The 71887-nt window shown below is 43.8% G+C and overlaps 1 protein-coding gene across 1 annotated transcript; it reads left to right on the top strand.

The window, feature by feature from the left end:
* Positions 1 to 38689: 38689 nt before the first annotated feature.
* Positions 38690 to 66742, top strand: LOC135516938 (phospholipid phosphatase-related protein type 1). The gene is made up of 7 exons (XM_064941004.1): positions 38690 to 38850; positions 46997 to 47094; positions 59249 to 59437; positions 61794 to 61926; positions 62539 to 62789; positions 65839 to 66015; positions 66614 to 66742. Exons 2-7 carry the CDS (start codon positions 47035 to 47037, stop codon positions 66740 to 66742), a joined length of 939 nt encoding a protein of 312 aa, XP_064797076.1. The 5' UTR covers positions 38690 to 38850; positions 46997 to 47034.
* Positions 66743 to 71887: the final 5145 nt, after the last annotated feature.

Here is a 71887-nt window from a genome sequence, read left to right as displayed (position 1 = left end):
GCAGGGTGTAGGAGACAGTAGAGGACATCTACCTGGGATGATGTAGCAGGGTGTAGGAGACAGTAGAGGACATCTACCTGGGATGATGTAGCAGGGTGTAGGAGACAGTAGAGGACATCTACCTGGGATGACGTAGCAGGGTGTAGGAGACAGTAGAGGACATCTACCTGGGATGACGTAGCAGGGTGTAGGAGACAGTAGAGGACATCTACCTAGGATGACGTAGCAGGGTGTAGGAGACAGTAGAGGACATCTACCTGGGATGACGTAGCAGGGTGTAGGAGACAGTAGAGGACATCTACCTGGGATGATGTAGCAGGGTGTAGGAGAGAGTAGAGGACATCTACCTAGGATGACGTAGCAGGGTGTAGGAGACAGTAGAGGACATCTACCTGGGATGATGTAGCAGGGTGTAGGAGACAGTAGAGGACATCTACCTGGGATGATGTAGCAGGGTGTAGGAGACAGTAGAGGACATCTACCTGGGATGATGTAGCAGGGTGTAGGAGACAGTAGAGGACATCTACCTAGGATGACGTAGCAGGGTGTAGGAGACAGTAGAGGACATCTACCTGGGATGATGTAGCAGGGTGTAGGAGACAGTAGAGGACATCTACCTGGGATGATGTAGCAGGGTGTAGGAGACAGTAGAGGACATCTACCTGGGATGATGTAGCAGGGTGTAGGAGACAGAAGAGGACATCTACCTGGGATGATGTAGCAGGGTGTAGGAGACAGTAGAGGACATCTACCTGGGATGATGTAGCAGGGTGTAGGAGACAGTAGAGGACATCTACCTGGGATGATGTAGCAGGGTGTAGGAGACAGTAGAGGACATCTACCTGGGATGATGTAGCAGGGTGTAGGAGACAGTAGAGGACATCTACCTGGGATGATGTAACAGGGTGTAGGAGACAGTAGAGGACATCTACCTGGGATGATGTAACAGGGTGTAGTAATGGGTCCCAATATGCCTGGCAAAAACCAAACACTGCATTCCACAGTAAGAACCTTTTACCAAAGGTCAAGCATGGTGGTGGTCGTGTGATGGTTTGGAGATGCTTTGCTGCCTCAGGACCTGGACGCCTTAATAGAAGGAACCATGAATTCTGCTCTATTTCAGATAACATTCAGTAAAACATATATATATATAAACATTGAGAAAATTAGAAAGGTGGAAAATACTTTTTCACGGAACTCTACAGTCCACTTTTTTCTCATGGGGTAATTCAGTCTTTTCTCATGGGGTAATTCAGTCTTTTCTCATTGGGTAATTCAGTCTTTTCTCATTGGGTAATCCAGTCTTTTCTCATTGGGTAATCCAGTCTTTTCTCATTGGGTAATCCAGTCTTTTCTCATGGGGTAATCCAGTCTTTTCTCATGGGGTAATTCAGTCTTTTCTCATGGGGTAATCCAGTCTTTTCTCATTGGGTAATCCAGTCTTTTCTCATTGGGTAATCCAGTCTTTTCTCATGGGGTAATCCACTTTTTTCTCATGGGGTAATCCAGTCTTTTCTCATTGGGTAATGCAGTCTTTTCTCATTGGGTAATCCAGTCTTTTCTCATGGGGTAATTCAGTCTTTTCTCATTGGGTAATCCAGTCTTTTCTCATTGGGTAATCCAGTCTTTTCTCATTGGGTAATCCAGTCTTTTCTCATTGGGTAATCCAGTCTTTTCTCATGGGGTAATCCAGTCTTTTCTCATTGGGTAATCCAGTCTTTTCTCATTGGGTAATCCAGTCTTTTCTCATGGGGTAATCCACTTTTTTCTCATGGGGTAATCCAGTCTTTTCTCATTGGGTAATCCAGTCTTTTCTCATTGGGGAATCCAGTCTTTTATCATGGGGTAATCCACTTTTTTCTCATGGGGTAATCCAGTCTTTTCTCATGGGGTAATCCAGTCTTTTCTCATGGGGTAATCCAGTCTTCTCTCATGGGGTAATCCAGTCTTTTCTCATGGGGTAATCCAGTCTTCTCTCATGGGGTAATCCAGTCTTTTCTCATTGGGTAATCCAGTATTTTCTCATGGGGTAATCCAGTCTTTTCTCATGGGGTAATCCAGTCTTTTCTCATTGAGTTATCCAATCTTTTCTCATGGGGTAATCCAGTCTTTTCTCATGGGTTATTCCAGTCTTTTCTCATGGAGTAATCCAGTCTTTTCTCATTGAGTTATCCAATCTTTTCTCATGGGGTAATCCAGTCTTTCTCATGGGTTATTCCAGTCTTTTCTCATGGGGTAATCCAGTCTTTTCTCATTGAGTTATCCAATCTTTTCTCATGGGGTAATCCAGTCTTTTCTCATGGGTTATTCCAGTCTTTTCTCATGGGGTAATCCAGTCTTTTCTCATTGAGTTATCCAATCTTTTCTCATGGGGTAATCCAGTCTTTTCTCATGGGGTAATCCAGTCTTTTCTCATGGGGTAATCCAGTCTTTTCTCATGGGGTAATCCAGTCTATTCTCATGGGGTAATCCAGTCTTTTCTCATTGAGTTATCCAATCTTTTCTCATGGGGTAATCCAGTCTTTTCTCATGGGGTAATCCAATCTTTTCTCATTGGGTAATCCAGTCTTTTCTCATTGGATAATCCAGTCTTTTCTCATGGGGTAATCCAGTCTTTTCTCATGGGGTAATCCAGTCTTTTCTCATGGGGTAATCCAATCTTTTCTCATGGGGTAATCCAGTCTTTTCTCATGGGGTAATCCAGTTTTTTCTCATGGGGTAATCCAGTCTTTTCCCATGGGGTAATCCAGTCTTTTCTCATGGGGTAATCCACTTTTTTCTCATGGGGTAATCCAGTCTTTTCTCATTGGGTAATCCAGTCTTTTCTCATTGGGTAATCCAGTCTTTTCTCATGGGGTAATCCACTTTTTTCTCATGGGGTAATCCAGTCTTTTCTCATTGGGTAATCCAGTCTTTTCTCATTGGGGAATCCAGTCTTTTATCATGGAGTAATCCACTTTTTTCTCATGGGGTAATCCAGTCTTTTCTCATGGGGTAATCCAGTCTTTTCTCATGGGGTAATCCAGTATTTTCTCATGGGGTAATCCAGTCTTTTCTCATGGGGTAATCCAGTCTTTTCTCATTGAGTTATCCAATCTTTTCTCATGGGGTAATCCAGTCTTTTCTCATGGGTTATTCCAGTCTTTTCTCATGGAGTAATCCAGTCTTTTCTCATTGAATTATCCAATCTTTAATCATGGGGTAATCCAGTCTTTTCTCATTGAGTTATCCAATCTTTTCTCATGGGGTAATCCAGTCTTTTCTCATGGGTTATTCCAGTCTTTTCTCATGGGGTAATCCAGTCTTTTCTCATTGAGTTATCCAATCTTTTCTCATGGGGTAATCCAGTCTTTTCTCATGGGTTATTCCAGTCTTTTCTCATGGGGTAATCCAGTCTTTTCTCATTGAGTTATCCAATCTTTTCTCATGGGGTAATCCAGTCTTTTCTCATGGGGTAATCCAGTCTTTTCTCATGGGGTAATCCAGTCTTTTCTCATGGGGTAATCCAGTCTTTCTCATGGGGTAATCCAGTCTTTTCTCATTGAGTTATCCAATCTTTTCTCATGGGGTAATCCAGTCTTTTCTCATGGAGTAATCCAATCTTTTCTCATTGGGTAATCCAGTCTTTTCTCATTGGATAATCCAGTCTTTTCTCATGGGGTAATCCAGTCTTTTCTCATGGGGTAATCCAGTCTTTTCTCATGGGGTAATCCAATCTTTTCTCATGGGGTAATCCAGTCTTTTCTCATGGGGTAATCCAGTTTTTTCTCATGGGGTAATCCAGTCTTTTCTCATGGGGTAATCCAGTCTTTTCTCATGGGGTAATCCACTTTTTTCTCATGGGGTAATCCAGTCTTTTCTCATGGGGTAATCCAGTCTTTTCTCATGGGGTAATCCAGTATTTTCTCATGGGGTAATCCAGTCTTTTCTCATGGGGTAATCCAGTCTTTTCTCATTGAGTTATCCAATCTTTTCTCATGGGGTAATCCAGTCTTTTCTCATGGGTTATTCCAGTCTTTTCTCATGGAGTAATCCAGTCTTTTCTCATTGAGTTATCCAATCTTTTCTCATGGGGTAATCCAGTCTTTTCTCATTGAGTTATCCAATCTTTTCTCATGGGGTAATCCAGTCTTTTCTCATGGGTTATTCCAGTCTTTTCTCATGGGGTAATCCAGTCTTTTCTCATTGAGTTATCCAATCTTTTCTCATGGGGTAATCCAGTCTTTTCTCATGGGTTAATCCAGTCTTTTCTCATGGGGTAATCCAGTCTTTTCTCATTGAGTTATCCAATCTTTTCTCATGGGGTAATCCAGTCTTTTCTCATGGGGTAATCCAGTCTTTTCTCATGGGGTAATCCAGTCTATTCTCATGGGGTAATCCAGTCTTTTCTCATTGAGTTATCCAATCTTTTCTCATGGGGTAATCCAGTCTTTTCTCATGGAGTAATCCAATCTTTTCTCATTGGGTAATCCAGTCTTTTCTCATTGGATAATCCAGTCTTTTCTCATGGGGTAATCCAGTCTTTTCTCATGGGGTAATCCAGTCTTTTCTCATGGGGTAATCCAATCTTTTCTCATGGGGTAATCCAGTCTTTTCTCATGGGGTAATCCATTATTTTCTCATGGGGTAATCCAGTCTTTTCTCATGGGGTAATCCAGTCTTTTCTCATGGGGTAATCCACTTTTTTCTCATGGGGTAATCCAGTCTTTTCTCATGGGGTAATCCAGTCTTTTCTCATGGGGTAATCCAGTATTTTCTCATGGGGTAATCCAGTCTTTTCTCATGGGGTAATCCAGTCTTTTCTCATTGAGTTATCCAATCTTTTCTCATGGGGTAATCCAGTCTTTTCTCATGGGTTATTCCAGTCTTTTCTCATGGAGTAATCCAGTCTTTTCTCATTGAATTATCCAATCTTTAATCATGGGGTAATCCAGTCTTTTCTCATTGAGTTATCCAATCTTTTCTCATGGGGTAATCCAGTCTTTTCTCATGGGTTATTCCAGTCTTTTCTCATGGGGTAATCCAGTCTTTTCTCATTGAGTTATCCAATCTTTTCTCATGGGGTAATCCAGTCTTTTCTCATGGGTTATTCCAGTCTTTTCTCATGGGGTAATCCAGTCTTTTCTCATTGAGTTATCCAATCTTTTCTCAAGGGGTAATCCAGTCTTTTCTCATGGGGTAATCCAGTCTTTTCTCATGGGGTAATCCAGTCTATTCTCATGGGGTAATCCAGTCTTTTCTCATTGAGTTATCCAATCTTTTCTCATGGGGTAATCCAGTCTTTTCTCATGGAGTAATCCAATCTTTTCTCATTGGGTAATCCAGTCTTTTCTCATTGGATAATCCAGTCTTTTCTCATGGGGTAATCCAGTCTTTTCTCATGGGGTAATCCAGTCTTTTCTCATGGGGTAATCCAATCTTTTCTCATGGTGTAATCCAGTCTTTTCTCATGGGGTAATCCAGTTTTTTTCTCATGGGGTAATCCAGTCTTTTCTCATGGGGTAATCCAGTCTTTTCTCATGGGGTAATCCACTTTTTTCTCATGGGGTAATCCAGTCTTCCCTCATGGGGTAATCCAGTCTTTTCTCATGGGGTAATCCAGTCTTTTCTCATGGGGTAATCCAGTCTTTTCTCATGGGGTAATCCAGTCTATTCTCATGGGGTAATCCAGTCTTTTCTCATTGAGTTATCCAATCTTTTCTCATGGGGTAATCCAGTCTTTTCTCATGGGGTAATCCAATCTTTTCTCATTGGGTAATCCAGTCTTTTCTCATTGGGTAATCCAGTCTTTTCTCATGGGGTAATCCAGTCTTTTCTCATGGGGTAATCCAGTCTTTTCTCATGGGGTAATCCAGTCTTTTCTCATGGGGTAATCCAGTCTTTTCTCATGGGGTAATCCAGTTTTTTCTCATGGGGTAATCCAGTCTTTTCTCATGGGGTAATCCAGTCTTTTCTCATGGGGTAATCCACTTTTTTCTCATGGGGTAATCCAGTCTTTTCTCATTGGGTAATCCAGTCTTTTCTCATTGGGTAATCCAGTCTTTTCTCATGGGGTAATCCAGTCTTTTCTCATGGGGTAATCCAGTCTTTTCTCATGGGGTAATTCAGTCTTTTCTCATGGGGTAATCCAGTCTTTTCTCATTGGGTAATCCAGTCTTTTCTCATTGGGTAATCCAGTCTTTTCTCATGGGGTAATCCAGTCTTTTCTCATTGGGTAATCCAGTCTTTTCTCATGGGGTAATCCACTTTTTTCTCATGGGGTAATCCAGTCTTTTCTCATTGGGTAATCCAGTCTTTTCTCATTGGGTAATCCAGTCTTTTCTCATGGGGTAATTCAGTCTTTTCTCATTGGGTAATCCAGTCTTTTCTCATTGGGTAATCCAGTCTTTTCTCATGGGGTAATCCAGTCTTTTCTCATTGGGTAATCCAGTCTTTTCTCATGGGGTAATCCACTTTTTTCTCATGGGGTAATCCAGTCTTTTCTCATTGGGTAATCCAGTCTTTTCTCATTGGGTAATCCAGTCTTTTCTCATTGGGTAATCCAGTCTTTTCTCATTGGGTAATCCAGTCTTTTCTCATGGGGTAATCCAGTCTTTTCTCATTGGGTAATCCAGTCTTTTCTCATGGGGTAATCCACTTTTTCTCATGGGGTAATCCAGTCTTTTCTCATTGGGTAATCCAGTCTTATCTCATTGGGGAATCCAGTCTTTTATCATGGGGTAATCCACTTTTTTCTCATGGGGTAATCCAGTCTTTTCTCATGGGGTAATCCAGTCTTTTCTCATGGGGTAATCCAGTATTTTCTCATTGGGTAATCCAGTCTTTTCTCATGGGGTAATCCAGTCTTTTCTCATTGAGTTATCCAATCTTTTCTCATGGGGTAATCCAGTCTTTTCTCATGGGTTATTCCAGTCTTTTCTCATGGAGTAATCCAGTCTTTTCTCATTGAGTTATCCAATCTTTTCTCATGGGGTAATCCAGTCTTTTCTCATGGGTTATTCCAGTCTTTTCTCATGGGGTAATCCAGTCTTTTCTCATTGAGTTATCCAATCTTTTCTCATGGGGTAATCCAGTCTTTTCTCATGGGTTATTCCAGTCTTTTCTCATGGGGTAATCCAGTCTTTTCTCATTGAGTTATCCAATCTTTTCTCATGGGGTAATCCAGTCTTTTCTCATGGGGTAATCCAGTCTTTTCTCATGGGGTAATCCAGTCTTTTCTCATGGGGTAATCCAGTCTATTCTCATGGGGTAATCCAGTCTTTTCTCATTGAGTTATCCAATCTTTTCTCATGGGGTAATCCAGTCTTTTCTCATGGGGTAATCCAATCTTTTCTCATTGGGTAATCCAGTCTTTTCTCATTGGATAATCCAGTCTTTTCTCATGGGGTAATCCAGTCTTTTCTCATGGGGTAATCCAGTCTTTTCTCATGGGGTAATCCAATCTTTTCTCATGGGGTAATCCAGTCTTTTCTCATGGGGTAATCCAGTTTTTTCTCATGGGGTAATCCAGTCTTTTCTCATGGGGTAATCCAGTCTTTTCTCATGGGGTAATCCACTTTTTTCTCATGGGGTAATCCAGTCTTTTCTCATTGGGTAATCCAGTCTTTTCTCATTGGGTAATCCAGTCTTTTCTCATGGGGTAATCCACTTTTTTCTCATGGGGTAATCCAGTCTTTTCTCATGGGGTAATCCAGTCTTTTCTCATGGGGTAATCCAGTATTTTCTCATGGGGTAATCCAGTCTTTTCTCATTGGGTAATCCAGTCTTTTCTCATTGAGTTATCCAATCTTTTCTCATAGGGTAATCCAGTCTTTTCTCATGGGTTATTCCAGTCTTTTCTCATGGAGTAATCCAGTCTTTTCTCATTGAATTATCCAATCTTTTCTCATGGGGTAATCCAGTCTTTTCTCATTGAGTTATCCAATCTTTTCTCATGGGGTAATCCAGTCTTTTCTCATGGGTTATTCCAGTCTTTTCTCATGGGGTAATCCAGTCTTTTCTCATTGAGTTATCCAATCTTTTCTCATGGGGTAATCCAGTCTTTTCTCATGGGTTATTCCAGTCTTTTCTCATGGGGTAATCCAGTCTTTTCTCATGGGGTAATCCACTTTTTTCTCATGGGGTAATCCAGTCTTTTCTCATGGGGTAATCCAGTCTTTTCTCATGGGGTAATCCAGTATTTTCTCATGGGGTAATCCAGTCTTTTCTCATTGGGTAATCCAGTCTTTTCTCATTGAGTTATCCAATCTTTTCTCATGGGGTAATCCAGTCTTTTCTCATGGGTTATTCCAGTCTTTTCTCATGGAGTAATCCAGTCTTTTCTCATTGAATTATCCAATCTTTTCTCATGGGGTAATCCAGTCTTTTCTCATTGAGTTATCCAATCTTTTCTCATGGGGTAATCCAGTCTTTTCTCATGGGTTATTCCAGTCTTTTCTCATGGGGTAATCCAGTCTTTTCTCATTGAGTTATCCAATCTTTTCTCATGGGGTAATCCAGTCTTTTCTCATGGGTTATTCCAGTCTTTTCTCATGGGGTAATCCAGTCTTTTCTCATTGAGTTATCCAATCTTTTCTCATGGGGTAATCCAGTCTTTTCTCATGGGGTAATCCAGTCTTTTCTCATGGGGTAATCCAGTCTTTTCTCATGGGGTAATCCAGTCTTTTCTCATTGAGTTATCCAATCTTTTCTCATGGGGTAATCCAGTCTTTTCTCATGTCTTTTCTCATGGAGTAATCCAATCTTTTCTCATTGGGTAATCCAGTCTTTTCTCATTGGATAATCCAGTCTTTTCTCATGGGGTAATCCAGTCTTTTCTCATGGGGTAATCCAGTCTTTTCTCATGGGGTAATCCAATCTTTTCTCATGGGGTAATCCAGTCTTTTCTCATGGGGTAATCCAGTTTTTTCTCATGGGGTAATCCAGTCTTTTCTCATGGGGTAATCCAGTCTTTTCTCATGGGGTAATCCAGTATTTTCTCATGGGGTAATCCAGTCTTTCCTCATGGGGTAATCCAGTCTTTTCTCATGGGGTAATCCAGTCTTTTCTCATGGGGTAATCCAGTCTTTTCTCATGGGGTAATCCAGTCTATTCTCATGGGGTAATCCAGTCTTTTCTCATTGAGTTATCCAATCTTTTCTCATGGGGTAATCCAGTCTTTTCTCATGGGGTAATCCAATCTTTTCTCATTGGGTAATCCAGTCTTTTCTCATTGGATAATCCAGTCTTTTCTCATGGGGTAATCCAGTCTTTTCTCATGGGGTAATCCAGTCTTTTCTCATGGGGTAATCCAATCTTTTCTCATGGGGTAATCCAGTCTTTTCTCATGGGGTAATCCAGTTTTTTCTCATGGGGTAATCCAGTCTTTTCTCATGGGGTAATCCAGTCTTTTCTCATGGGGTAATCCACTTTTTTCTCATGGGGTAATCCAGTCTTTTCTCATTGGGTAATCCAGTCTTTTCTCATTGGGTAATCCAGTCTTTTCTCATGGGGTAATCCACTTTTTTCTCATGGGGTAATCCAGTCTTTTCTCATTGGGTAATCCAGTCTTTTCTCATTGGGGAATCCAGTCTTTTATCATGGGGTAATCCACTTTTTTCTCATGGGGTAATCCAGTCTTTTCTCATGGGGTAATCCAGTCTTTTCTCATGGGGTAATCCAGTATTTTCTCATGGGGTAATCCAGTCTTTTCTCATGGGGTAATCCAGTCTTTTCTCATTGAGTTGAGTTATCCAATCTTTTCTCATGGGGTAATCCAGTCTTTTCTCATGGGTAATCCAGTCTTTTCTCATGGAGTAATCCAGTCTTTTCTCATTGAGTAATCCAGTCTTTTCTCATGGGGTAATCCAGTCTTTTCTCATTGGGTAATCCAATCTTTTCTCATGGGGTAATCCAGTCTTTTCTCATGGGTTATCCAGTCTTTTCTCATGGGGTAATCCAGTCTTTTCTCATTGAGTTATCCAATCTTTTCTCATGGGGTAATCCAGTCTTTTCTCATGGGTTATCCAGTCTTTTCTCATGGGGTAATCCAGTCTTTTCTCATTGAGTTATCCAATCTTTTTTTCTCATGGGGTAATCCAGTCTTTTCTCATGGGGTAATCCAGTCTTTTCTCATGGGGTAATCCAGTCTTTTCTCATGGGGTAATCCAGTCTATTCTCATGGGGTAATCCAGTCTTTTCTCATGGGGTAATCCAGTCTTTTCTCATGGGGTAATCCAGTCTATTCTCATGGGGTAATCCAGTCTTTTCTCATTGAGTTATCCAATCTTTTCTCGTGGGGTAATCCAGTCTTTTCTCATGGGGTAATCCAATCTTTTCTCATTGGGTAATCCAGTCTTTTCTCATTGGATAATCCAGTCTTTTCTCATGGGGTAATCCAGTCTTTTCTCATTAAGTTATCCAATCTTTTCTCATGGGGTAATCCAGTCTTTTCTCATGGGTTATTCCAGTCTTTTCTCATGTAGTAATCCAGTCTTTTCTCATGGGGTAATCCAGTCTTTTCTCATGGGGTAATCCAGTCTTTTCTCATGGGGTAATCCAGTATTTTCTCATGGGGTAATCCAGTCTTTTCTCATTGAGTTATCCAATCTTTTCTCATGGGGTAATCCAGTCTTTTCTCATGGGGTAATCCAATCTTTTCTCATTGGGTAATCCAGTCTTTTCTCATTGGATAATCCAGTCTTTTCTCATGGGGTAATCCAGTCTTTTCTCATGGGGTAATCCAATTTTTTCTCATGGGGTAATCCAGTCTTTTCTCATGTGGTAATCCAGTCTTTTCTCATTAAGTAATCCAATCTTTTCTCATGGGGTAATCCAGTCTTTTCTCATGGGTTATTCCAGTCTTTTCTCATGGAGTAATCCAGTCTTTTCTCATTGAGTTATCCAATCTTTTCTCATGGGGTAATCCAGTCTTTTCTCATTGGGTAATCCACTTTTTTCTCATGGGGTAATCCAGTCTTTTCTCATGGGGTAATCCAGTCTTTTCTCTTGGGGTAATCCAGACTTTTCTCATTGGGTAATCCAGTCTTTTCTCATTGAGTAATCCAGTCTTTTCTCATTGAGTTATCCATTATTTTCTCATGGGGTAATCCATCTTTTCTCATTGGGTAATCCAGTCTTTTCTCATGGGGTAATCCAGTCTATTCTCATGGGGTAATCCAGTCTTTTCTCATTGGGTAATCCAATCTTTTTCTCATTTCCAGTCTTTTCTCATGGGAATAATCCAATCTTTTCTCATTGGGTAATCCAGTCTTTTCTCATTGGGTAATCCAGTCTTTTCTCATGGGGTAATCCAGTCTTTTCTCATTAAGTAATCCAATCTTTTCTCATGGGGTAATCCAGTCTTTTCTCATGGGGTTATCCAGTCTTTTCTCATGGGGTAATCCAGTCTTTTCTCATGGGGTAATCCAGTCTTTTCTCATGGGGTAATCCAGTCTTTTCTCATGGGGTAATCCAGTATTTTCTCATGGGGTAATCCAGTCTTTTCTCATTGAGTTATCCAATCTTTTCTCATGGGGTAATCCAGTCTTTTCTCATGGGGTAATCCAATCTTTTCTCATTGGGTAATCCAGTCTTTTCTCATTGGATAATCCAGTCTTTTCTCATGGGGTAATCCAGTCTTTTCTCATGGGGTAATCCAATTTTTTCTCATGGGGTAATCCAGTCTTTTCTCATGTGGTAATCGAGTCTTTTCTCATTAAGTTATCCAATCTTTTCTCATGGGGTAATCCAGTCTTTTCTCATGGGTTATTCCAGTCTTTTCTCATGGAGTAATCCAGTCTTTTCTCATTGAGTTATCCAATCTTTTCTCATGGGGTAATCCAGTCTTTTCTCATTGGGTAATCCACTTTTTTCTCATGGGGTAATCCAGTCTTTTCTCATGGGGTAATCCAGTCTTTTCTCTTGGGGTAATCCAGACTTTTCTCATTGGGTAATCCAGTCTTTTCTCATTGAGTAATCCAGTCTTTTCTCATTGAGTTATCCATTATTTTCTCATGGGGTAATCCAATCTTTTCTCATTGGGTAATCCAGTCTTTTCTCATTGGGTAATCCAGTCTTTTCTCATTGGGTAATCCAATCTATTCTCATGGGGTAATCCAGTCTTTTCTCATGGGGTAATCCATTCTTTTCTCATTGGGTAATCCAGTCTTTTCTCATTGGATAATCCAGTCTTTTCTCATGGGGTAATCCAGTCTTTTCTCATGGGGTAATCCAGTCTTTTCTCATGGGGTAATCCAATCTTTTCTCATGGGGTAATCCAGTCTTTTCTCATGGGGTAATCCAGTCTTTTCTCATGGGGTAATCCACTTTTTCTCATGGGGTAATCCAGTCTTTTCTCATTGGGTAATCCAGTCTTTTCTCATTGGGTAATCCAGTCTTTTCTCATGGGGTAATCCACTTTTTTCTCATGGGGTAATCCAGTCTTTTCTCATTGGGTAATCCAGTCTTTTCTCATTGGGGAATCCAGTCTTTTATCATGGGGTAATCCACTTTTTTCTCATGGGGTAATCCAGTCTTTTCTCATGGGGTAATCCAGTCTTTTCTCATGGGGTAATCCAGTATTTTCTCATGGGGTAATCCAGTCTTTTCTCATGGGGTAATCCAGTCTTTTCTCATTGAGTTATCCAATCTTTTCTCATGGGGTAATCCAGTCTTTTCTCATGGGTTATTCCAGTCTTTTCTCATGGGGTAATCCAGTCTTTTCTCATTGAGTTATCCAATCTTTTCTCATGGGGTAATCCAGTCTTTTCTCATGGGTTATTCCAGTCTTTTCTCATGGGGTAATCCAGTCTTTTCTCATTGAGTTATCCAATCTTTTCTCATGGGGTAATCCAGTCTTTTCTCATGGGGTAATCCAGTCTTTTCTCATGGGGTAATCCAGTCTTTTCTCATGGGGTAATCCAGTCTATTCTCATGGGGTAATCCAGTCTTTTCTCATGGGGTAATCCAGTCTTTTCTCATTAATCCAATCTTTTCTCATGGGGTAATCCAGTCTTTTCTCATGGGGTAATCCAGTCTTTTCTCATGGGGTAATCCAGTCTTTTCTCATGGGGTAATCCAGTCTATTCTCATGGGGTAATCCAGTCTTTTCTCATGGGGTAATCGAGTCTTTTCTCATTAAGTTATCCAATCTTTTCTCATGGGGTAATCCAGTCTTTTCTCATGGGTTATTCCAGTCTTTTCTCATGGAGTAATCCAGTCTTTTCTCATGGGGTAATCCAGTCTTTTCTCATGGGGTAATCCAGTCTTTTCTCATGGGGTAATCCAGTATTTTCTCATGGGGTAATCCAGTCTATTCTCATGGGGTAATCCAGTCTTTTCTCATTGAGTTATCCAATCTTTTCTCATGGGGTAATCCAGTCTTTTCTCATGGGGTAATCCAATCTTTTCTCATTGGGTAATCCAGTCTTTTCTCATTGGGTAATCCAGTCTTTTCTCATGGGGTAATCCAGTCTTTTCTCATGGGGTAATCCAATTTTTTCTCATGGGGTAATCCAGTCTTTTCTCATGTGGTAATCGAGTCTTTTCTCATTAAGTTATCCAATCTTTTCTCATGGGGTAATCCAGTCTTTTCTCATGGGTTATTCCAGTCTTTTCTCATGGAGTAATCCAGTCTTTTCTCATTGAGTTATCCAATCTTTTCTCATGGGGTAATCCAGTCTTTTCTCATTGGGTAATCCACTTTTTTCTCATGGGGTAATCCAGTCTTTTCTCATGGGGTAATCCAGTCTTTTCTCTTGGGGTAATCCAGACTTTTCTCATTGGGTAATCCAGTCTTTTCTCATTGAGTAATCCAGTCTTTTCTCATTGAGTTATCCATTATTTTCTCATGGGGTAATTCAATCTTTTCTCATTGGGTAATCCAGTCTTTACTCATTGGTTAATCCAGTATTTTCTCATTGGGTAATCCAATCTATTCTCATGGGGTAATCCAGTCTTTTCTCATGGGGTAATCCAATCTTTTCTCATTGGGTAATCCAGTCTTTTCTCATTGGATAATCCAGTCTTTTCTCATGGGGTAATCCAGTCTTTTCTCATGGGGTAATCCAGTCTTTTCTCATGGGGTAATCCAATCTTTTCTCATGGGGTAATCCAGTCTTTTCTCATGGGGTAATCCAGTCTTTTCTCATGGGGTAATCCACTTTATTCTCATGGGGTAATCCAGTCTTTTCTCATTGGGTAATCCAGTCTTTTCTCATTGGGTAATCCAGTCTTTTCTCATGGGGTAATCCACTTTTTTCTCATGGGGTAATCCAGTCTTTTCTCATTGGGTAATCCAGTCTTTTCTCATTGGGGAATCCAGTCTTTTATCATGGGGTAATCCAGTTTTTTCTCATGGGGTAATCCAGTCTTTTCTCATGGGGTAATCCAGTCTTTTCTCATGGGGTAATCCAGTATTTTCTCATGGGGTAATCCAGTCTTTTCTCATGGGGTAATCCAGTCTTTTCTCATTGAGTTATCCAATCTTTTCTCATGGGGTAATCCAGTCTTTTCTCATGGGTTATTCCAGTCTTTTCTCATGGGGTAATCCAGTCTTTTCTCATTGAGTTATCCAATCTTTTCTCATGGGGTAATCCAGTCTTTTCTCATGGGGTAATCCAGTCTTTTCTCATGGGGTAATCCAGTCTTTTCTCATGGGGTAATCCAGTCTATTCTCATGGGGTAATCCAGTCTTTTCTCATTGAGTTATCCAATCTTTTCTCATTGGGTAATCCAATCTTTTCTCATTGGGTAATCCAGTCTTTTCTCATTGGATAATCCAGTCTTTTCTCATGGGGTAATCCAGTCTTTTCTCATGGGGTAATCCACTTTTTTCTCATGGGGTAATCCAGTCTTTTCTCATGGGGTAATCGAGTCTTTTCTCATTAAGTTATCCAATCTTTTCTCATGGGGTAATCCAGTCTTTTCTCATGGGTTATTCCAGTCTTTTCTCATGGAGTAATCCAGTCTTTTCTCATGGGGTAATCCAGTCTTTTCTCATGGGGTAATCCAGTCTTTTCTCATGGGGTAATCCAGTATTTTCTCATGGGGTAATCCAGTCTATTCTCATGGGGTAATCCAGTCTTTTCTCATCGTGTTATCCAATCTTTTCTCATGGGGTAATCCAGTCTTTTCTCATGGGGTAATCCAATCTTTTCTCATTGGGTAATCCAGTCTTTTCTCATTGGATAATCCAGTCTTTTCTCATGGGGTAATCCAGTCTTTTCTCATGGGGTAATCCACTTTTTTCTCATGGGGTAATCCAGTCTTTACTCATGGGGTAATCGAGTCTTTTCTCATTAAGTTATCCAATCTTTTCTCATGGGGTAATCCAGTCTTTTCTCATGGGTTATTCCAGTCTTTTCTCATGGAGTAATCCAGTCTTTTCTCATTGAGTTATCCAATCTTTTCTCATGGGGTAATCCAGTCTTTTCTCATTGGGTAATCCACTTTTTTCTCATGGGGTAATCCAGTCTTTTCTCATGGGGTAATCCAATCTTTTCTCATTGGGTAATCCAGTCTTTTCTCATTGGATAATCCAGTCTTTTCTCATGGGGTAATCCAGTCTTTTCTCTTGGGGTAATCCAGACTTTTCTCATTGGGTAATCCAGTCTTTTCTCATTGAGTAATCCAGTCTTTTCTCATTGAGTTATCCATTATTTTCTCATGGGGTAATTCAATCTTTTCTCATTGGGTAATCCAGTCTTTACTCATTGGTTAATCCACTATTTTCTCATTGGGTAATCCAATCTATTCTCATGGGGTAATCCAGTCTTTTCTCATGGGGTAATCCACTCTTTTCTCATTGGGTAATCCAGTCTTTTCTCATTTGGTAATCCAGTCTTTTCTCATGGGGTAATCCAGTCTTTTCTCATGGGGTAATCCTTTTCTCATGGGGTAATCCAGTCTTTTCTCATGGGGTAATCCAGTCTTTTCTCATGGGGTTATCCAATATTTTCTCATGGGGTAATCCAGTCTTTTCTCATTGGGTAATCCAGTCTTTTCTCATGGGGTAATCCACTTTTTTCTCATGGGGTAATCCAGTCTTTTCTCATTGGGTAATCCAGTCTTTTCTCATTGGGGAATCCAATCTTTTATCATGGGGTAATCCACTTTTTTCTCATGGGGTAAACCAGTCTTTTCTCATGGGGTAATCCAGTCTTTTCTCATGGGGTAATCCAGTATTTTCTCATGGGGTAATCCAGTCTTTTCTCATGGGGTAATCCAGTCTTTTCTCATTGAGTAATCCAATCTTTTCTCATGGGGTAATCCAGTCTTTTCTCATGGGTTATTCCAGTCTTTTCTCATGGAGTAATCCAGTTTTTTCTCATTGAGTTATCCAATCTTTTCTCATGGGGTAATCCAGTCTTTTCTCATGGGGTAATCCAGTCTTTTCTCATGGGGTAATCCAGTCTTTTCTCATGGGGTAATCCAGTCTATTCTCATGGGGTAATCCAGTCTTTTCTCATTGAGTTATCCAATCTTTTCTCATGGGGTAATCCAGTCTTTTCTCATGGGGTAATCCAATCTTTTCTCATTGGGTAATCCAGTCTTTTCTCATTGGATAATCCAGTCTTTTCTCATGGGGTAATCCAGTCTTTTCTCATGGGGTAATCCAGTCTTTTCTCATGGGGTAATCCAATCTTTTCTCATGGGGTAATCCAGTCTTTTCTCATGGGGTAATCCAGTTTTTTCTCATGGGGTAATCCAGTCTTTTCTCATGGGGTAATCCAGTCTTTTCTCATGGGGTAATCCACTTTTTTCTCATGGGGTAATCCAGTCTTTTCTCATTGGGTAATCCAGTCTTTTCTCATTGGGTAATCCAGTCTTTTCTCATGGGGTAATCCACTTTTTTCTCATGGGGTAATCCAGTCTTTTCTCATTGGGTAATCCAGTCTTTTCTCATTGGGGAATCCAGTCTTTTATCATGGGGTATCCACTTTTTTCTCATGGGGTAATCCAGTCTTTTCTCATGGGGTAATCCAGTCTTTTCTCATGGGGTAATCCAGTCTTTTCTCATTGGGTAATCCAGTATTTTCTCATTGGGTAATCCAGTCTTTTCTCATTGGGTAATCCAGTCTTTTCTCATTGGGTAATCCACTTTTTTCTCATTGGGTAATCCAGCCTTTTCTCATTGGGTAATCCAGTCTTTTCTCATTGGGTAATCCAGTATTTTCTCATTGAGTTATCCAATCTTTTCTCATGGGGTAATCCAGTCTTTTCTCATGGGGTAATCCAGTATTTTCTCATGGGGTAATCCACTTTTTTCTCATTGGGTAATCCAGTCCTTTCTCATTTGGGTAATCCAGTCTTTTCTCATGGGTTAATCCAGTCTTTTCTCATGGGGTAATCCACTTTTTTCTCATTGGGTAATCCAGTCTTTTCTCATTGGGTAATCCAGTCTTTTCTCATTGGGTAATCCAGTCTTTTCTCATTGGGTATCCAGTCTTTTCTCATGGGGTAATCCAGTCTTTTCTCATGGGGTAATCCAGTCTTTTCTCATGGGGTAATCCACTCTTTTCTCATTGGGTAATCCAGTCTTTTCTCATGGGGTAATCCAGTCTTTTCTCATGGGGTAATCCAGTCTTTTCTCATTGGGTAATCCAGTCTTTTCTCATGGGGTAATCCAGTCTTTTCTCATGGGTTAATCCAGTCTTTTCTCATTTTTCTCATGGGGTAATCCAGTCTTTTCTAATGGGGTAATCTCATGGGGTAATCCAGTCTTTTCTCATTGGGTAATCCAGTCTTTTCTCATGGGGTAATCCAGTTATTTTCTCATGGGGTAATCCAGTCACTTTTTCTCTTTTCTCATGGGGTAATCCAGTATTTTCTCATTGGGTAATCCAGTCCAGTTTTCTCATGGGGTAATCCAGTTTTCTCATGGGGTAATCCAGTCTTTTCTCATGGGGTAATCCAGTCTTTTCTCATGGGGTAATCCAGTCTTTTCTCATGGGGTAATCCATGTAATCCAGTTTTTCTCATGGGTAATCCAGTCTTTTCTCATGGGGTAATCCAGTTTTTCTCATGGGGTAATCCAGTATTTTCTCATGGGGTAATCCAGTCTTTTCTCATGGGTAATCCAGTCTTTTCTCATGGGGTAATCCAGTCTTTTCTCATGGGGTAATCCAGTCTTTTCTCATGGGGTAATCCAGTCTTTTCTCATGGGGTAATCCAGTCTTCTCTCATGGGGTAATCCAGTCTTTTCTCATGGGGTAATCCAGTCTTTTCTCATGGGGTAATCCAATCTTCTTTTCTCATGGGGTAATCCAGTCTTTTCTCATGGGGTAATCCAGTCTTTTCTCATGGGGTAATCCAGTCTTTTCTCATGGGGTAATCCAGTCTTCTCTCATGGGGTAATCCAGTCTTTTCTCATGGGGTAATCCAGTCTTTTCTCATTGGGTAATCCAATCTTTTCTCATCATGGGGTAATCCAGTCTTCTCTCATGGGGTAATCCAGTCTTTTCTCATGGGGTAATCCAGTCTTTTCTCATGGGGTAATCCAATCTTTTTTCTCATGGGGTAATCCAGTCTTTTCTCATGGGGTAATCCAGTCTTTCTCATGGGGTAATCCAGTCTTTTCTAATGGGGTAATCCAGTCTTTTCAAATGGGGTAATCCACTTTTTCTCATGGGGTAATCCAGTCTTTTCTCATGGGTAATCCACTTTTTTCTCATGTGGTAATCCAGTCTTTTCTCATGGGGTAATCCAGTCTTTTCTCATGGGGTAATCCACTTTTTCTCATTGGGTAATCCAGTATTTTTGTCATTGGGTAATCCAGTCTTTTCTCATTGGGTAATCCAGTCTTTTCTCATTGGGTAATCCAGTCTTTTCTCATTGGGTAATCCACTTTTTTCTCATTGGGTAATCCAGCCTTTTCTCATTGGGTAATCCAGTCTTTTGTCATTGGGTATTCCAGTCTTTTCTCATTGAGTTATCCAATCTTTTCTCATGGGGTAATCCAGTCTTTTCTCATGGGGTAATCCAGTATTTTCTCATGGGGTAATACACTTTTTTCTCATTGGGTAATCCAGTCCTTTCTCATTTGGGTAATCCAGTCTTTTCTCATGGGGTAATCCAGTCTTTTCTCATGGGGTAATCCAGTATTTTCTCATGGGGTAATCCACTTTTTTCTCATGGGGTAATCCAGTCTTTTCTCATGAGGTAATCCACTTTTTTCTCATGGGGTAATCCAGTCTTTTCTCATGGGGTAATCCAGTCTTTTCTCATGGGGTAATCCACTTTTTTCTCATTGGGTAATCCAGTATTTTTGTCATTGGGTAATCCAGTCTTTTCTCATTGGGTAATCCAGTCTTTTCTCATTGGGTAATCCAGTCTTTTCTCATTGGGTAATCCACTTTTTTCTCATTGGGTAATCCAGCCTTTTCTCATTGGGTAATCCAGTCTTTTGTCATTGGGTATTCCAGTCTTTTCTCATTGAGTTATCCAATCTTTTCTCATGGGGTAATCCAGTCTTTTCTCATGGGGTAATCCAGTCTATTCTCATGGGGTAATCCAGTCTTTTCTCATGGGGTAATCCAGTCTTTTCTCATGGGGTAATCCAGTCTTTTCTCATGGGTTAATCCAGTCTTTTCTAATGGGGTAATCCAGTATTTTCTCATGGGGTAATCCACTTTTTTCTCGTTGGGTAATCCAGTATTTTCTCATTGGGTAATCAAGTCTTTTCTCATGGGGTAATCGAGTCTTTTCTCATGGGGTAATCCAGTCTTTTCTCATGGGGTATTCCAGTCTTTTCTCATGGGGTAATCCAGTCTTTTCTCATGGGGTAATCCAGTCTTTTCTCATGGGTTAATCCAGTCTTTTCTCATGGGGTAATCCAGTATTTTCTCATGGGGTAATCCAGTCTTTTCTCATGGGGTAATCCAGTCTTTTCTCAGATGGTAATCCAGTCGTTTCTCATGGGCTAATCCAGTCTTTTCTCATGGGGTAATCCAGTCTTCTCTCATGGGGTAATCCAGTCTTTTCTCATGGGGTAATCCAGTCTTTTCTCATGGGGTAATCCAATCTTCTCTCATGGGGTAATCCAGTCTTCTCTCATGGGGTAATCCAGTCTTTTCTCATGGGGTAATCCAGTCTTTTCTCATGGGGTAATCCAATCTTCTCTCATGGGGTAATCCAGTCTTTTCTCATGGGGTAATCCAGTCTTTTCTCATAGGGTAATCCAATCTTTTCTCATGGGGTAATCCAGTCTTCTCTCATGGGGTAATCCAGTCTTTTCTCATGGGGTAATCCAGTCTTTTCTCATGGGGTAATCCAATCTTCTCTCATGGGGTAATCCAGTCTTCTCTCATGGGGTAATCCAGTCTTCTCTCATGGGGTAATCCAGTCTTTTCTAATGGGGTAATCCAGTCTTTTCAAATGGGGTAATCCACTTTTTTCTCATGGGGTTATCCAGTCTTTTCTCATGAGGTAATCCACTTTTTTCTCATGGGGTAATCCAGTCTTTTCTCATGGGGTAATCCAGTCTTTTCTCATGGGGTAATCCACTTTTTTCTCATTGGGTAATCCAGTATTTTTGTCATTGGGTAATCCAGTCTTTTCTCATTGGGTAATCCAGTCTTTTCTCATTGGGTAATCCAGTCTTTTCTCATTGGGTAATCCACTTTTTTCTCATTGGGTAATCCAGCCTTTTCTCATTGGGTAATCCAGTCTTTTGTCATTGGGTATTCCAGTCTTTTCTCATTGAGTTATCCAATCTTTTCTCATGGGGTAATCCAGTCTTTTCTCATGGGGTAATCCAGTATTTTCTCATGGGGTAATACACTTTTTCTCATTGGGTAATCCAGTCCTTTCTCATTTGGGTAATCCAGTCTTTTCTCATGGGGTAATCCAGTCTTTCCTCATGGGGTAATCCAGTATTTTCTCATGGGGTAATCCACTTTTTCTCATGGGGTAATCCAGTCTTTTCTCATTAGGGTAATCCAGTCTTTCTCAGGTAATCCACTTTTTTCTCATGGGGTAATCCAGTCTTTTCTCATGGGGTAATCCAGTCTTTTCTCATGGGGTAATCCACTTTTTCTCATTGGGTAATCCAGTATTTTTGTCATTGGGTAATCCAGTCTTTTCTCATTGGGTAATCCAGTCTTTTCTCATTGGGTAATCCAGTCTTTTCTCATTGGGTAATCCACTTTTTTCTCATTGGGTAATCCAGCCTTTTCTCATTGGGTAATCCAGTCTTTTGTCATTGGGTAATCCAGTCTTTTCTCATTGAGTTATCCAATCTTTTCTCATGGGGTAATCCAGTCTTTTCTCATGGGGTAATCCAGTATTTTCTCATGGGGTAATACAGTCTTTTTTCTCATTGGGTAATCCAGTCCTTTCTCATTTGGGTAATCCAGTCTTTTCTCATGGGGTAATCCAGTCTTTTCTCATGGGGTAATCCAGTATTTTCTCATGGGGTAATCCACTTTTTTCTCATTGGGTAATCCAGTATTTTCTCATTGGGTAATCCAGTCTTTTCTCATTGGGTAATCCAGTCTTTTCTCATTGGGTAATCCAGTCTTTTCTCATTGGGTAATCCAGTCTTTTCTCATTGGGTAATCCACTTTTTTCTCATTGGGTAATCCAGCCTTTTCTCATTGGGTAATCCAGTCTTTTTTCATTGGGTAATCCAGTCTTTTCTCATTATCCAATCTTTTCTCATGGGGTAATCCAATATTTTCTCATTGGGTAATCCAGTCTTTTCCTCATTGGGTAATCCAGTCTTTTCTCATGGGGTAATCCAGTCTTTTCTCATGGGGTAATCCAGTCTTTTCTCATAGGGTAATCCAATCTTTTCTCATGGGGTAATCCAGTCTTCTCTCATGGGGTAATCCAGTCTTTTCTCATGGGGTAATCCAGTCTTTTCTCATGGGGTAATCCAGTCTTTTCTAATGGGGTAATCCACTTTTTTCTCATGGGGTTATCCAGTCTTTTCTCATGGGGTAATCCACTTTTTTCTCATGGGGTAATCCAGTCTTTTCTCATGAGGTAATCCACTTTTTTCTCATGGGGTAATCCAGTCTTTTCTCATGGGGTAATCCAGTCTTTTCTCATGGGGTAATCCAGTCTTTTCTCATGGGGTAATCCAGTCTTTTCTCATTGGGTAATCCAGTATTTTCTCATTGGGTAATCCAGTCTTTTCTCATTGGGTAATCCACTTTTTTCTCATTGGGTAATCCAGCCTTTTCTCATTGGGTAATCCAGTCTTTTCTCATTGGGTAATCCAGTATTTTCTCATTGAGTTATCCAATCTTTTCTCATGGGGTAATCCAGTCTTTTCTCATGGGGTAATCCAGTATTTTCTCATGGGGTAATACACTTTTTTCTCATTGGGTAATCCAGTCCTTTCTCATTTGGGTAAACCAGTCTTTTCTCATGGGTTAATCCAGTCTTTTCTCATGGGGTAATCCACTTTTTTCTCATGGGGTAATCCAGTCTTTTCTCATGGGGTAATCCAGTCTTTTCTCATGGGGTAATCCACTTTTTTCTCATTGGGTAATCCAGTATTTTCTCATTGGGTAATCCAGTCTTTTCTCATTGGGTAATCCAGTCTTTTCTCATTGGGTAATCCAGTCTTTTCTCATGGGGTAATCCACTTTTTTCTCATGGGGTAATCCAGTCTTTTCTCATGGGGTAATCCAGTCTTTTCTCATGGGGTAATCCACTTTTTTCTCATTGGGTAATCCAGTATTTTCTCATTGGGTAATCCAGTCTTTTCTCATTGGGTAATCCAGTCTTTTCTCATTGGGTAATCCAGTCTTTTCTCATTGGGTAATCCACTTTTTTCTCATTGGGTAATCCAGCCTTTTCTCATTGGGTAATCCAGTCTTTTCTCATTGGGTAATCCAGTCTTTTCTCATTGAGTTATCCAATCTTTTCTCATGGGGTAATCCAGTCTTTTCTCATGGGGTAATCCAGTATTTTCTCATGGGGTAATACACTTTTTTCTCATTGGGTAATCCAGTCCTTTCTCATTTGGGTAATCCAGTCTTTTCTCATGGGTTAATCCAGTCTTTTCTCATGGGGTAATCCACTTTTTTCTCATGGGGTAATCCAGTCTTTTCTCATGGGGTAATCCAGTATTTTCTCATGGGGTAATCCACTTTTTTCTCATTGGGTAATCCAGTATTTTCTCATTGGGTAATCCAGTCTTTTCTCATTGGGTAATCCAGTCTTTTCTCATTGGGTAATCCAGTCTTTTCTCATTGGGTAATCCACTTTTTTCTCATTGGGTAATCCAGCCTTTTCTCATTGGGTAATCCAGTCTTTTCTCATTGGGTAATCCAGTCTTTTCTCATTATCCAATCTTTTCTCATGGGGTAATCCAATATTTTCTCATTGGGTAATCCAGTCTTTCCTCATTGGGTAATCCAGTCTTTTCTCATGGGGTAATCCAGTCTTTTCTCATGGGGTAATCCAGTCTTTTCTCATAGGGTAATCCAATCTTTTCTCATGGGGTAATCCAGTCTTCTCTCATGGGGTAATCCAGTCTTTTCTCATGGGGTAATCCAGTATTTTCTAATGGGGTAATCCACTTTTTTCTCATGGTGTTATCCATTCTTTTCTCATGGGGTAATCCAGTCTTTTCTCATGGGGTAATCCAGTCTTTTCTCATTGGGTAATCCAGTATTTTCTCATTGGGTAATCCAGTCTTTTCTCATTGGGTAATCCAGTCTTTTCTCATTGGGTAATCCACTTTTTTCTCATTGGGTAATCCAGCCTTTTCTCATTGGGTAATCCAGTCTTTTCTCATTGGGTAATCCAGTATTTTCTCATTGAGTTATCCAATCTTTTCTCATGGGGTAATCCAGTCTTTTCTCATGGGGTAATCCAGTATTTTCTCATGGGGTAATACACTTTTTTCTCATTGGGTAATCCAGTCCTTTCTCATTTGGGTAAACCAGTCTTTTCTCATGGGTTAATCCAGTCTTTTCTCATGGGGTAATCCACTTTTTTCTCATGGGGTAATCCAGTCTTTTCTCATGGGGTAATCCAGTATTTTCTCATGGGGTAATCCACTTTTTTCTCATTGGGTAATCCAGTCTTTTCTCATTGGGTAATCCAGTCTTTTCTCATTGGGTAATCCAGTCTTTTCTCATTGAGTTATCCAATCTTTTCTCATGGGGTAATCCAGTCTTTTCTCATGGGGTAATCCAGTATTTTCTCATGGGGTAATCCACTTTTTCTCATTGGGTAATCCAGTCCTTTCTCATTTGGGTAATCCAGTCTTTTCTCATGGGTTAATCCAGTCTTTTCTCATGGGGTAATCCACTTTTTTCTCATGGGGTAATCCAGTCTTTTCTAATGGGGTAATCCAGTATTTTCTCATGGGGTAATCCACTTTTTTCTCATTGGGTAATCCAGTATTTTCTCATTGGGTAATCCAGTCTTTTCTCATTGGGTAATCCAGTCTTTTCTCATTGGGTAATCCAGTCTTTTCTCATTGGGTAATCCACTTTTTTCTCATTGGGTAATCCAGTATTTTCTCATTGAGTTATCCAATCTTTTCTCATTTTCTCATGGGGTAATCCAGTCTTTTCTCATTGGGTAATCCAGTCTTTTCTCATTGAGTTAATCCAGTCTTTTCTCATGGGGTAATCCAGTCTTTTCTCATGGGGTAATCCAGTCTTTTCTCATGGGGTAATCCAGTTTTTTCTCATTGGGTAATCCAGTCCTTTCTCATTTTTTCTCATGGGTAATCCAGTCTTTTCTCATGGGGTAATCCAGTCTTTTCTCATGGGGTAATCCACTTTTTTCTCATGGGGTAATCCAGTCTTTTCTCATGGGGTAATCCAGTCTTTTCTCATGGGGTAATCCACTTTTTTCTCATTGGGTAATCCAGTATTTTCTCATTGGGTAATCCAGTCTTTTCTCATTGGGTAATCCAGTCTTTTCTCATGGGTTAATCCAGTCTTTTCTCATGGGGTAATCCACTTTTTTCTCATGGGGTAATCCAGTCTTTTCTCATGGGGTAATCCAGTCTTTTCTCATGGGGTAATCCACTTTTTTCTCATTGGGTAATCCAGTATTTTCTCATTGGGTAATCCAGTCTTTTCTCATTGGGTAATCCAGTATTTTCTCATTGGGTAATCCAGTCTTTTCTCATGGGGTAATCCAGTTTTTCTCATGGGGTAATCCAGTCTTTTCTCATGGGGTAATCCAGTCTTTTCTCATGGGGTAATCCAATTTTTTCTCATTGGGTAATCCAGTCTTTTCTCATTGGGTAATCCAGTCTTTTCTCATTGGGTAATCCAGTCTTTTCTCATTTCTCATGGGTAATCCAGTCTTTTCTCATTGGGTAATCCACTTTTTTCTCATTGGGTAATCCAGTCTTTTCTCATTAATCCAGGGTAATCCAGTCTTTTCTCATTGGGTAATCCAGTCTTTTCTCATTGGGTAATCCAATCTTTTCTCATGGGGTAATCCAGTCTTTTCTCATGGGGTAATCCAGTATTTTCTCATGGGGTAATCCAGTTTTTTCTCATTGGGTAATCCAGTCCTTTCTCATTTGGGTAATCCAGTCTTTTCTCATGGGTTAATCCAGTCTTTTCTCATGGGGTAATCCACTTTTTTCTCATGGGGTAATCCAGTCTTTTCTCATGGGGTAATCCAATATTTTCTCATGGGGTAATCCACTTTTTTCTCATTGGGTAATCCAGTATTTTCTCATTGGGTAATCCAGTCTTTTCTCATTGGGTAATCCAGTCTTTTCTCATTGGGTAATCCAGTCTTTTCTCATTGGGTAATCCACTTTTTTCTCATTGGGTAATCCAGCCTTTTCTCATTGGGTAATCCAGTCTTTTCTCATTGGGTAATCCAGTCTTTCCCATTATCCAATCTTTTCTCATGGGGTAATCCAATATTTTCTCATTGGGTTATCCAGTCTTTCCTCATTGGGTAATCCAGTCTTTTCTCATGGGGTCATCCAATCTTTTCTCATGGGGTAATCCAGTCTTCTCTCATGGGGTAATCCAGTCTTTTCTCATGGGGTAATCCAGTCTTTTCTAATGGGGTAATCCACTTTTTTCTCATGGGGTTATCCAGTCTTTTCTCATGGGGTAATCCAGTCTTTTCTCATGGGGTAATCCAGTCTTTTCTCATGGGGTAATCCAGTCTTTTCTCATTGGGTAATCCAGTATTTTCTCATTGGGTAATCCAGTCTTTTCTCATTGGGTAATCCAGTCTTTTCTCATTGGGTAATCCACTTTTTTCTCATTGGGTAATCCAGCCTTTTCTCATTGGGTAATCCAGTCTTTTCTCATTGGGTAATCCAGTATTTTCTCATTGAGTTATCCAATCTTTTCTCATGGGGTAATCCAGTCTTTTCTCATGGGGTAATCCAGTATTTTCTCATGGGGTAATACACTTTTTTCTCATTGGGTAATCCAGTCCTTTCTCATTTGGGTAATCCAGTCTTTTCTCATGGGTTAATCCAGTCTTTTCTCATGGGGTAATCCAGTATTTTCTCATGGGGTAATCCAGTCTTTTCTCATGGGGTAATCCACTTTTTTCTCATTGGGTAATCCAGTCTTTTCTCATTGGGTAATCCAGTCTTTTCTCATTGGGTAATCCAGTCTTTTCTCATTGAGTTATCCAATCTTTTCTCATGGGGTAATCCAGTCTTTTCTCATGGGGTAATCCAGTATTTTCTCATGGGGTAATACACTTTTTTCTCATTGGGTAATCCAGTCCTTTCTCATTTGGGTAATCCAGTCTTTTCTCATGGGTTAATCCAGTCTTTTCTCATGGGGTAATCCACTTTTTTCTCATGGGGTAATCCAGTCTTTTCTCATGGGGTAATCCACTTTTTTCTCATTGGGTAATCCAGTCTTTTCTCATTGGGTAATCCAGTCTTTTCTCATTGGGTAATCCAGTCTTTTCTCATTGAGTTATCCAATCTTTTCTCATGGGGTAATCCAGTCTTTTCTCATGGGGTAATCCAGTATTTTCTCATGGGGTAATACACTTTTTTCTCATTGGGTAATCCAGTCCTTTCTCATTTGGGTAATCCAGTCTTTTCTCATGGGTTAATCCAGTCTTTTCTCATGGGGTAATCCACTTTTTTCTCATGGGGTAATCCAGTCTTTTCTAATGGGGTAATCCAGTATTTTCTCATGGGGTAATCCACTTTTTTCTCGTTGGGTAATCCAGTATTTTCTCATTGGGTAATCCAGTCTTTTCTCATTGGGTAATCCAGTCTTTTCTCATTGGGTAATCCAGTCTTTTCTCATTGGGTAATCCACTTTTTTCTCATTGGGTAATCCAGTATTTTCTCATTGAGTTATCCAATCTTTTCTCATTGGGTAATCCAGTCTTTTCTCATTGGGTAATCCAGTCTTTTCTCATTGAGTTATCCAATCTTTTCTCATGGGGTAATCCAGTCTTTTCTCATGGGGTAATCCAGTATTTTCTCATGGGGTAATACACTTTTTTCTCATTGGGTAATCCAGTCCTTTCTCATTTGGGTAATCCAGTCTTTTCTCATGGGTTAATCCAGTCTTTTCTCATGGGGTAATCCACTTTTTTCTCATGGGGTAATCCAGTCTTTTCTCATGGGGTAATCCAGTCTTTTCTCATGGGGTAATCCACTTTTTTCTCATTGGGTAATCCAGTATTTTCTCATTGGGTAATCCAGTCTTTTCTCATTAATCCAGGTAATCCAGTCTTTTCTCATGGGTTAATCCAGTCTTTTCTCATGGGGTAATCCACTTTTTTCTCATGGGGTAATCCAGTCTTTTCTCATGGGGTAATCCAGTCTTTTCTCATGGGGTAATCCACTTTTTTCTCATTGGGTAATCCAGTATTTTCTCATTGGGTAATCCAGTCTTTTCTCATTGGGTAATCCAGTATTTTCTCATTGGGTAATCCAGTCTTTTCTCATGGGGTAATCCACTTTTTTCTCATGGGGTAATCCAGTCTTTTCTCATGGGGTAATCCAGTCTTTTCTCATGGGGTAATCCACTTTTTTCTCATTGGGTAATCCAGTATTTTCTCATTGGGTAATCCAGTCTTTTCTCATTGGGTAATCCAGTCTTTTCTCATTGGGTAATCCAGTCTTTTCTCATTGGGTAATCCACTTTTTTCTCATTGGGTAATCCAGCCTTTTCTCATTGGGTAATCCAGTCTTTTCTCATTGGGTAATCCAGTCTTTTCTCATTGAGTTATCCAATCTTTTCTCATGGGGTAATCCAGTCTTTTCTCATGGGGTAATCCAGTATTTTCTCATGGGGTAATACACTTTTTTCTCATTGGGTAATCCAGTCCTTTCTCATTTGGGTAATCCAGTCTTTTCTCATGGGTTAATCCAGTCTTTTCTCATGGGGTAATCCACTTTTTTCTCATGGGGTAATCCAGTCTTTTCTCATGGGGTAATCCAATATTTTCTCATGGGGTAATCCACTTTTTTCTCATTGGGTAATCCAGTATTTTCTCATTGGGTAATCCAGTCTTTTCTCATTGGGTAATCCAGTCTTTTCTCATTGGGTAATCCAGTCTTTTCTCAGTGGGTAATCCACTTTTTTCTCATTGGGTAATCCAGCCTTTTCTCATTGGGTAATCCAGTCTTTTCTCATTGGGTAATCCAGTCTTTCTCATTATCCAATCTTTTCTCATGGGGTAATCCAATATTTTCTCATTGGGTTATCCAGTCTTTCCTCATTGGGTAATCCAGTCTTTTCTCATGGGGTCATCCAATCTTTTCTCATGGGGTAATCCAGTCTTCTCTCATGGGGTAATCCAGTCTTTTCTCATGGGGTAATCCAGTCTTTTCTAATGGGGTAATCCACTTTTTTCTCATGGGGTTATCCAGTCTTTTCTCATGGGGTAATCCAGTCTTTTCTCATGGGGTAATCCAGTCTTTTCTCATGGGGTAATCCAGTCTTTTCTCATTGGGTAATCCAGTATTTTCTCATTGGGTAATCCAGTCTTTTCTCATTGGGTAATCCAGTCTTTTCTCATTGGGTAATCCACTTTTTTCTCATTGGGTAATCCAGCCTTTTCTCATTGGGTAATCCAGTCTTTTCTCATTGGGTAATCCAGTATTTTCTCATTGAGTTATCCAATCTTTTCTCATGGGGTAATCCAGTCTTTTCTCATGGGGTAATCCAGTATTTTCTCATGGGGTAATACACTTTTTTCTCATTGGGTAATCCAGTCCTTTCTCATTTGGGTAATCCAGTCTTTTCTCATGGGTTAATCCAGTCTTTTCTCATGGGGTAATCCAGTATTTTCTCATGGGGTAATCCACTTTTTTCTCATTGGGTAATCCAGTCTTTTCTCATTGGGTAATCCAGTCTTTTCTCATTGGGTAATCCAGTCTTTTCTCATTGAGTTATCCAATCTTTTCTCATGGGGTAATCCAGTCTTTTCTCATGGGGTAATCCAGTATTTTCTCATGGGGTAATACACTTTTTTCTCATTGGGTAATCCAGTCCTTTCTCATTTGGGTAATCCAGTCTTTTCTCATGGGTTAATCCAGTCTTTTCTCATGGGGTAATCCACTTTTTTCTCATGGGGTAATCCAGTCTTTTCTCATGGGGTAATCCAGTTTTTTCTCATGGGGTAATCCACTTTTTTCTCGTTGGGTAATCCAGTATTTTCTCATTGGGTAATCCAGTCTTTTCTCATTGGGTAATCCAGTCTTTTCTCATTGGGTAATCCAGTCTTTTCTCATTGGGTAATCCACTTTTTTCTCATTGGGTAATCCAGCCTTTTCTCATTGGGTAATCCAGTCTTTTCTCATGGGGTAATCCAGTCTTTTCTCATAGGGTAATCCAATCTTTTCTCATGGGGTAATCCAGTCTTCTCTCATGGGGTAATCCAGTCTTTTCTCATGGGGTAATCCAGTCTTTTCTCATGGGGTAATCCAATCTTCTCTCATGGGGTAATCCAGTCTTCTCTCATGGGGTAATCCAGTCTTTTCTAATGGGGTAATCCACTTTTTTCTCATGGGGTTATCCAGTCTTTTCTCATGGGGTAATCCACTTTTTTCTCATGGGGTAATCCAGTCTTTTCTCATGAGGTAATCCACTTTTTTCTCATGGGGTAATCCAGTCTTTTCTCATGGGGTAATCCAGTCTTTTCTCATGGGGTAATCCACTTTTTTCTCATTGGGTAATCCAGGATTTTCTCATTGGGTAATCCAGTCTTTTCTCATTGGGTAATCCAGTCTTTTCTCATTGGGTAATCCAGTCTTTTCTCATTGGGTAATCCACTTTTTTCTCATTGGGTAATCCAGCCTTTTCTCATTGGGTAATCCAGTATTTTCTCATTGAGTTATCCAATCTTTTCTCATGGGGTAATCCAGTCTTTTCTCATGGGGTAATCCAGTATTTTCTCATGGGGTAATACACTTTTTTCTCATTGGGTAATCCAGTCCTTTCTCATTTGGGTAATCCAGTCTTTTCTCATGGGTTAATCCAGTCTTTTCTCATGGGGTAATCCACTTTTTTCTCATGGGGTAATCCAGTCTTTTCTCATGGGGTAATCCAGTATTTTCTCATGGGGTAATCCACTTTTTTCTCATTGGGTAATCCAGTCTTTTCTCATTGGGTAATCCAGTCTTTTCTCATTGGGTAATCCAGTCTTTTCTCATTGGGTAATCCAGTCTTTTCTCATTGGGTAATCCACTTTTTTCTCATTGGGTAATCCAGCCTTTTCTCATTGGGTAATCCAGTCTTTTCTCATTGGGTAATCCAGTCTTTTCTCATTATCCAATCTTTTCTCATTGGGTAATCCAATCTTTTCTCATTGGGTAATCCAGTCTTTCCTCATTGGGTAATCCAGTCTTTTCTCATGGGGTAATCCAGTCTTTTCTCATTGGGTAATCCAGTCTTTTCTCATTATCCAATCTTTTCTCATTGGGTAATCCAATCTTTTCTCATTGGGTAATCCAGTCTTTCCTCATTGGGTAATCCAATCTTTTATCATGGGGTAATCCAGACTTTTCTCATGGGGTAATCCAGTCTTTTCTCAGATGGTAATCCAGTCGTTTCTCATGGGCTAATCCAGTCTTTTCTCATGGGGTAATCCAATCTTTTCTCATGGGGTAATCCAGTCTTTTCTCATGGGTAATCCAATCTTTTCTCATTGGGTAATCCAGTCTTTTCTCATGGCGTAATCCAATCTTTTCTCATGGAGTAATCCAGTCTTTTCTCACTGGGTAATCTAGTTTTTTCTCATGGGGTAATCCAGTCTTGGGGTGTAGGGTTAGTTGGTATAGTGGGGAGGTTTAATGGGTGCAGGGTTAGTTGGTAGTGAGTTTTTAATGGGTGTAGGGTTAGTTGGTATAGTGGGGAGGTTTAAATAGGTGCAGGGTTAGTTGGTAGTGAGGTTTTAATGGGTTTTAATGGGTGTAGCGTTAGTTGGTAGTGAGGTTTTAATGGGTGTAGGGTTAGTTGGTATAGTGGGGAGGTTTTAATGGGTGCAGGGTTAGTTGGTATAGTGGGGAGGTTTTAATGCGTGTAGGGTTAGTTGTTATAGTGGGAGGTTTTATTGGGTGTAGGGTTAGTTGGTAGTGAGGTTTCAATGGGTGTAGGGTTAGTTGGTATAGTGGGGAGGTTTAATGGGTGTAGAGTTAGTTGTATAGTGGGGAGATTTTAATGGGTGTAGGGTAAGTTGGTATAGTGGGGAGGTTTAATGGGTGTAGGGTTAGTTGTATAGTGGGGAGGTCTTAATGGGTGTAGGGTTAGTTGTATAGTGGGGAAGTTTTAATGGGTGTAGGGTTAGTTGGTATAGTGGGGAGGTTATAATGGGTGTAGGGTTAGTTGGTAGTGAGATTATAATGGGTGCAGGGTTAGTTGGTATAGTGGGGAGGTTTTAATGGGTGTCGGGTTAGTTGGTATAGTGGGAAGATTTTAATGGGTGTCGGGTTAGTTGGTATAGTGGGAGGTCTTAATGGTTGCAGGGTTAGTTGGTATAGTGGGGAGGTTTTAATGGGTGTCGGGTTAGTTGGTATAGTGGGGAGGTTTTAATGAGTGCAGGGTTAGTTGGTATAGTGGAGAGGTTTTAATGGGTGAAGGGATAGTTGGTAGTGAGGTTTTAATGGGTGTAGGGTAAGTTGGTATAGTGGGGAGATTTTAATTGGTGTAGGGTTAGTTGGTAGTGAGGTTTTAATGGGTGTAGGGTTAGTTGGTATAGTGGGGAGGTTCTAATGGGTAAAGGGTTAGTTGGTATAGTGGGGAGGTTTTAATGGGTGTAGGGTTAGTTGGTAGTGAGGTTTTAATGGGTGTAGGGTTAGTTGGTATAGTGGGGAGGTTTTAATGCGTGTAGGGTTAGTTGGTATAGTGGGGAGGTTTTAATGGGTTAGTTGGTATAGTGGGGAGGTTTTAATGGGTTAGTTGGTAAAGTGGGGAGGTTTTAATGGGTGTAGGGTTAGTTGGTATAGTGGGAGGTTTTATTGGGTGTAGGGTTAGTTGGTAGTGAGGTTTTAATGGGTGTAGGGTTAATTGGTATAGTGGGGAGGTCTTAATGGGTGTAGGGTTAGTTGGTATAGTGGGGAGATTTTAATTGGTTAGTTGGTATAGTGGTGAGGTTTTAATGGGTGTAGGGTTAATTGGTATAGTGGGGAGGTTTTAATGGTTGTAGGGTTAGTTGGTATAATGGTGAGGCTTTAATTGGTTAGTTGGTATGGTGGGTAGGTTTTAATGGGTGTAGGGTTAGTTGGTATAATGGTGGGGTTTTAATGAGTGCAGGGTTAGTTGGTATAGTGGGGAGGTTTTAATGGGTGAAGGGATAGTTGGTAGTGAGGTTTTAATGGGTGTAGGGTTAGTTGGTATAGTGGGGAGGTTCTAATGGGTAAAGGGTTAGTTGGTATAGTGGGGAGGTTATAATGGGTGTAGGGTTAGTTGGTAGTGAGGTTTTAATGGGTGTAGTGTTAGTTGGTATAGTGGGGAGGTTTTAATGCATGTAGGGTTAGTTGGTATAGTGGGGAGGTTTTAATGGGTTAGTTGGTATAGTGGGGAGGTTTTAATGGGTGGAGGGTTAGTTGGTATAGTGCGGAGGTTCTAATGGGTAAAGGGTTAGTTGTATAGTGGGGAGGTTTTAATGGGTGTAGGGTTAGTTGGTATAATGGTGAGGTTTTAATGGGTGTAGGGTTAGTTGGTATAATGGTGAGGTTTTAATGGGTGTAGGGTTAGTTGTATAGTGGGGAGGTTTTAATGGGTGTAGGGTTAGTTGGTATAATGGTGAGGTTTTAATGGGTGTAGGGTTAGTTGTATAGTGGGGAGGTTTTAATGGGTTCGTTGGTATAGTGGGGAGGTTTTAATGGGTGTAGGGTTAGTTGGTATAGTGGGAGGTTTTATTGGGTGTAGGGTTAGTTGGTAATGAGCTTTTAATGGGTGTAAGGTTAATTGTTATAGTGGGGAGGTCTTAATGGGTGTAGGTTTAGTTGTATATTGGGGAGGCTTTAATGGGTGTAGGGTTAGTTGTATAGTTGGGAGGTTTTAATGGGTGTAGGGTTAGTTGGTATAATGGTGAGGTTTTAATGGGTGTAGGGTTAGTTGGTATAATGGTGAGGTTTTAATGGGTGTAGGGTTAGTTGGTATAATGGTGAGGTTTTAATGGGTGTAGGGTTAGTTGGTATAATGGTGAGGTTTTAATGGGTGTAGGGTTAGTTGTATAGTGGTGAGCATTTAATGGGTGTAGGGTTAGTTGGTATAATGGTGAGGTTTTAATGGGTGTAGGGTTAGTTGTATAGTGGGGAGGTTTTAATGGGTGTAGGGTTAGTTGTATAGTGGGGATTTTTTAATGGGTGTAGGGTTAGTTGTATAGTGGGGAGGTTTTAATGGGTTCGTTGGTATAGTGGGGAGGTTTTAATGGGTGTAGGGTTAGTTGGTATAGTGGGAGGTTTTATTGGGTGTAGGGTTAGTTGGTAATGAGCTTTTAATGGGTGTAAGGTTAATTGTTATAGTGGGGAGGTCTTAATGGGTGTAGGGTTAGTTGTATATTGGGGAGGCTTTAATGGGTGTAGGGTTAGTTGTATAGTTGGGAGGTTTTAATGGGTGTAGGGTTAGTTGGTATAATGGTGAGGTTTTAATGGGTGTAGGGTTAGTTGGTATAATGGTGAGGTTTTAATGGGTGTAGGGTTAGTTGGTATAATGGTGAGGTTTTAATGGGTGTAGGGTTAGTTGGTATAATGGTGAGGTTTTAATGGGTGTAGGGTTAGTTGTATAGTGGTGAGCATTTAATGGGTGTAGGGTTAGTTGGTATAATGGTGAGGTTTTAATGGGTGTAGGGTTAGTTGTATAGTGGGGAGGTTTTAATGGGTGTAGGGTTAGTTGTATAGTGGGGAGGTTTTAATGGGTGTAGGGTTAGTTGTATAGTGGGGAGGTTTTAATGGGTGTAGGGTTAGTTGGTATAATGGTGAGGTTTTAATGGGTGTAGGGTTAGTTGGTATAATGGTGAGGTTTTAATGGGTGTAGGGTTAGTTGGTATAATGGGGAGGTTTTAATGGGTGTAGGGTTAGTTGGTAATGAGCTTTTAATGGGTGTAAGGTTAATTGTTATAGTGGGGAGGTCTTAATGGGTGTAGGGTTAGTTGTATATTGGGGAGGCTTTAATGGGTGTAGGGTTAGTTGTATAGTTGGGAGGTTTTAATGGGTGTAGGGTTAGTTGGTATAATGGTGAGGTTTTAATGGGTGTAGGGTTAGTTGGTATAATGGTGAGGTTTTAATGGGTGTAGGGTTAGTTGGTATAATGGTGAGGTTTTAATGGGTGTAGGGTTAGTTGGTATAATGGTGAGGTTTTAATGGGTGTAGGGTTAGTTGTATAGTGGTGAGCATTTAATGGGTGTAGGGTTAGTTGGTATAATGGTGAGGTTTTAATGGGTGTAGGGTTATTTGTATAGTGGGGAGGTTTTAATGGGTTTAGGGTTAGTTGTATAGTGGTGAGGTTTTAATAGGTATAGGGTTAGTTGTATAGTGGGGAGGTTTTAATGGGTTCGTTGGTATAGTGGGGAGGTTTTAATGGGTGTAAGGTTAATTGTTATAGTGGGGAGGTCTTAATGGGTGTAGGGTTAGTTGTATATTGGGGAGGCTTTAATGGGTGTAGGGTTAGTTGTATAGTTGGGAGGTTTTAATGGGTGTAGGGTTAGTTGGTATAATGGTGAGGTTTTAATGGGTGTAGGGTTAGTTGGTATAATGGTGAGGTTTTAATGGGTGTAGGGTTAGTTGGTATAATGGGGAGGTTTTAATGGGTGTAGGGTTAGTTGGTAATGAGCTTTTAATGGGTGTAAGGTTAATTGTTATAGTGGGGAGGTCTTAATGGGTGTAGGGTTAGTTGTATATTGGGGAGGCTTTAATGGGTGTAGGGTTAGTTGTATAGTTGGGAGGTTTTAATGGGTGTAGGGTTAGTTGGTATAATGGTGAGGTTTTAATGGGTGTAGGGTTAGTTGGTATAATGGTGAGGTTTTAATGGGTGTAGGGTTAGTTGGTATAATAGTGATGTTTTAATCGGTGTAAGGTTAGTTGTATAGTGGTGAGCATTTAATGGGTGTAGGGTTAGTTGGTAAAATGGTGAGGTTTTAATGGGTGTAGTGTTAGTTGTATAGTGGGGAGGTTTTAATGGGTGTAGGGTTAGTTGTATAGTGGGGAGGTTTTAATGGGTGTAGGGTTAGTTGTATAGTGGGGAGGTTTTAATGGGTGTAGGGTTAGTTGTATAGTGGGGAGGTTTTAATGGGTGTAGGGTTAGTTGGTATAATGGTGAGGTTTTAATGGGTGTAGGGTTAGTTGGTATAATGGTGAGGTTTTAATGGGTGTAGGGTTAGTTGGTATAATGGGGAGGTTTTAATGGGTGTAGGGTTAGTTGGTAATGAGCTTTTAATGGGTGTAAGGTTAATTGTTATAGTGGGGAGGTCTTAATGGGTGTAGGGTTAGTTGTATATTGGGGAGGCTTTAATGGGTGTAGGGTTAGTTGTATAGTTGGGAGGTTTTAATGGGTGTAGGGTTAGTTGGTATAATGGTGAGGTTTTAATGGGTGTAGGGTTAGTTGGTATAATGGTGAGGTTTTAATGGGTGTAGGGTTAGTTGGTATAATGGTGAGGTTTTAATGGGTGTAGGGTTAGTTGGTATAATGGTGAGGTTTTAATGGGTGTAGGGTTAGTTGTATAGTGGTGAGCATTTAATGGGTGTAGGGTTAGTTGGTATAATGGTGAGGTTTTAATGGGTGTAGGGTTATTTGTATAGTGGGGAGGTTTTAATGGGTTTAGGGTTAGTTGTATAGTGGTGAGGTTTTAATAGGTATAGGGTTAGTTGTATAGTGGGGAGGTTTTAATGGGTTCGTTGGTATAGTGGGGAGGTTTTAATGGGTGTAAGGTTAATTGTTATAGTGGGGAGGTCTTAATGGGTGTAGGGTTAGTTGTATATTGGGGAGGCTTTAATGGGTGTAGGGTTAGTTGTATAGTTGGGAGGTTTTAATGGGTGTAGGGTTAGTTGGTATAATGGTGAGGTTTTAATGGGTGTAGGGTTAGTTGGTATAATGGTGAGGTTTTAATGGGTGTAGGGTTAGTTGGTATAATGGGGAGGTTTTAATGGGTGTAGGGTTAGTTGGTAATGAGCTTTTAATGGGTGTAAGGTTAATTGTTATAGTGGGGAGGTCTTAATGGGTGTAGGGTTAGTTGTATATTGGGGAGGCTTTAATGGGTGTAGGGTTAGTTGTATAGTTGGGAGGTTTTAATGGGTGTAGGGTTAGTTGGTATAATGGTGAGGTTTTAATGGGTGTAGGGTTAGTTGGTATAATGGTGAGGTTTTAATGGGTGTAGGGTTAGTTGGTATAATGGTGAGGTTTTAATGGGTGTAAGGTTAGTTGTATAGTGGTGAGCATTTAATGGGTGTAGTGTTAGTTGGTATAATGGTGAGGTTTTAATGGGTGTAGTGTTAGTTGTATAGTGGGGAGGTTTTAATGGGTGTAGGGTTAGTTGTATAGTGGGGAGGTTTTAATGGGTGTAGGGTTAGTTGTATAGTGGGGAGGTTTTAATGGGTGTAGGGTTAGTTGTATAGTGGGGAGGTTTTAATGGGTGTAGGGTTAGTTGGTATAATGGTGAGGTTTTAATGGGTGTAGGGTTAGTTGGTATAATGGTGAGGTTTTAATGGGTGTAGGGTTAGTTGGTATAATGGGGAGGTTTTAATGGGTGTAGGGTTAGTTGGTAATGAGCTTTTAATGGGTGTAAGGTTAATTGTTATAGTGGGGAGGTCTTAATGGGTGTAGGGTTAGTTGTATATTGGGGAGGCTTTAATGGGTGTAGGGTTAGTTGTATAGTTGGGAGGTTTTAATGGGTGTAGGGTTAGTTGGTATAATGGTGAGGTTTTAATGGGTGTAGGGTTAGTTGGTATAATGGTGAGGTTTTAATGGGTGTAGGGTTAGTTGGTATAATGGTGAGGTTTTAATGGGTGTAGGGTTAGTTGGTATAATGGTGAGGTTTTAATGGGTGTAGGGTTAGTTGTATAGTGGTGAGCATTTAATGGGTGTAGGGTTAGTTGGTATAATGGTGAGGTTTTAATGGGTGTAGGGTTATTTGTATAGTGGGGAGGTTTTAATGGGTTTAGGGTTAGTTGTATAGTGGTGAGGTTTTAATAGGTATAGGGTTAGTTGTATAGTGGGGAGGTTTTAATGGGTTCGTTGGTATAGTGGGGAGGTTTTAATGGGTGTAAGGTTAATTGTTATAGTGGGGAGGTCTTAATGGGTGTAGGGTTAGTTGTATATTGGGGAGGCTTTAATGGGTGTAGGGTTAGTTGTATAGTTGGGAGGTTTTAATGGGTGTAGGGTTAGTTGGTATAATGGTGAGGTTTTAATGGGTGTAGGGTTAGTTGGTATAATGGTGAGGTTTTAATGGGTGTAGGGTTAGTTGGTATAATGGGGAGGTTTTAATGGGTGTAGGGTTAGTTGGTAATGAGCTTTTAATGGGTGTAAGGTTAATTGTTATAGTGGGGAGGTCTTAATGGGTGTAGGGTTAGTTGTATATTGGGGAGGCTTTAATGGGTGTAGGGTTAGTTGTATAGTTGGGAGGTTTTAATGGGTGTAGGGTTAGTTGGTATAATGGTGAGGTTTTAATGGGTGTAGGGTTAGTTGGTATAATGGTGAGGTTTTAATGGGTGTAGGGTTAGTTGGTATAATGGTGAGGTTTTAATGGGTGTAAGGTTAGTTGTATAGTGGTGAGCATTTAATGGGTGTAGGGTTAGTTGGTATAATGGTGAGGTTTTAATGGGTGTAGTGTTAGTTGTATAGTGGGGAGGTTTTAATGGGTGTAGGGTTAGTTGTATAGTGGGGAGGTTTTAATGGGTGTAGGGTTAGTTGTATAGTGGGGAGGTTTTAATGGGTGTAGGGTTAGTTGGTATAATGGTGAGGTTTTAATGGGTGTAGGGTTAGTTGGTATAATGGTGAGGTTTTAATGGGTGTAGGGTTAGTTGGTATAATGGGGAGGTTTTAATGGGTGTAGGGTTAGTTGTATAGTGGGGAGGTTTTAATGGGTGTAGGGTTAGTTGGAAGGGCAGTGTTTCTTCCCTTTTCCCGTCCTTTTTGTGTCACAAAGTGTAATGAATTCATACTCTAGAACAGTAGGTAGAAATAGGGCAAGATGGGAGCTACAGATGAATATGGATGCCCTGTCCGGCCTCACTCTCCACTACAGTAGATGGCGGTGTACGCACCTTTCGGTTGGTTGCGATCCGCCAAATTTAAAGAATAGAAGTTTGACTCCTCCCAGTTCTGTGTGCCGTTGCGAGGGGTACTTGATGGTGTTCTCATCACCCATCTCTAAGCTACTAGCAGACACTGTAGCGCTGAAACGCAATATGGAGTAGCATGCACGCGTCTGGGCATTATTTTCTTCCATTCCCTTTGATGGATGTGCACGTCCATTGGAATATACGTTCATCGCACGGTAAGTTCTCCGTGATGCACTCGGTGGCAGCCCCGGCCACTCGGTGAGAAGTAGACAAATTGTTGTTGCTATTCGCCTATTCAGCTATTGTCTTGCTTCTCACAGCGTCTACGGGTCGATGGGTTCGTGTGCTGTGGCTGAGCGCAATGTGGAATTGGTTCCGATATTGCCGGAGTGTTCATTTTTTATTTCAGCCGATTTAAATATAGCCAGTGTTTAACTAAAGCGTTACTGTGTTGCAATGGTCAGTCCTGAGAATGAAGCCACACGTTGCGGAGGGAGTACTATCATGGTCCTCCGAGGGTCATTTAATTATTTAAATGGTCTTTTACCAGGGAGGGTCTGTGAACTCAGACTAACACCTGTCTCTCTGGAACTCATTTAGACCGTGATTGTTGTGTAATTACCTCGCCGTCCTCGTGTTTTAGGTTTCCAATTATTTATCGAGCTGAGAGGGAGGGGAGGCTAATCATTCATGGACATCATTTGTTCGTCATTAGTAGGATCACGAGCATGGTTGGTGATACAGACAATTTGCTTGTCTGTGTGTCATTCCAGTCGCCTTTGGTTGTGGTCTGGGGCCGGATGTATCAAGTGTCTTGATAGCTGATTTAGGATCAGTTTGGTCGTGTTTCATAACCTCTCAGCAGTAGAAAGGGCTGATTTAGGATCAGTCAGAATAAGATGACATGGTGACATTATCCCACTCTGATCTCCCTGTGAACTCCAACCTGATGGCACATGATGCCACCCACACCCCAGCTCCACAGCATCCTCCCACACCCCAGCTCCACAGCATCCTCCCACACCCCAGCTCCACAGCATCCTCCCACAACCCCAGCTCCACAGCATCCTCCCACAACCCCAGCTCCACAGCATCCTCCCACAACCCCAGCTCCACAGCATCCTCCCACACCCCAGCTCCACAGCATCCTCCCACAACCCCAGCTCCACAGCATCCTCCCACAACCCCAGCTCCACAGCATCCTCCCACACCCCAGCTCCACAACCCCAGCTCCACAGCATCCTCCCACACCCCAGCTCCACAGTATCCTCCCACAACCCCAGCTCCACAGCATCCTCTCACAGCTCCACAGTATCCTCCCACAACCCCAGCTCCACAGCATCCTCCCACACCCCACATCCCAGCTCCACAACCCCAGCTCCACAGCATCCTCCCACAACCCCAGCTCCACAGCATCCTCCCACAACCCCAGCTCCACAGCATCCTCCCACCACGGCCCCACACCCCAGCGCCACAGCATCCTCCCACCACGGCCCCACACCCCAGCGCCACAGCATCCTCCCACACCCCAGCGCCACAGTATCCTCCCACTCCACAGCATCCTCCCACAGCTAGAATTGTGCTCTACTGTTGACCATTCCCTGTGTGCCCTGTTCAAATGTGGAGCACTATATAGGGAATAGGGTTCCATTTGAGACACCACCATTCCTCCTGGTACCTGCTCTTTAACCACTCTCCCTTCTCCCCCTGCTCTTTACCCACTCTCCCTTCTTCCCCCTGCTCTTTAACCACTCTCCCTTCTCCCCCCTGCTCTTTACCCACTCTCCCTTCTCCCCCCTGCTCTTTAACCACTCTCCCTTCTCCCCCTGCTCTTTAACCACTCTCCCTTCTCCCCCCTGCTCTTTACCCACTCTCCCCTCTTCCCCCCGCTCTTTACCCACTCTCCCTTCTCCCCCCTGCTCTTTACCCACTCTCCCTTCTCCCCCTGCTCTTTACCCACTCTCCCTTCTCCCCCTGCTCTTTAACCACTCTCCCTTCTCCCCCCTGCTCTTTAACCACTCTCCCTTCTCCCCCCTGCTCTTTAACCACTCTCCCCTCTTTACCCACTCTCCCTTCTCCCCCTGCTCTTTAACCACTCTCCCTTCTCCCCCTGCTCTTTACCCACTCTCCCCTCTTCCCCCGCTCTTTACCCACTCTCCCTTCTCCCCCTGCTCTTTAACCACTCTCCCTTCTCCCCCTGCTCTTTAACCACTCTCCCTTCTCCCCCTGCTCTTTAACCACTCTCCCCCCCCTCTTTACCCACTCTCCCTTCTCCCCCTGCTCTTTAACCACTCTCCCTTCTCCCCCTGCTCTTTAACCACTCTCCCTTCTCCCCCCTGCTCTTTAACCACTCTCCCTTCTCCCCCTGCTCTTTAACCACTCTCCCTTCTCCCCCTGCTCTTTAACCACTCTCCCTTCTCCCCCTGCTCTTTAACCACTCTCCCTCTTCCCCCCGCTCTTTACCCACTCTCCCCTCTACCCCCTGCTCTTTACCCACTCTCCCCTCTCCCCCCTGCTCTTTACCCACTCTCCCTCTACCCCCCTGCTCTTTAACCACTCTCCCTTCTCCCCCGTGCTCTTTACCCACTCTCCCCTCTTCCCCCCTGCTCTTTACCCACTCTCCCCTCTTCCACCCTGCTCTTTACCCACTCTCCCCTCTACCCCCCTGCTCTTTACCCACTCTCCCCTCTGCTCTTTACCCACTCTCCCCTTTCCCCCGCTCTTTACCCACTCTCCCCTCTTCCCCCTGCTCTTTACCCACTCCCCTCTTCCCCCTGCTCTTTACCCACTCTCCCCCCTCTTCCCCTGCTCTTTACCCACTCTCCCCTCTTCCCCCGCTCTTACCCACTCTCCCCTCTTCCCCCTGCTCTTTACCCACTCTCCCCTCTTCCCCCCGCTCTTTACCCACTCTCCCCTCTTCCCCCTGCTCTTTACCCACTCTCCCCTCTTTACCCACTCTCCCCTCTTTACCCACTCTCCCCTCTTTACCCACTCTCCCCTCTTTACCCACTCTCCCCTCTTTACCCACTCTCCCCTATTTACCCACTCTCCCTTCTTTACCCACTCTCCCTTCTTTACCCACTCTCCCTTCTTCACCCACTCTCCCCTCTTCCCCCCGCTCTTCACCCACTCTCCCTTCTTCACCCACTCTCCCCTCTCCCCCCCGCTCTTTACCCACTCTATCCTCTTCCCCCCGCTCTTTGCCCACTCTCCCTTCTTCACCCACTCTCCCTTCTTCACCCACTATCCCCTCTTTACCCTGCTCTTCACCCACTCTGCCGTCTTCCCCCCGCTCTTTACCCACTCTCCCCTCTTCCCCCCGCGCTTCACCCACTCTCCCCTCTTCCCCCTGCTCTTTACCCACTCTCCCTTCTTTACCCACTCTCCCTTCTTTACCCACTCTCCCTTCTTTACCCACTCTCCCCCTTTACCCACTCTCCCCTTCACTTCCCCCTTCTTCACCCACTCTCCCCTCTTCCCCCTGCTCTTTACCCACTCTCCCTTCTTTACCCACTCTCCCTTCTTTACCCACTCTCCCCTCTTTACCCACTCTCCCCTCTTTACCCACTCTCCCTTCTTTACCCACTCTCCCTTCTTTACCCACTCTCCCTTCTTTACCCACTCTCCCTTCTTTACCCACTCTCCCTTCTTTACCCACTCTCCCCCTTTACCCACTCTCCCCTCTTCCCCCCCGCTTCACCCACTCTCCCCTCTTCCCCCTGCTCTTTACCCACTCTCCCTTCTTTACCCACTCTCCCTTCTTTACCCACTCTCCCTTCTTTACCCACTCTCCCTTCTTCACCCACTCTCCCCTCTTCCCCCACTCTCCCTTCTTCACCCACTCTCCCCTCTTCCCCCCGCTCTTCACCCACTCTCCCTTCTTCACCCACTCTCCCCTCTCCCCCCCGCTCTTTACCCACTCTATCCTCTTCCCCCCGCTCTTTGCCCACTCTCCCTTCTTCACCCACTCTCCCTTCTTCACCCACTCTCATTCTTCACCCACTCTCATTCTTCACCCACTATCCCCTCTTTACCCTGCTCTTCACCCACTCTGCCCTCTTCCCCCCGCTCTTTACCCACTCTCCCCACTTCCCCCCGCGCTTCACCCACTCTCCCCTCTTCCCCCTGCTCTTTACCCACTCTCCCCTCTTCCCCTGCTCTTTACCCACTCTCTCCCCCTGCTCTTTACCCACTCTCCCCCTGCTCTTTACCCACTCTCCCCCCTGCTCTTTACCCACTCTCCCCCTGCTCTTTACCCACTCTCCCCCTGCTCTTTACCCACTCTCCCCCTGCTCTTTACCCACTCTCCCCCTGCTCTTTATCCACTCTCCCCCCTGCTCTTTACCCACTCTCCCCCTGCTCTTTACCCACACTCCCCCCTGCTCTTTACCCACTCCCCCTGCTCTTTACCCACTCTCCCCTCTTTACCCACTCTCCCTTCTTTACCCACTCTCCCTTCTTTACCCACTCTCCCTTCTTTACCCACTCTCCCTTCTTTACCCACTCTCCCTTCTTCACCCACTCTCCCCTCTTCCCCCCGCTCTTTACCCACTCTCCCCTCTTCCCCCCTGCTCTTTACCCACTCTCCCTTCTTTACCCACTCTCCCTTCTTCACCCACTCTCCCCTCTTTCCCCCGCTCTTTACCCACTCTCCCCTCTTCCCCCCTGCTCTTTACCCACTCTCCCCTCTTCCCCCTGCTCTTTACCCACTCTCCCCCTCCTCCCCCGCTCTTCACCCACTCTCCCCTCTCCCCCGCTCTTTACCCACTCTCCTCTCTTCCCCCTGCACTTTACTGACTCTCCCCCCTGCTCTTTACCCACTCTCCCCCTGCTCTTTACCCACTCTCCCCCTGCTCTTTACCCACTCTCCCCCTGCTCTTTACCCGCTCTCCCCCTGCTCTTTACCCGCTCTCCCCCTGCTCTTTACCCGCTCTCCCCCTGCTCTTTACCCGCTCTCCCCCCTGCTCTTTACCCGCTCTCCGCCCCTGCTCTTTACCCGCTCTCCGCCCCTGCTCTTTACCCGCTCTCCGCCCCTGCTCTTTACCCGCTCTCCGCCCCTGCTTTTACCCGCTCTCCGCCCTGCTCTTTACCCGCTCTCCGCCCCTGTTTTTTACCCGCTCTCCGCCCTGCTCTTTACCCGCTCTCCGCCCCTGCTCTTTACCCGCTCTCCGCCCCTGCTCTTTACCCGCTCTCCGCCCCTGCTCTTTACCCGCTCTCCGCCCCTGCTCTTTACCCGCTCTCCGCCCCTGCTCTTTACCCGCTCTCCCCCTGCACTTTACCCGCTCTCCCCCTGCACTTTACCCGCTCTCCCCCTGCACTTTACCCGCTCCCCCCCTGCTCTTTACCCGCTCTCCGCCCCTGCACTTTACCCGCTCTCCCCCCTGCTCTTTACCCGCTCCCCCTCTGTTCTTTACCCGCTCCCCCTGTTCTTTACCCACTCTACCCCCCTGCTCTTTACCCACTCTACCCCCCTTGCTCTTTACCCACTCTACCCCCTGCTCTTTACCCACTCTACCCCCCCTTGCTCTTTACCCACTCTACCCCCCTTGCTCTTTACCCACTCTACCCCCCTTGCTCTTTACCCAATCTACCCCCCTTGCTCTTTACCCACTCTACCCCCCTTGCTCTTTACCCACTCTACCCCCTTGCTCTTTACCCACTCTACCCCCCCTTGCTCTTTACCCACTCTACCCCCCTTGCTCTTTACCCACTCTACCCCCTTGCTCTTTACCCACTCTACCCCCCTTGCTCTTTACCCACTCTACCCCCCCTTGCTCTTTACCCACTCTACCCCCCTTGCTCTTTACCCACTCTACCCCCTTGCTCTTTACCCACTCTACCCCCCTTGCTCTTTACCCACTCTACCCCCCTTGCTCTTTACCCACTCTACCCCCTTGCTCTTTACCCACTCTACCCCCCTTGCTCTTTACCCACTCTACCCCCCTTGCTCTTTACCCACTCCCCTTGCTCTTTACCCACTCCACCCCCTTGCTCTTTACCCGCTCTACCCCCCCCTGCACTTTACCCGCTCCCCCCTGCTCTTTACCCGCTCTCCGCCCCTGTTCTTTACCCGCTCTCCCCCTGTTCTTTACCCGCTCCCCTTCTGTTCTTTACCCGCTCCCCCCTGTTCTTTACCCACTCTACCCCCCTGCTCTTTACCCACTCTACCCCCCTTGCTCTTTACCCACTCTACCCCCCTTGCTCTTTACCCACTCTACCCCCCTTGCTCTTTACCCACTCTACCCCCCTTGCTCTTTACCCACTCTACCCCCCTTGCTCTTTACGCACTCTACCCCCTTGCTCTTTACGCACTCTACCCCCCTTGCTCTTTACGCACTCTACCCCCTTGCTCTTTACGCACTCTACCCCCTTGCTCTTTACGCACTCTACCCCCCTTGCTCTTTACCCACTCTACCCCCCTTGCTCTATACCCACTCTACCCCCCTTGCTCTTTACCCACTCTACCCCCCTTGCTCTTTACCCACTCTACCCCCTTGCTCTTTACCCACTCCCCTTGCTCTTTACCCACTCCCCTCCGCTCTTACCCACTACCCTCCCTTGCTCTTTACCCACTACCCCCTTGCTCTTTACCCACTACCCCCCCTTGCTCTTTACCCACTTCCCCCGCTCTTTACGCACTCTACCCCCCTTGCTCTTTACGCACTCTACCCCCTTGCTCTTTACCCACTCTACCCCCTTGCTCTATACCCACTCTACCCCCTTGCTCTTTACCCACTCTACCCCCCCCTGCTCTATACCCACTCTACCCCCCCTTGCTCTATACCCACTCTACCCCCCTTGCTCTTTACCCACTCTACCCCCTTGCTCTTTACCCACTCTACCCCCCTTACTCTTTACCCACTCTACCCCCTTGCTCTTTACCCACTCCCCTTGCTCTTTACCCACTCCCCTTGCTCTTTACCCACTACCCTCCCTTGCTCTTTACCCACTACCCTCCCTTGCTCTTTACCCACTACCCCCCCTTGCTCTTTACCCACTCCCCTTGCTCTTTACCCACTCCCTTGCTCTTTACCCACTACCCTCCCTTGCTCTTTACCCACTACCCTCCCTTGCTCTTTACCCACTACCCTCCCTTGCTCTTTACCCACTACCCCCCTTGCTCTTTTACCCACTACCCCCCTTGCTCTTTACCCACTCCCCTTGCTCTTTACCCACTACCCTCCCTTGCTCTTTACCCACTACCCTCCCTTGCTCTTTACCCACTACCCTCCCTTGCTCTTTACCCACTACCCTCCCTTGCTCTTTACCCACTACCCTCCCTTGCTCTTTACCCACTACCCCCTTGCTCTTTACCCACTACCCCCTTGCTCTTTACCCACTTCCCCCGCTCTTTACCCACTACCCCCGCTCTTTACTCACTCTACCCCCCTTGCTCTTTACCCACTCTACCCCCCTTGCTCTTTACCCACTCTACCCCCTTGCTCTTTACCCACTCTACCCCCCTTGCTCTTTACCCACTCTACCCCCCTTGCTCTATACCCACTCTACCCCCTTGCTCTTTACCCACTCTACCCCCTTGCTCTATACCCACTCTACCCCCTTGCTCTTTACCCACTCTACCCCCTTGCTCTTTACCCACTCTACCCCCTTGCTCTTTACCCACTCTACCCCCTTGCTCTTTACCCACTCTACCCCCCTTGCTCTTTACCCACTCTACCCCCTTGCTCTTTACCCACTCTACCCCCTTGCTCTTTACCCACTCCCCTTGCTCTTTACCCACTTTCCCCCTGCTCTTTACCCACTTCCCCCTGCTCTTTACCCACTACCCCCTTGCTCTTTACCCACTACCCCCCTTGCTCTTTACCCACTACCCCCTTGCTCTTTACCCACTACCCCCCCTTGCTCTTTACCCACTACCCCCCTTGCTCTTTACCCACTACCCCCCTTGCTCTTTACCCACTACCCCCCCTTGCTCTTTACCCACTACCCCCCCCCCTTGCTCTTTACCCACTACCCCTCTTGCTCTTTACCCAATCCCACTCCCCCCCTTGCTCTTTACCCAATCTCACTCCCCCTCTTGCTCTTTACCCACTCTTCCCCCCTGCTCTTTACCCAGTCTCTTGTCAGTGCTCAAAGGCTAGTCTATTTGCCAACCCTGTTGTGTATATAACGCATGTACTTTATGCAGTGCTTTTTGAATGTTCAACCCTGTATTGTAGTTTCACTGTATTTTGTCCAGTCACCCTCTGTCCTTTGACATTGTTTTGTATTTTTCTGGAATCAGTTCATGGTTTGAAATGGACTCCTCTTGGAGTCAATTCCCATCTCCAGGAATTTAGGAATGGAATCAGAATGGACTCCCAATATTTCATGATATTAACAGTCCTTCATCTCCTGTAGATTGAGATCCAGACTGATCCATTCTTTGCTGAGACAACATGGCTTCTGACAACACACAGCGCAGTTACTCCATCATCCCATGTTTCATCTTCGTAGAGGTAAGACTGTCTCTGGTGTTACCTAATGACAGATCATAGAGGTAAGACTGTCTCTGGTGTTACCTAGGAACAGATCATAGAGGTAAGACTGTCTCTGGTGTTACCTAGGAACAGATCATAGAGGTAAGACTGTCTCTGGTGTTACCTAGGAACAGATCATAGAGGTAAGACTGTCTCTGGTGTTACCTAGGAACAGATCATAGAGGTAAGACTGTCTCTGGCGTTACCTAGGGACAGATCATAGAGGTAAGACTGTCTCTGGTGTTACCTAATGACAGATCGTATAGGTAAGACTGTCTCTGGCGTTACCTAATGACAGATCGTATAGGTAAGACTGTCTCTGGTGTTACCTAATAACAGGTAGTACAGTGATCCTAGAGGTAAGACTGTCTCTGGTGTTACCTAATGACAGATCGTATAGGTAAGACTGTCTCTGGCGTTCCCTAATGACAGGTAGTACAGTGATCCTAGAGGTAAGACTGTCTCTGGCGTTACCTAATAACAGATCGTATAGGTAAGACTGTCTCTGGTGTTACCTAATAACAGGTAGTACAGTGATCCTAGAGGTAAGACTGTCTCTGGTGTTACCTAATGACAGATCGTATAGGTAAGACTGTCTCTGGTGTTACCTAATGACAGGTAGTACAGTGATCGTAGAGGTAAGACTGTCTCTGGTGTTACCTAATGACAGATCGTATAGGTAAGACTGTCTCTGGTGTTACCTAATGACAGGTAGTACAGTGATCGTAGAGGTAAGACTGTCTCTGGTGTTACCTAATGACAGATCGTATAGGTAAGACTGTCTCTGGCGTTACCTAATGACAGATCGTATAGGTAAGACTGTCTCTGGCGTTCCCTAATGACAGGTAGTACAGTGATCGTAGAGGTAAGACTGTCTCTGGTGTTACCTAATGACAGATCGTATAGGTAAGACTGTCTCTGGTGTTACCTAATGACAGATCGTATAGGTAAGACTGTCTCTGGTGTTACCTAATGACAGGTAGTACAGTGATCGTATAGGTAAGACTGTCTCTGGTGTTACCTAATGACAGATCGTATAGGTAAGACTGTCTCTGGTGTTACCTAATGACAGATCGTATAGGTAAGACTGTCTCTGGCGTTACCTAATAACAGGTAGTACAGTGATCCTAGAGGTAAGACTGTCTCTGGTGTTACCTAATGACAGATCGTATAGGTAAGACTGTCTCTGGTGTTACCTAATGACAGATCGTATAGGTAAGACTGTCTCTGGTGTTACCTAATGACAGGTAGTACAGTGATCGTAGAGGTAAGACTGTCTCTGGTGTTACCTAATGACAGATCGTAGAGGTAAGACTGTCTCTGGTGTTACCTAATGACAGATCATAGAGGTAAGACTGTCTCTGGTGTTACCTAATAACAGATCGTATAGGTAATACTGTCTCTGGTGTTACCTAATGACAGATCGTATAGGTAAGACTGTCTCTGGCGTTACCTAATGACAGGTAGTACAGTGATCCTAGAGGTAAGACTGTCTCTGGTGTTACCTAATAACAGGTAGTACAGTGATCGTAGAGGTAAGACTGTCTCTGGCGTTACCTAATGACAGATCGTATAGGTAAGACTGTCTCTGGTGTTACCTAATAACAGGTAGTACAGTGATCCTAGAGGTAAGACTGTCTCTGGCGTTACCTAATGACAGATCGTAGAGGTAAGACTGTCTCTGGCGTTACCTAATGACAGGTAGTACAGTGATCGTATAGGTAAGACTGTCTCTGGCGTTACCTAATGACAGATCGTAGAGGTAAGACTGTCTCTGGTGTTACCTAATGACAGATCGTATAGGTAAGACTGTCTCTGGCGTTACCTAATGACAGGTAGTACAGTGATCGTATAGGTAAGACTGTCTCTGGTGTTACCTAATGACAGATCGTATAGGTAAGACTGTCTCTGGTGTTACCTAGGAACAGATCATAGAGGTAAGACTGTCTCTGGTGTTACCTAATGACAGATCGTATAGGTAAGACTGTCTCTGGTGTTACCTAATAACAGGTAGTACAGTGATCCTAGAGGTAAGACTGTCTCTGGTGTTACCTAATGACAGGTAGTACAGTGATCCTAGAGGTAAGACTGTCTCTGGTGTTACCTAATAACAGGTAGTACAGTGATCCTAGAGGTAAGACTGTCTCTGGCGTTACCTAATGACAGATCGTATAGGTAAGACTGTCTCTGGTGTTACCTAATGACAGGTAGTACAGTGATCCTAGAGGTAAGACTGTCTCTGGTGTTACCTAATGACAGATCGTATAGGTAAGACTGTCTCTGGTGTTACCTAATGACAGGTAGTACAGTGATCGTAGAGGTAAGACTGTCTCTGGTGTTACCTAATGACAGATCGTATAGGTAAGACTGTCTCTGGTGTTACCTAATGACAGATCGTATAGGTAAGACTGTCTCTGGTGTTACCTAGGAACAGATCATAGAGGTAAGACTGTCTCTGGTGTTACCTAATGACAGATCGTATAGGTAAGACTGTCTCTGGTGTTACCTAATAACAGGTAGTACAGTGATCCTAGAGGTAAGACTGTCTCTGGTGTTACCTAATGACAGGTAGTACAGTGATCCTAGAGGTAAGACTGTCTCTGGTGTTACCTAATGACAGGTAGTACAGTGATCCTAGAGGTAAGACTGTCTCTGGCGTTACCTAATGACAGATCGTATAGGTAAGACTGTCTCTGGTGTTACCTAATGACAGGTAGTACAGTGATCCTAGAGGTAAGACTGTCTCTGGTGTTACCTAATGACAGATCGTATAGGTAAGACTGTCTCTGGTGTTACCTAATGACAGGTAGTACAGTGATCGTAGAGGTAAGACTGTCTCTGGTGTTACCTAATGACAGATCGTATAGGTAAGACTGTCTCTGGTGTTACCTAATGACAGATCGTATAGGTAAGACTGTCTCTGGTGTTACCTAATAACAGATCGTATAGGTAAGACTGTCTCTGGTGTTACCTAATAACAGATCGTATAGGTAAGACTGTCTCTGGTGTTACCTAATAACAGGTAGTACAGTGATCCTAGAGGTAAGACTGTCTCTGGCGTTACCTAATGACAGATCGTATAGGTAAGACTGTCTCTGGTGTTACCTAATAACAGGTAGTACAGTGATCCTAGAGGTAAGACTGTCTCTGGTGTTACCTAATGACAGATCGTATAGGTAAGACTGTCTCTGGCGTTACCTAATGACAGGTAGTACAGTGATCGTAGAGGTAAGACTGTCTCTGGTGTTACCTAGGGACAGATCATAGAGGTAAGACTGTCTCTGGTGTTACCTAATAACAGATCGTATAGGTAAGACTCTCTGGTGTTACCTAATGACAGGTAGTACAGTGATCGTATAGGTAAGACTGTCTCTGGTGTTACCTAATGACAGATCGTATAGGTAAGACTGTCTCTGGTGTTACCTAATAACAGATCGTATAGGTAAGACTGTCTCTGGTGTTACCTAATGACAGGTAGTACAGTGATCCTAGAGGTAAGACTGTCTCTGGTGTTACCTAATGACAGATCGTATAGGTAAGACTGTCTCTGGCGTTACCTAATGACAGGTAGTACAGTGATCGTATAGGTAAGACTGTCTCTGGTGTTACCTAATGACAGATCGTATAGGTAAGACTGTCTCTGGTGTTACCTAATGACAGATCGTATAGGTAAGACTGTCTCTGGCGTTACCTAATGACAGGTAGTACAGTGATCCTAGAGGTAAGACTGTCTCTGGTGTTACCTAATAACAGGTAGTACAGTGATCGTATAGGTAATACTGTCTCTGGCGTTACCTAATGACAGATCGTATAGGTAAGACTGTCTCTGGTGTTACCTAATGACAGATCGTATAGGTAAGACTGTCTCTGGCGTTACCTAATGACAGGTAGTACAGTGATCGTATAGGTAAGACTGTCTCTGGCGTTACCTAATGACAGATCGTAGAGGTAAGACTGTCTCTGGTGTTACCTAATGACAGATCGTATAGGTAAGACTGTCTCTGGCGTTACCTAATGACAGGTAGTACAGTGATCGTATAGGTAAGACTGTCTCTGGCGTTACCTAATGACAGATCGTAGAGGTAAGACTGTCTCTGGTGTTACCTAATGACAGATCGTATAGGTAAGACTGTCTCTGGTGTTACCTAATGACAGGTAGTACAGTGATCGTATAGGTAAGACTGTCTCTGGTGTTACCTAATGACAGATCGTATAGGTAAGACTGTCTCTGGCGTTACCTAATGACAGATCATAGAGGTAAGACTGTCTCTGGTGTTACCTAATGACAGATCGTATAGGTAAGACTGTCTCTGGTGTTACCTAATAACAGGTAGTACAGTGATCCTAGAGGTAAGACTGTCTCTGGTGTTACCTAATGACAGGTAGTACAGTGATCCTAGAGGTAAGACTGTCTCTGGTGTTACCTAATAACAGGTAGTACAGTGATCCTAGAGGTAAGACTGTCTCTGGTGTTACCTAATGACAGGTAGTACAGTGATCCTAGAGGTAAGACTGTCTCTGGCGTTACCTAATGACAGATCGTATAGGTAAGACTGTCTCTGGTGTTACCTAATGACAGATCGTATAGGTAAGACTGTCTCTGGTGTTACCTAATGACAGGTAGTACAGTGATCGTATAGGTAAGACTGTCTCTGGTGTTACCTAATGACAGGTAGTACAGTGATCCTAGAGGTAAGACTGTCTCTGGCGTTACCTAATGACAGATCGTATAGGTAAGACTGTCTCTGGTGTTACCTAATGACAGGTAGTACAGTGATCGTAGAGGTAAGACTGTCTCTGGTGTTACCTAATGACAGATCGTATAGGTAAGACTGTCTCTGGTGTTACCTAATGACAGATCGTATAGGTAAGACTGTCTCTGGTGTTACCTAATGACAGGTAGTACAGTGATCGTATAGGTAAGACTGTCTCTGGTGTTACCTAATGACAGATCGTATAGGTAAGACTGTCTCTGGCGTTACCTAATGACAGATCATAGAGGTAAGACTGTCTCTGGTGTTACCTAATGACAGATAATAACAGGTATAGGTAAGACTGTCTCTGGTGTTACCTAATAACAGGTAGTACAGTGATCCTAGAGGTAAGACTGTCTCTGGTGTTACCTAATAACAGATCAGTGATAGGTAAGACTGTCTCTGGTGTTACCTAATAACAGGTAGTACAGTGATCCTAGAGGTAAGACTGTCTCTGGCGTTACCTAATGACAGATCATATAGGTAAGACTGTCTCTGGTGTTACCTAATGACAGGTAGTACAGTGATCCTAGAGGTAAGACTGTCTCTGGCGTTACCTAATGACAGATCGTATAGGTAAGACTGTCTCTGGCGTTACCTAATGACAGATCGTATAGGTAAGACTGTCTCTGGCGTTACCTAATGACAGATCGTATAGGTAAGACTGTCTCTGGTGTTACCTAATAACAGGTAGTACAGTGATCGTATAGGTAAGACTGTCTCTGGTGTTACCTAATGACAGATCATAGAGGTAAGACTGTCTCTGGTGTTACCTAATAACAGATCATAGAGGTAAGACTGTCTCTGGCGTTACCTAATGACAGATCGTATAGGTAAGACTGTCTCTGGTGTTACCTAATAACAGGTAGTACAGTGATCGTATAGGTAAGACTGTCTCTGGTGTTACCTAATAACAGATCGTATAGGTAAGACTGTCTCTGGTGTTACCTAATGACAGATCGTATAGGTAAGACTGTCTCTGGTGTTACCTAATAACAGATCATAGAGGTAAGACTGTCTCTGGTGTTACCTAATGACAGATCATAGAGGTAAGACTGTCTCTGGTGTTACCTAATAACAGATCGTATAGGTAAGACTGTCTCTGGTGTTACCTAATAACAGGTAGTACAGTGATCCTAGAGGTAAGACTGTCTCTGGTGTTACCTAATGACAGATCGTATAGGTAAGACTGTCTCTGGTGTTACCTAATGACAGGTAGTACAGTGATCCTAGAGGTAAGACTGTCTCTGGTGTTACCTAATGACAGGTAGTACAGTGATCCTAGAGGTAAGACTGTCTCTGGTGTTACCTAATGACAGATCGTATAGGTAAGACTGTCTCTGGTGTTACCTAATGACAGGTAGTACAGTGATCGTAGAGGTAAGACTGTCTCTGGTGTTACCTAATGACAGATCGTATAGGTAAGACTGTCTCTGGCGTTACCTAATGACAGATCATAGAGGTAAGACTGTCTCTGGTGTTACCTAATGACAGATCGTATAGGTAAGACTGTCTCTGGTGTTACCTAATAACAGGTAGTACAGTGATCCTAGAGGTAAGACTGTCTCTGGTGTTACCTAATAACAGATCGTATAGGTAAGACTGTCTCTGGTGTTACCTAATAACAGGTAGTACAGTGATCCTAGAGGTAAGACTGTCTCTGGCGTTACCTAATGACAGATCATATAGGTAAGACTGTCTCTGGTGTTACCTAATGACAGGTAGTACAGTGATCCTAGAGGTAAGACTGTCTCTGGCGTTACCTAATGACAGATCGTATAGGTAAGACTGTCTCTGGCGTTACCTAATGACAGATCGTATAGGTAAGACTGTCTCTGGCGTTACCTAATGACAGATCGTATAGGTAAGACTGTCTCTGGTGTTACCTAATAACAGGTAGTACAGTGATCGTATAGGTAAGACTGTCTCTGGTGTTACCTAATGACAGATCATAGAGGTAAGACTGTCTCTGGTGTTACCTAATAACAGATCATAGAGGTAAGACTGTCTCTGGTGTTACCTAATGACAGATCGTGATAGGTAAGACTGTCTCTGGTGTTACCTAATAACAGGTAGTACAGTGATCGTATAGGTAAGACTGTCTCTGGTGTTACCTAATAACAGATCGTATAGGTAAGACTGTCTCTGGTGTTACCTAATGACAGATCGTATAGGTAAGACTGTCTCTGGTGTTACCTAATAACAGATCATAGAGGTAAGACTGTCTCTGGTGTTACCTAATGACAGATCATAGAGGTAAGACTGTCTCTGGTGTTACCTAATAACAGATCGTATAGGTAAGACTGTCTCTGGTGTTACCTAATGACAGATCATAGAGGTAAGACTGTCTCTGGTGTTACCTAATAACAGATCGTATAGGTAAGACTGTCTCTGGTGTTACCTAATAACAGGTAGTACAGTGATCCTAGAGGTAAGACTGTCTCTGGCGTTACCTAATGACAGATCGTATAGGTAAGACTGTCTCTGGTGTTACCTAATGACAGGTAGTACAGTGATCCTAGAGGTAAGACTGTCTCTGGTGTTACCTAATGACAGGTAGTACAGTGATCCTAGAGGTAAGACTGTCTCTGGTGTTACCTAATGACAGATCGTATAGGTAAGACTGTCTCTGGTGTTACCTAATGACAGGTAGTACAGTGATCCTAGAGGTAAGACTGTCTGTCATGTGGAACTCTCATAGAGTTGGTTAAAAACAGACTTCGGTGTAATGCTAATATTGCCCATCAATTTAGTTCACCAAGAATCTTTCCGATGTTTGAATGCAGCCGGGAGCCATTTTCACCCAGGTGAACATGTGTTTCATGTCCATGAAATAGAATAAATGTCTAATCACCTTCAGACACACCTGGCCAACTTTATGGGTCATGTAACCATCTGAGTCTTTTGTTTAGACATGTAGCTAGCTAGCTAAACAATGACCTGGCATTATCCACACTCGTACTACTACCAATACAAATATTGTCATATCTGTAGTATGAATCTGTAGGTAGCTAACGGTAACCGACTAGGTTCAATGTTAGCTAGATAACGTTAGGCTATAACGAGCAAGGCAAATAGATTTCTGATTCTAATAATATTACTACACAGATCATACACGTAACGTTAGCTAGCGAACAGTAAGCCTTAAGTTGCAGTGAAAATGACGTTCTGACAATTGGAAACTTTAAAATATCAGAAAATAGAATCTTTCTCAACCGTATACATGGATGAACACTTTACGGCAGACTGGAGCCATAATAACTCTGTTCTGTTTGTAGCTACATCTTGTTCGGCCAGTGTTGTGTCAAGTCACTCCGGTTCACACTGACCGCGGCGTGTTGCAGAAAGTAGCCCATCACGTTTTCCAACTGATCTGTAGATAGCGCCTGCTACATTCAGGGCATAGCCCGTCACGTTTTCCAACTGATCTGTCGATAGCGCCTGCTACATTCAGGGCATAGCCCATCACGTTTTCCAACTGATCTGTCGATAGCGCCTGCTACATTCAGGGCATAGCCCGTCACGTTTTCCAACTGATCTGTCGATAGCGCCTGCTACATTCAGGGCATAGCCCGTCACGTTTTCCAACTGATCTGTCGATAGCGCCTGCTACATTCAGGCAATCAATGTTGTGGAGAAAAGTAGAAAAACATATAATTCTCGATGGGTAATGTTATATATTTCAACACCACCATGGTATAAAGGACAATCAACACATACTGAGCAGCTCATGTTATAGACAGAAGCATGCTACATGGCAGACCAATCCAAACTTCCGGCATGTCCAGCCCATCAATTATCTCAGACAAAGGAAGTTGTGGGGAAAAAAACCTGTCATACTTGAGTTAATGTATCGATACCTTTTTAATAGGAAATGACTCATAAGTGAGTCATCCAGGAAAATACTACTTGAGTAAAAGTATAAGCATTTTTGGTTTTAAAAATATACTTAAGTATCAAAAGTAAAGGTACTTTATCAAAATTAAAAGTGTAAATAATTCCCTATTACGCAAACCAAATGGCATAATTGTTGGTGTTTTTATGTATTTTTTAATTGCACTGAGCCAGGGGAGCACTCCAAACCTGTGGGAATTTCTGTCCTGCTTAGCATTCAAAATGTAAAGAGTACTTTTGGGTGTCAGGGAAAATGTAAAAAGTATATAATTTTTACTTAAGTACTTTACATCACTGCTAGTGGGAAGGTTTCTCACTTTTTCTGTGGTAAACCAGATAGGCTCATAATTTAACAATTGTATTTCAAATCAAAGTTTATTTGTCACGTGCGCCGAATACAACAGGTGTAGACCTTACAGTGAAATGCTGAATATAACAGGTGCTATCCAATGGTGCCCAAAAAAAGTTGTGTGTGTGTGTGTGTGTGTGTGTGTGTGTGTGAAAGTTGTGTGTGTGTGTGTGTAGGTATGTAAAGAAATAAAACAGTAGAAAGACATTTGAAAAAAGAGTAGTGAGGCTACATACAGACGCCTGTTAGTAGCGAGGCTACATACAGACACCTGTTAGTAGCGAGGCTACATACGAGACGCCTGTTAGTGGCGAGGCTACATACAGACGCCTGTTAGTGGCGAGGCTCTATACAGACACCTGTTAGTGGCGAGGCTACATACTGACGCCTGTTAGTGGCGAGGCTCTATACAGACGCCTGTTAGTGGCGAGGCTACATACTGACGCCTGTTAGTGGCGAGGCTCTGTACAGACGCCCGTTAGTGGCGAGGCTACGTACAGACGCCCGTTAGTGGCGAGGCTACGTACAGACGCCCGTTAGTGGCGAGGCTACGTACAGACGCCCGTTAGTGGCGAGGCTACGTACAGACGCCCGTTAGTGGCGAGGCTACGTGTTAGTGGCGAGACGCCCGTTAGTGGCGAGGCTACGTACAGACGCCCGTTAGTGGCGAGGCTACGTACAGACGCCCGTTAGTGGCGAGGCTACGTACAGACGCCCGTTAGTGGCGAGGCTACGTACAGACGCCCGTTAGTGGCGAGGCTACGTACAGACGCCCGTTAGTGGCGAGGCTACGTACAGACGCCCGTTAGTGGCGAGGCTACGTACAGACGCCCGTTAGTGGCGAGGCTACGTACAGACGCCCGTTAGTGGCGAGGCTACGTACAGACGCCCGTTAGTGGCGAGGCTACGTTACAGACGACGCCCGTTAGTGGCGAGGCTACGTACAGACGCCCGTTAGTGGCGAGGCTACGTACAGACGCCCGTTAGTGGCGAGGCTACGTACAGACGCCCGTTAGTGGCGAGGCTACGTACAGACGCCCGTTAGTGGCGAGGCTACGTACAGACGCCCGTTAGTGGCGAGGCTACGTACAGACGCCCGTTAGTGGCGAGGCTACGTACAGACGCCCGTTAGTGGCGAGGCTACGTACAGACGCCCGTTAGTGGCGAGGCTACGTACAGACGCCCGTTAGTGGCGAGGCTACGTACAGACGCCCGTTAGTGGCGAGGCTACGTACAGACGCCCGTTAGTGGCGAGGCTACGTACAGACGCCCGTTAGTGGCGAGGCTACGTACAGACGCCCGTTAGTGGCGAGGCTACGTACAGACGCCCGTTAGTGGCGAGGCTACGTACAGACGCCCGTTAGTGGCGAGGCTACGTACAGACGCCCGTTAGTGGCGAGGCTACGTACAGACGCCCGTTAGTGGCGAGGCTACGTACAGACGCCCGTTAGTGGCGAGGCTACGTACAGACGCCCGTTAGTGGCGAGGCTACGTACGCCCGTTCGTGGCGTGGACGCCTGTTAGTGGCGAGGCTACGTACAGACGCCCGTTAGTGGCGAGGCTACGTACAGACGCCCGTTAGTGGCGAGGCTACGTACAGACGCCCGTTAGTGGCGAGGCTACGTACAGACGCCCGTTAGTGGCGAGGCTACGTACACACGCCCGTTAGTGGCGAGGCTACGTACACACGCCCGTTAGTGGCGAGGCTACGTACATACGCCTGTTAGTAGCAAGGCTGATTGAGGTAGTATGTTGATCTGGTTAAAGTGACTGTGCATATAAACAGAGAGTAGCAGCAGCGTAAAAGAGGGGTTGGGGGTGGACAATGCAAGTAACCATTGGTTACCTGTTCAGGAGTCTTATGGCTTGGGGGTAAAAACTGTTGAGAAGCCGTTTTGTCCTAGACTTGGCACTCCGGTACCGCTTGCCATGCGGTAGTAGAGAGAACAGTCTATGACTGGGTTTGGCTGGGTTCTTTGACACTGTTTAGGGTCTTCCTCTGACACCGCCTGGTATTGAGGTCCCGGATTGCAGGCAGCAAGGCCCCAGTGATGTACTGGGCCATACACACTTCCCTCTGTAGTGTCTTGCAGTCGGAGGCCGAGTAGTTGTCATACCAGTCAGTGACGCAACCGGTCAGGATGCTCTCGATGTTGCAGCTGTAGAACCTTTTGAGGATCTCAGGACCCCCATGCCAAATCTTTTTAGTTTCCTGAAATGGAATAGGCTTTGTTAGGCCCTCTTCACAACTGTCTTGGTGTGTTTGGACCATGTTAGTTTGTTGTTGATGTGGACACCAGGAACTTGAAGCTCTCAACCTGCTCCACTACAGCCCCGTCGATGAGAATGGGGACGTGCTCCTTTTCCTGTAGTCCACAATCCTCTCCTTAGTCTTGGTTACATTGAGGGATAGATTGTTATTTACAGATGGCATACAAGTCTGTTATTAAGGCACATTAAAAGGCACATGTTCCAGAAGGCATTTCTGCCAAAGTTGAATTAAATGCCTCTCCTGTGAAGAAGTGACATACGCCTAGCTTACCGAAACAGATATTTGATTAGACTGTCATGTTATAGTGTAGGGAGGAGGGCAAATGTATGTGCACTATTAGTAAACGGTAGAGCGAGGCTGGGGGTCGGCGGTAGAGCGAGGCTGGGGGTCGGCGGTAGAGCGAGGCTGGGGGTCGGCGGTAGAGCGAGGCTGGGGGTCGGCGGTAGAGCGAGGCTGGGGGTCGGCGGTAGAGCGAGGCTGGGGGTCGGCGGTAGAGCGAGGCTGGGGGTCGGCGGTAGAGCGAGGCTGGGGGTCGGCGGTAGAGCGAGGCTGGGGGTCGGCGGTAGAGCGAGGCTGGGGGTCGGCGGTAGAGCGAGGCTGGGGGTCGGCGGTAGAGCGAGGCTGGGGGTCGGCGGTAGAGCGAGGCTGGGGGTCGGCGGTAGAGCGAGGCTGGGGGTCGGCGGTAGAGCGAGGCTGGGGGTCGGCGGTAGAGCGAGGCTGGGGGTCGGCGGTAGAGCGAGGCTGGGGGTCGGCGGTAGAGCGATAATGGCAGGGACCGTCCTGCTGGCCTACTACTTTGAGTTAGGTCAGGTTGTATTTAGGTTAGGGTTCCATCCTGATATCTCCCTGATGTTGTCTCCCCAGCTGGTGATAATGGCAGGGACCGTCCTGCTGGCCTACTACTTTGAGCTGACCGACACGTTCGGCATCCACGTCCAGGGGTTCTTCTGCAACGATGCTGACCTGATGAAGCCGTACCCCGGGGTGGACGAGAGCAGCTTCATCCCTCCCCTCATCCTCTACTGCGTGGTCGCCGCCACTCCCACCATCATCGTGAGTACTAGGTTACTGACTGACTCTGTCTTACTGGCTCTGCCCTCTGTCTGTCCATCTCTCTTCTGTCTCTCTGCCCCCTCGCTCCTCTCTCTCTCTCTGTCACAATAAGCGGCTTGGCTCCCATCGCCATCTTGAGTACAGTAACTGTTTTTCTGTCTTTTTGCTCTCGCTATCTTGCTTTCTCAGTAAATCATCTCACATTATCCTCCATTATCTTTGTATTATATATTTAATGAAGATATATATCCTACTGATGTAGGCTCTTAATTTGATCAGTCTTTTGTGGTTGAGAATTTACTTGTATTTGAGTTTTAAGAAGGCTTCTGAAGTTTATATAATTTCCACTTTTTTTAAATTTCAGACTTGATTTCCCCTTCCGAAAAATGTAATAAGGATTATTCCTCCTGTAGCAAACTGGCTCGAATTAAAATCCTGCATCCTGTATTATTTACAGATCACATGCTCCCATTAGCCTCGTTTCTACTGAAATATTGACTTCTAGGTTTAATTATGACTGCTAGATTCACTGGAGGAAAAAACAGATGTTTTTTTTAAGTCACTGAGGCACTGACACGGTTGAATTAATTCAGAGAACGACCATTAGATGGCACTGTTGCTACACTGTAGATCTACTGCCGACAGTTCTGCAGCAGCCATAGCAGCTCTACATGCCCGTCTCTGGCGCCAACACAGACTGCAGCTTTATTTAACTAGGCAAGTCAGTTAAGATCAAATTCGTATTTACAATGACGGCCTACCAGGGAACAGTGGGTTAACTGCCTTGTTCAGGGGCAGAACAACAGATTTGTACCTTTTCAGCTCGGGGACTCGATCCAGCAACCGTTCAGTTAATGGCCCAGTGCTCTAACTACTAGGCTACCTGCTGCCCAAGGTAGCCTACCATTACATCCACACTCAATAAATAATAATATATACTATTTAGCATACACTTTTATCCTAAGCAACTCATTCCAGTGTTTTACTTGCTATATTGTATTTACTTTGCCACCATGGCCTTTTTTTTGCCTTTACCTCCCTTCTCTCACCTCATTTGCTCACATCGTATATAGACTTGTTTATACTGTATTATTGACTGTATGTTTGTTTTACTCCATGTGTGACTCTGTTGTTGTATGTGTCGAACTGCTTTGCTTTATCTTGGCCAGGTCGCAGTTGTAAATGAGAATTGTTCTCAACTAGCCTACCTGGTTAAATAAAGGTGTTCTATTATATATATATATATATTCTATATATATATATATATATATATATAAAAATAATAGTCATGCATGTTCATGTATATATGAAATCCTCAGTGGGAATCAAACATATCCTGACGGTCTACCAACTGAACCACACAAGACCAACTAACTGCTCCAGAGTAGTGTTACATTTTAGTCATTTATCAGGCGTGCCTATCCAGAGTGACTTAGTGGCATTATTTAAAGATATTGAAAGGGACTAGTGATACCTTTATTAAATCCATCTATTAAAGTGGCCCGAGAGTTAAGTCAGTATATTGGCAGCAGCCTCTCTATGATAGCGATGGCTGTTTAACAGTCTGATGGCTTTGATGGAAGCTATATTTCAGTCTCTCGGTCCCAGCTTTGATGCACCTGTACTGACCACCTTCTGGATGATAGCAGGGTGAACAGGCAGTGGCTCGGGTGGTTGATGTCCTTGATGATATTTTTGGCCTTCTTGTAACATCGGGTGCTGTAGGTGTCCTGGAGGGCAGATAGTTTTTCCCCGGTGATGCGTTGTGCAGACCTCACTACCCTCTGGAGAGCCTTACGGTTGTGGGCGGAGCAGTTTCCGTACCAGGCGGTGATACAGCCCGACAGGATGCTCTCGATTGTGCATCTGTAAATGTTTGTGAGGGTTTTAGGTGACACAAGGGTTAGGGCTGGGTGTTAATGCTAATTTGTCGGGACATGGACTCTACAAGGTGTTGCAAGCGTTCCACAGGGATGCTGGCCCATGTTGACTCCAATGCTTCCCATAGTTGTCAAGTTGGCTGGATGTCCTTTGGTTGGTGGACCATTCTTGAAACACACAGGAAACTGTTGAGCATGGAAAAACCCTGGCAGCATTGCAGCCTTGACACAAACTGTTGCTCCTGGCTCCTGCTACCAAACTCCGTTCAAAGGCACTTATAAATATTTTGTCTTTGTTCACCCTCTTTGTTAGATCAAGGCTCCTTTTAACCAGTCTCCTCTCCTTCATCTACACAGTGATTTAACAAGTGACATCAATAAGGGATCATAGTTTTCACCTGATCTGTCTATGCCATGGAAAGAGCAGGTGTTCTTAATATTTTGTACACTCAGTGTAACAATGTGTCTGTCTTCAGATCTTCATCGGGGAGGTTTCCATGTACATGATGAAGTCCACACGGGCGGTGCTACTAACCCAGGAGAAAACCATGGTGACGGGGAAGTGCTGCTACCTGAACGGCCTCACCAGGAGAGTCATCAGGTTTATTGGTTAGTTATTGGTGACCTACTGGTCATGTCAGTGGTGTTACTTGTATATTAGATGTTGAACGTAGTTACATGTTGAGTAGCCAACTCTTAAACTATTTTATAGTATTTTTTTGTAAATTAAAAAAAGTAATTTAGCTGAAATTCTTATTCATAGCGACTTACTGCAGCAATTAGGTTTAAGTGCACATCGATAGATTTTTGATGACACTGTGTCAGGGTGCTCGATGACACTGTGTCGGGGTGCTCGATGGCACCCTGTTACACTACGCCTGTTACAGTGCTGAATGACACCAAGTTAAAATGCCCAAAATGGCACTGTATTCCTTACATAGTACACTACTTTGACCAGCACACACAGGGCCCTGGTCAAAAGTAGTGCACTGTATAAAGAACATGGTTCCATTTGGGACACAGGCCAGCCCATTGTTCTCAGTCTCTCCCTCCAGAACAAAGGAACCCCAGACAGAGGGGCACCACCAGGCTCAGAGTATTACAATACAAAGGGCAGATAATAAGTCATATTTCATGAACATTGGAAATGAAGCATTTAGTTTCATGTGTCTCTGTATCTTTTCCCTCTCTGTTCGTCTCTCTCTCTCTCTCTCTCTCCAGGTGTGTTTGCGTTTGGTCTGTTTGCGACAGACATCTTTGTGAACGCTGGCCAGGTGGTGACGGGTAACCTGGCGCCGTACTTCCTGTCTGTGTGTAAACCCAACTACACCGGCACCGAGTGTCGCTTCACCCACCAGTTCATCTCCAACGGTAACATCTGTACCGGCAGCCCGGTCGTCGTGGAGAAGGCTCGACGCTCCTTCCCTTCCAAAGACGCGTCGCTCAGCGTCTACTCTGCTGTCTACGTCACGGTGAGTTTTACTGACCTTAACCCTAACCCTCGCTCAGCGTCTAACCCTCTGCTGTCTACGTCACGGTGAGTTTTACTGACCCTAACCCTAACCCTCGCTCAGCGTCTACTCTGCTGTCTACGTCACGGTGAGTTTTACTGACCCCCTAACCTGCTAACCTGACCCTCGCTCAGCGTCTACTCTGCTGTCTACGTCACGGTGAGTTTTACTGACCCTAACCCTCGCTCAGCGTCTACTCTGCTGTCTACGTCACGGTGAGCTTTACTGACCCTAACCCTCGCTCAGCGTCTACTCTGCTGTCTACGTCACGGTGAGTTTTACTGACCCTAACCCTCGCTCAGCGTCTACTCTGCTGTCTACGTCACGGTGAGCTTTACTGACCCTAACCCTCGCTCAGCGTCTACTCTGCTGTCTACGTCACGGTGAGTTTTACTGACCCTAACCCTCGCTCAGCGTCTACTCTGCTGTCTACGTCACGGTGAGTTTTACTGACCCTAACCCTCGCTCAGCGTCTACTCTGCTGTCTACGTCACGGTGAGTTTTACTGACCCTAACCCTCGCTCAGCGTCTACTCTGCTGTCTACGTCACGGTGAGTTTTACTGACCCTAACCCTCGCTCAGCGTCTACTCTGCTGTCTACGTCACGGTGAGTTTTACTGACCCTAACCTCGCCCGTAACCCGGTGAGCTTTACTGACCCTAACCCTCGCTCAGCGTCTACTCTGCTGTCTACGTCACGGTGAGCTTTACTGACCCTAACCCTCGCTCAGCGTCTACTCTGCTGTCTACGTCACGGTGAGTTTTACTGACCCTAACCCTCGCTCAGCGTCTACTCTGCTGTCTACGTCACGGTGAGTTTTACTGACCCTAACCCTCGCTCAGCGTCTACTCTGCTGTCTACGTCACGGTGAGTTTTACTGACCCTAACCCTCGCTCAGCGTCTACTCTGCTGTCTACGTCACGGTGAGTTTTACTGACCCTAACCCTCGCTCAGCGTCTACTCTGCTGTCTACGTGAGTTTTACACGGTGAGTTTTACTGACCCTAACCCTCGCTCAGCGTCTACTCTGCTGTCTACGTCACGGTGAGTTTTACTGACCTAACCCTCGCTCAGCGTCTACTCTGCTGTCTACGTCACGGTGAGCTTTACTGACCCTAACCCTCGCTCAGCGTCTACTCTGCTGTCTACGTCACGGTGAGTTTACTGACCCTAACCCTCGCTCAGCGTCTACTCTGCTGTCTACGTCACGGTGAGTTTTACTGACCCTAACCCTCGCTCAGCGTCTACTCTGCTGTCTACGTCACGGTGAGTTTTACTGACCCTAACCCTCGCTCAGCGTCTACTCTGCTGTCTACGTCACGGTGAGTTTTACTGACCCTAACCCTCGCTCAGCGTCTACTCTGCTGTCTACGTCACGGTGAGTTTTACTGACCCTAACCCTCGCTCAGCGTCTACTCTGCTGTCTACGTCACGGTGAGTTTTACTGACCCTAACCCTCGCTCAGCGTCTACTCTGCTGTCTACGTCACGGTGAGTTTTACTGACCCTAACCCTCGCTCAGCGTCTACTCTGCTGTCTACGTCACGGTGAGCTTTACTGACCCTAACCCTCGCTCAGCGTCTACTCTGCTGTCTACGTCACGGTGAGTTTTACTGACCCTAACCCTCGCTCAGCGTCTACTCTGCTGTCTACGTCACGGTGAGTTTTACTGACCCTAACCCTCGCTCAGCGTCTACTCTGCTGTCTACGTCACGGTGAGTTTTACTGACCCTAACCCTCGCTCAGCGTCTACTCTGCTGTCTACGTCACGGTGAGTTTTACTGACCCTAACCCTCGCTCAGCGTCTACTCTGCTGTCTACGTCACGGTGAGTTTTACTGACCCTAACCCTCGCTCAGCGTCTACTCTGCTGTCTACGTCACGGTGAGTTTTACTGACCCTAACCCTCGCTCAGCGTCTACTCTGCTGTCTACGTCACGGTGAGTTTTACTGACCCTAACCCTCGCTCAGCGTCTACTCTGCTGTCTACGTCACGGTGAGTTTTACTGACCCTAACCCTCGCTCAGCGTCTACTCTGCTGTCTACGTCACGGTGAGCTTTACTGACCCCCTAACCCTCTGCTGTCTACGTCACGGTGAGTTTACTGACCCTAACCCTCGCTCAGCGTCTACTCTGCTGTCTACGTCACGGTGAGCTTTACTGACCCTAACCCTCGCTCAGCGTCTACTCTGCTGTCTACGTCACGGTGAGCTTTACTGACCCTAACCCTCGCTCAGCGTCTACTCTGCTGTCTACGTCACGGTGAGTTTTACTGACCCTAACCCTCGCTCAGCGTCTACTCTGCTGTCTACGTCACGGTGAGTTTTACTGACCCTAACCCTCGCTCAGCGTCTACTCTGCTGTCTACGTCACGGTGAGCTTTACTGACCCTAACCCTCGCTCAGCGTCTACTCTGCTGTCTACGTCACGGTGAGCTTTACTGACCCTAACCCTCGCTCAGCGTCTACTCTGCTGTCTACGTCACGGTGAGCTTTACTGACCTAACCCTCGCTCAGCGTCTACTCTGCTGTCTACGTCACGGTGAGCTTTACTGACCCTAACCCTCGCTCAGCGTCTACTCTGCTGTCTACGTCACGGTGAGCTTTACTGACCCTAACCCTCGCTCAGCGTCTACTCTGCTGTCTACGTCACGGTGAGCTTTACTGACCCTAACCCTCGCTCAGCGTCTACTCTGCTGTCTACGTCACGGTGAGTTTTACTGACCCTAACCCTCGCTCAGCGTCTACTCTGCTGTCTACGTCACGGTGAGTTTTACTGACCCTAACCCTCGACTCTGCTGTCGATGTCACTTGTAAGGGTTATGATAATCAGAATGAGTTTCACAGTAGAATGTAGTCATTGTTACTCCGCTGTCTGCGTCACTGTGAGTACTGCTGGAACTGGCCCAACTTTATTATGATGATGGAGACATTTTTAGCTTGGGCAGACACCATAGAGACAGTTACTACCTCTCGTGTCTCCCCCTGCCTCTCCCTGTCTCTCCCTGTTCCAGATGTACATCACTAGCACCATAAAGACTAAGAGTAGTCGCCTGGCCAAACCGGTGCTGTGCCTGGGCACCCTCTGTACAGCCTTCCTCGCCGGGCTCAACCGGGTCTCGGAGTACCGGAACCACTGTTCTGATGTCATCGCTGGGTTCATCCTTGGTAGCTGTATCGCTCTCTTCCTGGTGAGGACTAAAGGTCGTTTTATCTGGTTGTGTTGATCTCTTTCAGCACACAATGGGAGCTGATCTACCTGATGAGGATGTAATATTCCCTCTAAGCTGCGCGCAGAATAAATATTGGCTGCTACTGTAGGCTGAATGATAGAACAGATATTTCCATGGTAAAATGTTACGGGATGCATTTTCTCCATTGTTTTTGATGGTAGGCCTCTCTGGTAGGTCTACATTATGATCAAATAGCCACAGTAGCCTACTTGGACACTGTTAAAACTGTAACTTAACGCAGGTTCAACCACAAGGTATACAGTAAAAGCACACTGGAAGTTACACATTTTCACAATGTTGAACTGTGCGCTCAGCAGACCATACATTTGCTCAGTGCCAAAATATTTGAGTTGACACATTGCCCACGGGTGAATTTTCTAAATGGATCAAATGTATTGATTGGCCAGTGGCTCTTCTCGTGGATATTCTTCCTTGCCGTAGTCATGGAGATGGGATGCTGTAATGTCTGTAACCCTGGGAACCCTAATACTGTTCAGCCTTTTGCTCTGTGACGTTTTCATGTCAGGGAATGTTTCAGTGACGTTGTCTCCTTCAGGGTATCTGTGTGGTGAACAACTTTAAAGGAACTCACTCCCCTCCTGCCAAACAGAAGAGTGAAGATTACCGTGGTCTCCCTCTAATGACCTTCCCCCGCATCCAGAGCCCCCTGCAGACACTAACTTAACACTACTGTTCGCACAGGTAACTTAACACTACTGTTCAATACTACTGCACAGGTAACTTAACACTACTGTTCAATACTACTGCACAGGTATCACTACTGTTCAACACTACACTGTTCAATACTACTGCACAGGTATCCACTTAACACTACTGTTCAATACTACTGCACAGGTAACCACTTAACACTACTGTTCAATACTACTGCATAGTTCAATACTATAGTGTACCTAACACTACTGTTCAATACTACTGCACAGGTATCCACTTAACACTACTGTTCAATACTACTGCACAGGTAACTGTTCAATACTACTGCACAGGTATCACTACTGTTCAATACTATAGTATCCATAACACTACTGTTCAATACTACTAACACTACTGTTCAATACTACTGCACAGGTAACTTAACACTACTGTTCAATACTACTGCACAGGTAACCACTTAACACTACTGTTCAATACTACTGCACAGACTACTGCACAGGTATATCCACTGTTCAATAACACTACTGTTCAATACTACTGCACAGGTAACCACTTAACACTACTGTTCAATACTACTGCACAGGTAACCACTTAACACTACTGTTCAATACTACTGCACAGGTAACCACTTAACACTACTGTTCAATACTACTGTTCAATATCCACTGCACAGGTAATACTACATCCACTTAACACTACTGTTCAATACTACTGCACAGGTAACTACTACTGTTCAATACTGTTCACTACTGCACAGGTGTATACTGTTCAATACTACTGCACAGGTATCCACTTAACACTACTAATACTACTGCACAGGTAACTACTGTTCAATACTACTACTAACCTAACACTACTGTTCAATACTACTGCACAGGTATCCACTTAACACTACTGTTCAATACTACTGCACAGGTATCCATAACACTACCAATACTACTACACAGGTATCCACTAACACTACTGTTCAATACTACTAACACTACTGTTCAATACTACTGCACAGGTATCCACTTAACACTACTGTTCAATACTACTGCACAGGTATCCAATACTTAACACTACTGTTCAATACTACTGCACAGGTATCCACTTAACACTACTGTTCTATAGTGTACTTAACACTACTGTTCAATCTACACTATCCAACACTACTGTTCAATACTACTGTTCAATACTGCTGGGTATCCATAACACTACTGTTCAATACTACTGCACAGGTACACTACTGTTCAATACTACTGCACAGTATCCACTTAACACTACTGTTCAATACTACTAACACTACTGTTCAATACTACTGCACAGTAATCACTACTGTTCAATACTACTGCAACACTACTGTTCAATACTACTGCACAGGTATCCACTTAACACTACTGTTCAATACTACTGCACAGGTACTAACACTACTGTTCAATACTACTGCACAGGTAACCACTTAACACTACTGTTCAATACTATAGTGTACCTAACACTACTGTTCAATACTACCACTGCACAGATATCCACTAACTTAACACTACTGTTCAATACTACTGCACAGGTAACCACTAACACTACTGTTCAATACTATAGTGTACCTAACACTACTGTTCAATACTACTGCACAGGTATCCACTCAATACTACTGCACAGGTATCCACTAACACTACTGTTCAATACTACTAGTACACTACTGTTCAATACTACTGCACAGGTATCCACTTAACACTACTGTTCAATACTACTGCACAGGTAAACACTACTGTTCAATACTACTGCAACTACTGTAATACTACTGCACACACTACTGTTCAATACTACTGCACAGGTATCCACTAACACTACTGTTCAATACTACTGTACTGTTCAATACTACTGCACAGGTATCCACTGTTCAATACTACTTAACACTGTTCAATACTACTGCACAGGTATACAACACTACTGTTCAATACTATTTAAGTTCAATACTACTGAACAGGTAACTTAACATTTCCAGGTAAACACTACTGTTCAATACTCTGGATAAGAGCGTCTGCTAAACTGACTGTTCAAATACTAAATGTCAACACTACTGTTCAATACTACTGCACAGATATCCACTTAACACTAATGTTCAATACTACTGCACAGGTATCCACTTAACACTACTGTTCAATACTACTGCACAGTAACCACTAAACACTACTGTTCAATACTACTGCACAGGTAACACTAACACTACTGTTCAATACTACTGCACTACCACTGTTCAATACTACTGCACAGGTATCCACCACTACTAATACTACTACTGTTCAATATCTACTGTTCACTATAGTGTATCCAACTGTTCAATACACTACTGTTCAATACTACTGCACAGATATCCACTTAACATTACTGTTCAATACTACTGCACTTAACACTACTGTTCAATATTACTGCACTAAACACGACTGTTCAATACTACTGCACAGGTAACCACTTAACACTACTGTTCAATACTACTGCACAGGTAACCACTAAACACTACTGTTCAATACTACTGCACAGGTAACCACTAAACACTACTGTTCAATACTACTGCACAGGTAACCACTAAACACTACTGTTCAATACTACTGCACAGGTAACCACTAAACACTACTGTTCAATACTACTGCAGAGGCCATCAGATACTGTACCGGGGCCATCACCTGCTTTGCTATTCAGCTGCTGTACTTTTGAATGTGTGGGACTTTCATTTCTTTGTCAGGATATATTTTCTCAGGTTTAGGATGTACATGAATACACATCCATCTACTTTACCCTGTACATGTAACTGCCTAAAATAATGGAAACACTTGAGTAAATGAGGCCAAGAAAGTATATTGAAAGCAGGTGCTTTCACACAGGTGTGGAGTTAATTAAGCAATTACAATCCCATCATGCTTAGGGCCATGTATAAAAATGATGGGCCATTATTTTGGCTATGCCCCCATAGGATGTCCCCGTCCACAGGTACGAGTCGTTCATCAAACCATTCAGTGACATGAAAACGATGTAAAACATATGCCATGGTCGTCAGTGACCAGATCTCAACCCAATCGGACACTTATGGGAGTTTCTGAAGTGGTGCCTGAGTCGGCGTTTCCCACCACCATCAGTGAAACACCAAAATATTTAATATTTCATGGAAGAATGGATGTCTCATCCCTCCAATAGAGTTCCAGACACTTGTAGAATCTATGCCAAGGTGCATTGAAGCTGTTCTGGCTGGTGGTGGCCCAATGCCCTATTAAGACACTTTATGTTGGCAGTTACCTATGCTTCGGTATATGCCAAAATTGTTTGTTTAAATTCATTATATGCCAAAACATTTTGCCTCAATTTAGTTTTCTTAGTTGCTTATGAAATTCTTAACAAAAATGCCTCTGTCTTCCAGAATGTTAGTTTTGCTGGTCTGGTCAAGTTTGGGATATGCCTACCTCACTCGCTTGCTTTATGTTTGCTGGACATCAACCACAGTATAAACCAACATTCTCCCTTCTGTCTTCCAGAACCATTCGGCATCGATGACCGAGGTCACATGACTAGCGGGGACCGAGGGGGGTCAGCACCGGGTCACCTTTGCGTCTCCTCAACACATCTTCTAGGCACAATGTTTTGTACTGTCATACTACTACTGTAAAAAAGAACAGTATTCTGGTGTAACTAGTTAGAGGCTGATGTTTTGTACATTTTTGTATAAGGGAGTATGTGCTGTAGCCTACCTAATCCTGAAGATGTTATTACTGTAGGTCTGCATTAGGGTTGTAAAATAATCAGCAGAAAATCTGTGAATCCTCCTGGGCTTTCTGGAAAACCTGGGAACTTTGGTCCGAACCGAACTGTCTGTCAAGACTGACTTACATAGCCATTCCTCCTCTCTCTCTCATGTTTTACATCACAAAGTAAATCTAATATGCAGTATTTAATGTTATGGAAATATTGATGTCATTCTGTGGGATTTGTACAAATACTTCTATCTATTCTGTTTGACTAAAGTTTTTATTTTTTTTTTTTTTTAATCGCTGTAAAATATTTTCACTTTTTTTTTCTGGCTGCTGTTTTTCAGGAATGTTTTTGGTATTCATTATGTTTAGGAACAAAAACGTCTCATTGACTTGTGACTTGGTGTGGTATTGTTTTCCTTCATGGCAGAATACAGAAGCTGCCATTCTCTCAGCATGGAACTAAACAGTTGAACTGTTTCAATAGATATTTCTTATTTGTATTTCTTTGAAAAATACATATTTATTTAGAAATGCTGCATATATTTTTCTTGATTTGTGAACAAAATAAATAGTCCATAGCAGAGTATCAATTGTGTGGGCATTTTTATTCCAAATCTCAACAGTCTTTGTTGGCCTTTCTACAATGAGTGGGTCTTCCTGAATGTTGATTTGGTTAAAAGCGCATTCCAGCTGGTGTCTAATCCACAAATTACCACCGGCTAAATCTATGACGTTAAAATGCCTATTTACTCTGTTCCATCTGACTGTGCAATCCACTGTCTCATCAGCCCAGCCAGGCAATTTATAAACTTGTCTGCTTATGATAGTAGAGGTCATTATCTCACATTTCTTTTCGACTAACATTTAGTTAAACAGAGGAGATTGGTATAAACCTTGCTGTCTGTCTCCGACATTTACAACATTGTTTCAAGATTCAAATTCCAGTGGTCCCATAGTAATGAATGTGTCGAATCCCGACAGACAGGCAGCGTTTCTCAACCAGTTGAAATCATGAATCAGCTGGCATCATTTTTATGGATATATACAAAAATGTTTAAAAAATGAACGCAGCCTTTCCAGCTTCAAGTGATCGTGTTGTTGGCTACCTCCTCTGAACAATAGGGTCCTGAGAAGTGAGTTTGGGAGATAGACATATATGGAGGAGCATAAATATAGTAACACAAGAAAGAGATACACTTATAGAGTGCATTTGCCATTCTGGTAAAATACATTGTCTATTGTATAGGAGAGGAGACCAGAGGAGGCCATAGATGTATAGAATAGTTGAACACTAAACAGACCACATGAAGAGAAGGAGACATGGAGGTGCCAAGACAGCTGGAAACACTAAGGATGGAGACACATAGTCTACAGATTTTAGACAACCACATGAAGAAAAGGCGACATAAGACGTATAGGATAGCGGAACACTAAAA

The sequence above is a fragment of the Oncorhynchus masou genome, chromosome 28 (genome assembly GCF_036934945.1).
Source record: "Oncorhynchus masou masou isolate Uvic2021 chromosome 28, UVic_Omas_1.1, whole genome shotgun sequence".
Lineage (NCBI taxonomy): Eukaryota > Metazoa > Chordata > Actinopteri > Salmoniformes > Salmonidae > Oncorhynchus > Oncorhynchus masou.
The sequence above is the reverse complement of the archived record's forward strand: the minus strand, read 5'-3'. Positions and strand labels throughout refer to the sequence as shown.

Coding starts and splice junctions, on each gene's coding strand:
- LOC135516938 (XM_064941004.1), top strand. CDS start 47,035: ATGGCTTCTGACAACACACAGCGCAGTTACTCCATCATCCCATGTTTC. Junction 59,438..61,793: donor CCGCCACTCCCACCATCATC/GTGAGTACTAGG, acceptor GTCTGTCTTCAG/ATCTTCATCGGGGAGGTTTC. Junction 66,016..66,613: donor GCTGTATCGCTCTCTTCCTG/GTGAGGACTAAA, acceptor TGTCTCCTTCAG/GGTATCTGTGTGGTGAACAA.